The sequence below is a fragment of the Chiloscyllium punctatum genome, chromosome 5 (assembly GCF_047496795.1).
Source record: "Chiloscyllium punctatum isolate Juve2018m chromosome 5, sChiPun1.3, whole genome shotgun sequence".
Lineage (NCBI taxonomy): Eukaryota > Metazoa > Chordata > Chondrichthyes > Orectolobiformes > Hemiscylliidae > Chiloscyllium > Chiloscyllium punctatum.
In genome coordinates, this window is record NC_092743.1 from 132,978,984 (window position 1) to 133,051,072 (window position 72,089).

The following is a 72,089-nucleotide window of genomic DNA, read 5'->3' on the forward strand; positions in this document are numbered from 1 at the left end:
GTGAGTAGAGTGGGTTCTTTCTTGATTATATGTTTTTGGAGATATGTCTCTTGATTAAACTTAAAATATAAGCCACAACTATTAATTTAAACTGCGACAGTGTTTGTAGAGGAATAAGACAGTGTTATTTTCTGGGTCAGTAGATTGTGAAGGAGCAAAAATGGCCTTTAGTGGAGTGATATGTGCTTCTTTTCAGATGTGGGAGTTTAAAGAGAGTTACTGCGGATTAGTAACTCTGTAGGTTGTGAACCTGATCAGATCGAATGGCTTGGTTGGAGAGACAATTCGAAGCAATGAGGAATGTGCAACAGCAACAGTATGTGATGGATGGCAGTTATAGGAAGGGGAGAAAGTCTCAGATACAGTCATAAAGATGGGTTTGAAAGGTAAGAGAGATAGGCAGCTAGTGCAGGGGTCTTCTGTGGCTATACTCATTTCAAACAAGTATGCTGTTTTGGAAAATATAGGGAGTGATGGATTCTCAGGGGAACATAGTACAAACAGCCAAGTTTCTGGTATTGATACTGGCTCTAATGCAACGAGGGGTACGTCAGCTTCCAAGAGATAAATTGTGTTAGGGGATTCTCTAGTCCGAGGTACAAACAGACGTTTCTCTGGCCAGCAGTGAAAAGCAGAATGGTGCGTTACTTCCCTGGTGCCAGGATCAAGGATATTTCAGAGAGGGTGCAGAATGTTCTCAAGGGGGAGACGGACCAGCAAGAGGTCATTGTCCATATTGGAACCAATGACATACGAAGGGAAAAGGTTGAGATTCTGAAGGGAGATTACAGAGAGTTGGGCAGGAATTTAAAAAGGAGGTCTTCGAGAGTAGTAATATCGGGAATACTCCCTGTGCTACGAGCTAGTGAGGGCAGGAATAGGAGGACAGAGCAGATGAATGCATGGCTGAGGAGCTGGTGTACGGGAGAAGGATTCACATTTTTGGATCATTGGAATCTCTTTTGGGGTAGAAGTGACCTGTACAAGAAGGACAGATTGCACCTAAATTGAAAGGGGATTAATATACTGGCAGGGAGATTTTCTCGAGCTGCTCAGGAGAATTTAAACTAGTAAGGTGGGGGTGTGGGACCCAGGGCGATAGTGAGGAAAGAGATCAATCTTACTGTGGAAGAGGAATGGAAGATGTAGAATGTAGTGAAACAGATGGTGACATCTTACAAAATGTCTATATTACAGAGGAGGAAGTGCTGGAGGTCTTGAAATGCATAAAGGTGAATAAATCCCCAGGACCTGATCAGGTGTACCCTAGAACTCTGTGGGAAGCTAGAGAAGTGATTGCTGGGCCTCTTGCTGAGATATTTGTATCATCGATAGTCACAGACGACTGGAGGTTGGTGCCACTCTTTAAGGAGGGTAGTGAGGACAAGCCAGGGAACTATAGACTGGTGAGCCTGACTTCAGTGGTGGGCAAATTGTTGGAGGGAATCCTGAGAGACAGGATATACATGTATTTGGAAAGGCAAGGACTGATTAGGGATAGTCAACAAGGCTTTGCGCATGGGGAATCACATTTTACAAAGTTGATTGAGCTTTTTGAAGAAGTAACAAAGAGGATTGATGAAGGCAGAGCAGAAGATGTGATCTTCAGTAAGGTGTTCGACAAGGTTCCCCATGGGACACTGGTGAGCAAGGTTAGATCTCACAGAATAAAGGGAGAACCAGCCATTTGGATACAGAACTGGCTCAAAGCTAGAAGACAGAGGATGGTGGTGGATGCTTTATTTTCAGACTGGAGGCCTATGACCAGTGGAGTGCCACCAGGATCGGTGTAGGGTCCTCTACTTTTTGTCATTTACATAAATGATTTGGATGTGAGCATAAGAGGTACAGTTAGTAAGTTTGCAGATGACAACAACATTGGATGTGTAGTGGACAGCGAAGAAGGTTACCTCAGATTACAACAGGATCTGGACCAGATGGGCCAATGGGCTGAGAAGTGGCAGATGGAGTTTAATTCAGGTAAATATGAAGTGCTGCATTTTAGGAAAGCAAATCTTAGCAGGACTTATACAATTAATGGTAAGGTCCTGGGGAGTGTTGCTGAACAAAGTGACCTTGGAGTGCAGGTTCATAGCTCCTTGAAAGTGGAGTCGCAGGTAGATAGGATAGTGAAGAAGGCATTTGGTATGCTTTCCTTTATTGGTCAGAGTATTGAGTACAGAAGTTGGGAGGTCATGTTGCGGCTGTACAGGACATTGGTTAGGCCACTGTTGGAATATTGCATGCAATTCTGATCTCCTTCCTATTGGAAATTTGTTGTGAAACTTGAAAGGGCTCAGAAAAGATTTATAAGGATGTTGCCAGGATTGGAGGATTTGAGCTATAGGGAGAGGCTGAACAGGCTGGGGCTGTTTTCCCTGGAGCGTCAGAGGCTGAGGGGTGACCTTATAGAGGTTTACAAAATTTTGAGGGGCATGGATAGGATAAATTGACAAAGTCTTTTTCCTGGGCGGGGGAGTCTAGAACTAGAGGGCATAGGTTTAGGGTGAGAGGGGAAAGATATAAAAGAGACCTAAGGGGCAACTTTTTCACGCAGACGGTGGTACGTGTATGGAATGAACTGCCAGAGGATGTGGTGGAGGCTGGTACAATTGCAACATTTAAGAGGCATTTGGATGGGTATATGAATAGGAAGGGTTTGGAGGGATTTGGGTTGGGTGCTGGCAGGTGGGACTACTTTGGGTCAGCATGGACGAGTTGGACCGAAGGGTCTGTTTCCATGCTGTACATCACTATGACTCTATTTGTGCACTTCAGAGCTTAAAGGACAATGTCTGCACAACCCGATATACGGCCCATTTACAGTGGGGTTTATGAACACACTTTTGCCATTTTTGCCTAATAGGATTGTGCGAACGACTGTAATTCCAGCAGGCTGGGGTGTTAATTAGTATTCCGAGCATGCTAAAAAAGATTTCCAATCACCATGGTCAGGAAGGCTAACTCTCTCGGAACGTTCAAAGAACTTAACACCAAAACGTTTAATTTAAATGTCAGGAAGCTGAAATATTGTCTCCCACTCACATAAGATCCCTAATCTCCCAATCTAAATGATTTTTGGACAAGCCCAGGAGATTCCATCCAAAGTTACAAAGACAGATTATCTGTCATTATTTCTTTGCTGACCATGCATTTTCTCTGTCCAAATCTGGGCTGCCACATTTCCTAATGTGAAGAAATGATTACCCTTCTGAATCTTTTAAATGCCTGCACATTCCTTTGAGATAATGGAAACATAAACGTTCCATCAACCTTCCACTGTTTTGCCTTAGTTCATCCTTAACTGCAGAATGAGACCGTTTACCTTTGTGAATTGTTTTCAGTTTTAAATACTAGTCATCACATGGGCTCTAATTGTAATTTAAGAGCAACTAGTCTCACCTTATGGACCACTTTGACCTGTTGATCCCTTTCTAATGGGAACGGGATTGACAATTCTCAAAAACATTTGACTGAAAACATTCACACCCAACAGAGAAGACACTAAGTCTATTAATCTAGTTGGGTTTCAACTATAACTCTGAATTTGAGTTTTGCTGCGTATGGTGTATTAATGCTAATTTGTGCAATGATCTTCTGAGTAAATTGACTTCATCTGTTTGTTCCAACAGACCATGTTGAGAGTGACATTATCCAAATACCTCTTGCATTCAACTTCAGTTTACTGGGTACTAATTGTTTCAATGTTCTGAAGCAATTTGAGCCTGGAATTTCCTGCTTTTAAATTTATTGTGTGTTTTTGCTGAGGTTTACAGGCATGTGACAGGAGTGTGAATGTGCCTGCATTGACAAGCTGACTCAAGATCTGTAGTTTACAGGGGGTCAGACAATAGGTTAGTGAAGGACATAGGTGGGACGTCATTTTGCCATGGAGAAGATCAGAGGTTAGTGGCAGCTAACGTTGAGACAGAAAAGGTTGAACAAAGTCTATTATTTCAATATAGGTGAGACATTGTAATTGCAGTAAGAGACAATCTAACCCCCAGATGGTGACATTTAATGATGTTACTATCACTGGATCCTCTAATATCAACTTAATTGGGTTACCATTGCTCAGAAACTCAACACCACGTAAACACAGTGGCTACAAGAGCAGATCAGAGGTTAGGAATACTGCAGTAATAACTCATCTTGTGACCTCCCAGAGTATGTCCACCATCTACAAGGCACAAGTCATGAGTGTGATGGAATACTCCCTGCTTGTCTGGATGGGTGCAGCTCCAACAATACTCAAGAAACTTGACACCATCCAGGACAAAGTAGCTTGACCAGCACCACATCCACAAACATCCCCTCCCTCCATCACCAACGCTTACTGGCAGCAGTGTGTACTATCCACAAGATGCACTGCAGGAATTTGCCAAAGATCCTCAGATAGCACCTTCTAAACCCATGACCACTTCCATCTAGAAGAACAAGGGTAGCAGCTACATGGGAACACCACCACCTGCAAGTTCCCCTTTAACCCACTCACTATCTTGACTTGGAGATACATTGCTTTTCCTTCACTATCACAGGATCAAAATCCTGGAACTCCCTCCTGAAGGGCACTTTGAGTCAGCCACAGCACACGGACTGCAGCAGTTCAAGAAGGCAACTCATCATCACCTCATCAAGGGAAACCAGGGAGAGGCAGTAAATGCTGGCCAGCCAGTGATGGTCATGTCCCACCACTGAATAAAATAAAATGGTTGAAGACACTGGATACTGCAAAGGCCATTGGCCCTGACAACATTTCAGCAGTAGTACTGGAAACTTGAGCTCCAGAGTTAGCTGTGTCACTAGCCAAGCTGTTCTGGTATAGCTACTACACCAGCATCTACCTGACAATGTGGACAATGTGGACAATGTGGACAATTGCACACGTATATCATGTTGACAAAAAGCTGGACAAAACTAGCCCAATCAATTACAGTCCCATCAGTCTCCTCTTGGTCATCAGCTGGAAGGACTTGTTGTCAGTGCTATCACTCACTCAACAACAATCTGCAGGATTGAACACCACCACTTGCAAATTCCCAAGCATACCACACACACCATCCTGACTTGGAACTGTATTTCTATTTTTTTTCACTGTCGATATCCTGCAACTCTATTCCTAACAGCACTGTGGGTGTAACTGCAGTGTTTCAACAAGGATGTTCACCACACTTTCTCAAGTGCCCTTAGTGATGGTTAATAAATGTTGACCCAGCAAGACTCACATACCATGACTGAATAAAAGAAACAAAAACTCTAATTGCCAGAAGGTTCCCTGAGGTAAACGGTCTTTGCTAGAAGTCCTTTGAGTCATAGAGTCATAGATAGAGTCATAAAGATGTACAGCATGGAAACAGACCCTTCGGTCCAACCTGTCCATGCCGACCTGATATCCCAACCCAATCTAGTCCCACCTGAAAGCACCCGGCATTATCCCTCCAAACCCTTCCTATTCATATACCCATCCAAATGCCTTTTAAATGTTGCAATTGTACCAGCCTCCACCACTTCCTCTGGAAAATCATTCCATGCACACATTACTCTCTGTGTGAAAGCGTTGCCCCTTAGGTCCCTTTTAAATCTTGCCTGTGTCATCTTAAACATTCACTTAGAATCGTTGAGTCACAGAGTTGTGCAACCTGGAAACAAATCCTTAGTTCCAACTCATCCATGCCAATCACACACCCTAAATTAATCTTGTTCAATTTGTGGGTATTTGGCCTATATCCCTCTCAACCCTTCCTATTCATATAGACATCCTGATGCCTTTTAAACATATCATAATTTTACCAGCCTCCACCACTTCCCCTGGCAGTTTGTTCCATGCACACACCACCCTATGCGTGAAAATGTTGCCCCTCAGGTCCCTTTTAAATCTTGCCTGTCTCATCTTAAACATATGCCCTCCAGTTCTGGACTTCCCTACCCTTGGAAAAAGACCTTGTCTATCCACCCTATCCATGCCCCTCAAAATTTTATAAACCTCTACAAGGTCACCCTTCAGCCTCTGATGCGCCAGGGAAAACAGGCCCAGCCATTACAGCTCTTCCTATAGCTCAAACTCTCCAACCCTGGCAACGTCCTTGTTAGTCCTTTCTGAACCCTTTCAAATTTAAATAGCGTCTTTCCTATGGCAAGAAGACCAGAATTGAAAGCAGTATTCCAAAAATGGCCTAACCGATCTCCTGTACAGCCACAATATGATCACTCAATTCCTATACTCAACGCACTGACCAAGAAAGGCAAGTGTACTAAATGCCTTCTTCAGTACCCTGCCTACATGTGACTCCACCTTCAAGGAGCTATAAACCTGCACTTCACTGTCCCTTTGTTCAGCAACACTCCCTAGGACTTACCATTAAGTCAATAAGTCCTGCCTTGTTCAGCACGTCAAAATCATCTGAATAGCGAAACTAGAATTTGATACTAACAAAATATCTCTCAAGCCTTCCTAGCAGGCTATTCAAATTACTTAGGCCATGACCTGCTCCGTCTATAGATTGTCCAACGAGTTGTAGTACAAGTTGAAATGAAAACAGTGTGCAAATCAAAAATGTATCGCTTGACCCCAATCACTTTTGGTCATGAGACCCAGACATGTTTCCAGTGGGCGTACGGCTCACAGAATAGAGAAAATCAGAAATGGTTGACTTCCAATGAATTGTTGGCAGCATCTTCTTTTCAATTTCTGTTGTAGTACCATTCCATTGATTGCAGTTCTGGTTGCCACACTATCTGAAGGATGTCAAAAAGTGTGGTGCTGGAAAGGCACAGCCGTTAAGGCAGCACCTGATCCATTCCCCATGAAGAGCTTATGCTTGGATCATCAACTCTCCTGCTCCTCGGATGCTGCCTGACCAGCACCACACTTTTTGATTCTGATTTCCAGCGTCTGTAGTCCTCACTTTCTCCTATCTGAAGGGTGTAGAGTCTTTGGAGAGGGTACAAAAGAGACTTACCCAGATGTTGCCTGGATTGGAGTAAATTAGCTATAAGGTGAGGTTGGACAAACCTGATCGGTTTTTGCTAGAGCATCAGAAGCTGAGGGGTGACCTGATAGCAGCAAATAAAATGAAGAGAGGCATGGACAGGATGCAGAGTCAGCAGCTTTTTCCCACGGTGGAAAGGACAAATTCTGGGGCGGGGGTGGGGGGTGGTGAAGGTGAGAGGGGGAAAGTGTAAAGGAGATCTGCAAGGGAGGTTTTATACACAGAGGGTGCTCAGTGTCTGGGGAGGTGGTATTAGCAGATGTGACAATAACATTTAAGAGGCATTTTGACTGACACATGAACGGGCAGGGAGTGGAGGGAGACAGAATTTGAACAAGCAAATAGGATTAGTTTAGAATGACATAATGGTCAGTGCAGATATGATGGGCAGAAGGGCCTGTTCCTGTGCTATGTTCATTCATGCACCGGTGAGTCTGCATCTGGAATACGTGTACAGTACCGATACTTACAGAAGGATGTTAATGTGTTGGAAGCAGTTCAGAGAAGATTTACTGGACTAATACCTGGCATCAGCCGATTGCCTTGTGAGGAAAGACTGGGCCTCTATCCTCTGAAGCTTTGAAGACTCAGATATGACTTAATTCAAGCATATAAGATCAATGTGGAAAGAATGTTTCCTCTTATGGAGAACTTAGAGCAAGGTGCATAGTTTAAAAATAAGGGGTTACCTATTTAAGACAGAGGTGAGGAAACTTTGTTTTCTCTCAAAAGGTTGAGAGTCTTTGGAATTCCTTCCTCAAAAGCCAGTGGGTGCAGAATCACTAAATATTTTTAAGGCAGAGGTAGATAGATTCTTGATAACTGAGGGGATGAAGGGTTATCAGGGATGTACAGGAATGTAGACTCAAGGTTAAAATCAGATCAACCACGATCACATTGATTAGCAGAGCTGGCTTGAATGACCAAATGGCCTACTCTTGTTACTTGTTTGTTACTCATAGGAACATGCAGAGTAGAAGTGAGGTCAGAAGTAGAGGAGGAGGAAAGCAGAAGAGAGAAAATAAAACAGAAAAGAGAAAGAAGCATGAAAGGCACAGTAAACAGGAGAGAGATGTAGCAAAACCAGGCAGCGGAGAGCTATAAACTTTGTCTTCTGTAAACTGAAGATAGCAGATCGAATGCCCAACAGTCTGTTGAAGGCATTAGAAAGGAGAACCTAATGGTATTTGTTCTGCTACCAACAGTTTACTGATTGCCATTAAAATTTAAAATGTATCCCAAGGTTGCCCCAGTTTGTAGTTAGGAAAGTCATGCAAGATTTACTCATAACTTCCATCAACTCTGATCAGTTAGTTATACGTTAAAAATAAATGAAACTTTTTAGGCTACGGAAGGCACAGAAATCTAAGAGTTGTTTTTCATAAACTTTTCTTTATTACCACCTATTGAGAACAATTGACATACAAGATTTTAACATACAAACAGTCAGCGTTTCCATCAATATCAGTATGTGGATTTCAAGATGGCTGATTTATATATGATGTTGCAGTTTAAATACAAACCGTTCAAAAGTATTTTAAATACAAATACAATAAATCAGTTTCAATGCAATGCAAAATGAAACAGGATTAACAAATATATATTTTACTGTTTAAGAATGTATATCAGTTTTCCAAATAGTTCACTTTGTTTTGGATCGGACTCAGCTTTGTTAGTTCATTTATGATTATTACTTTTGGGATAACCGATACAGGGATAATTTTAACTTTGATGAGAATGTAAAAGGAGGTATCTGACTGGCTGTCAGGCCCATACCTTGAAAATTTTTTGTCTATTATAAAAAAGTTGCAATGACGCTGATGCACCCGTAATATTCAACACTGACATTATTTTCCTACTTTAATAGTAAAGTTAACTTGTCTAGAATAGATAAAATGTGGGAAAGGAATTGTTGACAAATGTATTAAGGGCTCACATATCATATAATGTAATTGAAAAGATAATTTAAGTTTTGTGTAGCTCAAAATGCTGACTATTTTGTGTCTGTTTATACTTTTTGCATTCAAAAAACTGAATTTTACTTTGATACATTTTCCAACGAGATATCCATTTAAATGTGAAAACAAAGCAGCTTCAAATGAAGACCCAGGAACCAGAAATGATCCTGGGGATAAGGAACACAGATTAAAGGAGACCCAAGGGTACTTATGCAATCTGGATGAGTAAAACTACTTCTCACAATCCACACAAATACGGAATGAAAATGTTTGAAAAGCTTACAGTATTGGTCCATTGCTGGCCGAGCTCCTGCGGTCATCAGGTCTGTCTCTGCTACCAGTCTTGGGTTAATATTACATCATGAGAACCCAATCTGCATTTTAACAAAATAAACTTTTAGCTTTAGGCAGTTACCCCTTGGATCTAGCGGAATGTGGGCGGGAGCCTTAAGTCTGCTGTTCCATTCTAACTGCCTCAGATAGTGGTCTGACTGAAAGCTTAAAGCCCCCGTTGCTGTAAATCCCACTCTGGTATTTGCTATGTTTAATGAATTAAACTGTAAACAATAAGTGTTCAGTCTGCAACTGCCAACGAAAATACCTCCAACCGCACCAACCAAAAGCAAAATCTGAGGTGTGAAGTAGCCACATCAAAGAGATGAAGGTTCTTTCAAGTAAACACATGCATTTCCTTCCACTGTCCTTAAATGGTTTTAATGTTTCACAAAATAATTTATTTTTTTACCATGCGTAACCTTAAAACATAAAACTGATAAAATAATTACTCTTCAATGGTGTTTGCGCAGGTACTTACACCCCTCCCCCTTCTAGATTAGATTCCCTACAGTGTGGAAACAGGCCCTTCGGCCCAACCAGTCCACAGCGACCCTGCGAAGAGTAACCCACCCAGACCCATTTCCCTCTGACTAATGCACCTAACACTATGGACAATTTAGCATGGCCAATTCACCCGACCTGCACATCTTTGGATTGTGGGAGGAAACCAGAGCAAACCCACGCAGACACGGGGAAAATGTGCAAACTCCACACAGACAGCCGCCCGAGGCTGGATTTGAACCTGGGACATGGTGCTGTGAGGTAGCAATGCTAACCACTGAGCCACCATACTACCCTAGTTATTCTACGTAATGATGCAAGGTACTAATTTGTACTCGCAAATGCTTAAAAAGTTAATTTCAATAGATTCCAATATGTCTCAATCTGTAACTATGAAATGGCCCTATGTGAATGAATACCTGAAGCTATGGCTATTTTCTTCATTCATCAGACAGGGAAATGCTTGATATCATGTCCATCAAAATCAAATGTTTGCTGTTGCATTTTGTTATTGAATGTTTCTGTTATAAATTCTCAGTGCAATGGTCACAACTGTATAATGTCTGTTTCATACTGATGTTCCTCATTCAGTGTTATCTTCACTGTATTGGCTTAGTCTCTGCACCCTCTTTCACTGTATACATCAAAAGCAAATTATCGCTGCCAAATGAGCACTTGATTTATGACAATGAAAGAAAATGTAGAAAAACGTCATTTCTATTACCATGCGATGTTTGATTTTTCTCTTCATCAGTTTTATCTGCTAGGATTTCCTTGTCCCCTGAAAACATTAGTTTTCAATGGAGAACCATTCCACACATTAATTGATATCTCCTTCTGGTGCCAATTAATCACAAATGTAGTTCACTGATTTTATTAATACATCTGAAAATAGGCTCATTAAAAAGAAATAGTATTTCAATCAATGTCTGGTCTAAAACCTATATTGAGCTGACTTTACAGAACTGAAGAAGTTTTTTGCACAAAAACCCAACAATGACAGAACCATTTGTTGGGTTATGCTGGCCCATAGGTGTTTCTTTATTAATGAGGGGGACAATAAGCTTTTAAAATATGGAAGCTAAGGGGCAACTTTTTCACGCAGAGGATGGTGTGTGCATGAAATGAGCTGCCAGAGGATGTGATGGAGGCTGGTACAATTTAAAAGACATCTGGGTGGGTACACGAATAGGAAGCATTCGAAGGAGATGGGCCATGTGCTGACAAATGGGACTAGATTAAGTTAGGATATCTGACCAGCATTAACAAGTTGGACCAAAGGACCTGTTTCCACGCTGGACAGCTCAAAGACTCTATTTGCCCTTCTTAAAAATGCATCTAAAATAAGTTTGCTCCTTCTGCCTTTTTGAACATCCAGTAATGGTCACAGTTAATGGAAAGTGACAATGGTAATAAATTCAATCTGAAGGTGGTCTTGGTCAGTTTTGCAGTAAAGGCTGGATACTGGCAGAATTTTTTCAAACCAACACAAAAGTCTGCAGAAACTCAATTTCCACTGAGCATAGGTTGCTTAAGGTTCCACAGTGGGTTGGATTTGCTGATTTGGAGTGAATTGCACTGAGGGAACACATGGAAACAAGTCAAAGCTCCCAGTAAATGCATTAGGCATCAAACATTTTTCTTATTTACTCATAGGATGTGGGTGCCACTGTCTGGGCATCTATTGTCCACCCATTGAGGTGCCCTTGAGTTGGTGGTTGTGAACTGCATACATGCATAACTGTGTAATTAACCTGCTCAAGCAGTCATTGCCTTTGATCAATTTAGCTGAATGTATCAATCATGACTGGGATTTTAAGACAAAAGTGCCTTGGGAAAAGTTAAAGATGCTAGACAAATACTTTCATTGTTTCAAAGTCGACAGGCAGGAGGCTGGAGAACACAGCAAGCCAGGCTGCATCAGGAGGTGGAGAAGTCAGGTGGAACCCTTCTTCAGGACTGGGGGTGGATGTGGGGAAAGCTGCAGATAAAGGGGGAGGTGGGGACAGGGTGGGGATAGGTGAAGGCAAGTAGAGGGTACGGCCTGATTGATTGGTCAATGGGAGGAATGAATCCTGTTGATGGCTGAGAGGAGTGGAAGGGAGAGGGAGGGACTGGGAAGGGAGTCGGGGAATGGGGAGGGAGGTTATTTGAAACTGGAGAACTCAACACTTCATTACTTCAAAACCTGTTGTCGGGAAAAGGCATGAAGTCAAAATTGGGGAAGCATTATCAATTAAGCAAAGCAATTAAGATCCTGCTAAAATAATGACTTGGGAGCTCAAAGCAGAAAAGTAACAATCTTTGCAGTTGGATACAATGTCAGATGTCAATGAGAATAATCCTTCGTTGCAGAAATGTAATAGATTGTTTATTGGCACAAGAGGCCAGCTCATGTGCTACCTGAACCTACTGATGTGTTGATGTGTTTGAGCTGCCAAAAGCTACAGTTTATAAATTCCCATTGTTACAGGAAAATAGGTAAATGATCAAAATATTGATCAGAGTGATCTGAAGCACCTTCATCATTTTTTTTTCCATATTTTAATACCTTAGATAAGTACTTTTAAGTAATGCCTGACACAGAATTGTGCGCCCTCTGAAATAGCAGGTTTTTAAAATAAACTTCTTAGCACCATGAGAAGTTTTACTAGCTAGACTGCCTCAGTTATTCAGGGCAGAGATGATGAAATTATTAATTGTTGTAAATACTGCTTTCTACAAGCACATTCTTTAGCTTATCTAACTGACCCTCAAGTTTCAACAGTAACCAAGGTGCGAACCTATACATACCCATTAGGATAATCAACAAACAGGTTTTCCAACTCAGGAACATTAAACCATATCCATGCACAAAACTTGTAGCAAACTGCTTTCTAATCTCACCTGTAAATAAAGCAACATTTTGCAGTATCATGCTGTTCTTTTTTTTCTCCATAAATACAGTGCCTTGTGTTGATATAATAAATTTTGCATTTCTATAAGAGCTAACTTGGTGGAAGTTAAAAGCAGTACAATGATAATAATAAGTGTTTTGTAAAATGATACCATTAAGACAAAACTTTCAGTGATATTGATGGGTATATTAATTAAAATATGTTCTGCCAAGTTCCTTCAGCTGACTAGTAACTCTGAGGAGGAATCCTAGTGTGGTGCTGCGAGCGTATTCTGTAAACCTAACCCATCATTTGAACCAGTACAGGTAGTTTGAGGTTACTCGTGGGAAACACTGATTGTTGCTACAGGCTCCTCCATAACTGGGCGGACAGGCTGAGCATGGCACTCCGACTTTGTACGGCGCTTCCCCAATCCAATTTCCCCTAAAGAAAACATGAAAGCAAGTTATGAGGAGGTGAAGATACACTGACACTGAAGTTAAAAAGATTTTCCCTGAGAATCTCAAGCAGAACTAGAGGACATAGGGTTAGGGTGAGGGGGCAAAGATGTAAAAGCGACCTAAGGGGCAAATCTTTCAAGCAGAGGGTGGCATGTGTATGGAATGAGCTGCCAGAGGATGTGGTGGAGGATGGTACAGTTGCAACTGGATGGGGAGATGAATAGGAAGGGTTTGGAGGGATATGATTAGATTATATGACTTACAGTGTGGAAACAGGCCCTTCGGCCCAGCAAGTCCACACCGACCCTCCAAAGAGCAACCCACCTAGACCCATTCCCTTAGATTTACCCCTTCACCTAACACTACGGGCAATTTAGCCTGGTCAATTCACCTAACCTGCACATCTTTGGTTTGCGGGAGGAAAGCAGAGGAAACCCATGCAGGCACGGGGAGAATGTGCAAACTCTACACAGACAATTGCCCGAGGTGGGAATTGAACCTAGGTCTCTGGCATTGTGAGGCAGCAGTGCTAACCACCGTGCCGCCCAATGGGCCAGGCGATATGGGCCATCTGCTGGCAGGTGGGACTAGGTTGGATTGGGGTATCTGGTCAGCATGGACGAATTGGACCAAAGGGTCTATTTCATGCTGTATATCTCTATGACTCTATGACTCAATGATTGTTTACTTCTGGGTGAGGTTTTGTCAATTAGAAATACACTTCAGGAAACCACGAGCACTTCTTGGGAATTCCAGCTACAGCTTTTGGAGGCAGAGTGGTCTTTAATTGGACATGGGGGTGCCAAATGGACACTGTCATCTTCCCACCTCAGCACCAATTACATTTGGGATAGGAAGCCACACTCCACTGTCAGTTAAGGCCCTCCCGTGGGCAGCTGATGTCTGCCTAAGGAGCTCAGCCTGCCAATGTGATATTCAGCCAACATTGGGTGAAAGGCGCATCTCCCAGAGAGTCCTTCATTGTCAGGTACCCACTACCTGACTAAGGCCCTGGCTTTGGGAAGGTGGGGTCCGGGACTGCTGAAAGTCATGGCCCTTTCCCTTGCTGCTGACTCCATCCACCCACTGTATCCCAGTACACCTATGACCCTCATCCCATCAATGCCCATCTGCCCTCACTCACTTGCAGCCTGGATCCCTCACTGATCCTGGGTCACTGGTGGGTGCACTGCTGGCTACCACAAATATTGGGTTTTCCTATACACTCTTAACACACAGCACAATTATAATATAGTGTCAAGCCACCTTCCATAGTTGATCATCTGTCCCCCCAGGGCTGTCTCCATTAACGTCAAAAAATCACACAACACCAGGTTAGAGTCCAACAGGTTTATTTGGAAGGACAAGCTTAAGGAGCACTGCTCCTTTGTCAGGTAGCTCATTAATGTTGTAAGTAGTGAGCATGAAGATAAACTGAGGCCAGGATTCAGATTGTTAACACTTTGTCCTCTCTTCCAACCCAAAACTGCCTGTCCTTGAGCTTAAAGTTCCCATTCCCTACAAGGGCTTTATGCTTTTATATTTAGAAACCTTTCCATGACAAGCCAAATGAAAGGAGATGCAGCTGTCTACAATGTCTCTGTAACTGGCGATGGAAGGCTAAATGATGAATGCTAACGTTTTGTATCATACCCTTCACAGTAACTGTACCACACCAGCAACATTTGACCCAGCAAACAAGCAAATTTTGATCAGGGCAAGAAGAATTAATACAAAATGGTAATGGTCTTTCACTACATGGGGGTAATCTGACAGAGTCAACTTCCCTGCTGCAGTTAAAAGCCTTGCTAGTTTTTATTCCAATGAAACACCCTCCAATGGAGTGGAAGTTGGGTAGCTTTATAGCTGGTATAATCCAAATCATAGAATCTATACAGTGTGGAAACAGACCATTCGACCCATTGGGTCCACACCGACCCTCCAAACAGCATCCCACAGACCCAGGCCCCACCCTATCCCTGGAGCCCAGCACTTCCCATGGATAGTCCACCTACCCTACACATCCCCAGACACTTTGGTCAATTTAGCACGGCCAATCCACCTAATCTGCACATCGTTGGACTGTGGGAAGTAACTGGTGCATCCAGAGGAAACTCACACAGTCACGGGGAGAACATGCAAACTCTACACAGATGGTCGCCCTGAGGGTGGAATTGAACTTGGTCCCTGGTGCTGTGAGGCAGCAGTGCTAACCACTAAGCCACTGTGCCAACAAATGATAAAGACCTATGTGTCTACAGGTTTGCGTTACAGGTCAAGTGACTAAGTATTGCAATTATTAAAAACAAATCTGTGCACCTACTTTGGAGAATAGTTGCAAACGAGGTATATCGCACGTCGCCAGGTTGACCCCCAGACATGCATATTGTGGCAGGTATGGATTGCACAGCCTATTCGATTGGACGTTGCCCAAACCATCTAAGGAATGACAAGCATTTTGTTCAGTTCTTGCACAATATGGTTGAATGGAACTTTGTATTAAAAGTAAGTCAGTAGAAATATATTAAGCATTTGTACCTGTGTATAGTGTGTGCACACTGGTCCATAACATTTCAGGGGACACCTGGGATTGCAGTCACGAGGGTAAGGAAAACTATAGCTCTTCACTTCATCGTACCAAGGTTTTACCAGTTGGAGAATATTTCGATAGCTATACCAAGTAAGAAGTGTGTTAGATATATGCTACAAAGTTAACAAAGCTGTAAACTAAATAAATATTTCCACTGATACAGTATCTTATTTCATCTGTTTGTGCATTTCATCCAGCATAAACTCCTGTGAAGTCCTATACAACAGAGACGAATGAGCAGTTACATTTGTTTTGAATAGCTTTGGTTAACAGATCGAAAAATCCAAAGTAACATCCTGCTCTTTTTCACGTGTTCTCCAGACATCTCCATTCACCCAAACCATTGAGACAGAAAGGGCCCTTGTGTAACATTTCAACTTTAAATCTTGTATCTCTGATAATATAGTGTTCACTCAATGCTGCCGTGGGGTTTCAGCTTTCCAACTATCTGTAGTCCAGTACCCAAAGGATTTCCGGATTTCCCAATATAGGATTTACGGTAATCTTTATTCATCACATTTTGTCCAGTTAGGATACCCTAAATATAAATTTTTGGTGGCCAGTTGGAACATCAATTATCAATTAGGTAATTGATTATTACAAGTCAAGCTGAGGTCTTGGCTTTTACAGTGTTTGCGTATTGAATATATTTGACCTCCAATGACCCAGCAAAGGACTGCTTTCAAGTCTAGCTGATTAGAGAGGCATGAGCTGCAATTTCAGTAATGACTTTCTTTCGGCCAATGCAACCATAAGAGACAGATTACACATAAATACTGACAAGTGTTTCTTTTGGACATGTTTGTATGGTGCAACTACAACAGTACACACAAATCTAAACCCAAATCCCATTTGTTTTGCTCCCTTTATATAAATCAGAGATGAAGGTGGCCTAGTTTATTTTAGTTTTCATTCTTTCTCCATTCATGGGATGAGGGCATCGCTGGCTGGGTCAGTATTTAATACCCATCTGGAGTCACATGTCAGCCAGGCCAGGTCAGGGTGGCAGTTTCCTTCCCTAAAGGATATAAGTGAACCTGATGGGTTTTCCCAACAATTGGTAATGTATTCATGGTCATCATTAGAACCTTAATTCCAGGTTTTTTGTATTGAATTCAAATTCCACCATCTGCTATGGTAGGATTCAAACCTGGGTCCCCAAAACATTATCTGGGTCTCAGGATTAACAGTCCAGCAACAATACCACTAGGTCGTCGCCTAAGGGAGCATAACACTAGCATGCTGCGGTTACATGGTGGCATGGTGGCACAGTGGCTAGCACTGCTGCTTCACAGCGCCAGAGACCTGGGTTCAATTCCCGCCTCAGGCGACTGCCTGTGTGGAGTTTGCACATTCTCCTTGTGTCTGTGTGGGTTTCCTCTGGGTGCTCCAGTTTCCTCCCACAGTCCAAAAATGTGCAGGTTAGGTAAATTGGCCATGCTAAATTGCAAGTGGTGTTAGGTGAAGGGGTAAATGTAGGGGAATGGGTCTGGGTGGGTTGTGCTTTGATGGGTCAGTGTGGACTTGTTGGGCCAAAGGGCCTGTTTCCACACTGTAAGTAATCTAATCTACATGCGATGTGAACCTTCTTGGTTAGCTGGGGCTGTTTTCCCTAGAGCATTGGAGGCTGAGGGGTGACCTTGTAGAGGTTTATAAAATTGTGAGGGTCATGGATAGAGTAAATAGACAAGGTCTTTTCCCTTGGGTGGGCATAGGTTTAGGGTGAGAGGGGAAAGATATAAAAGAGACTTAAGGTGCAACTTTTTCACGCAGAGGGTGGTGCATGTATGGAATGAGCTGCCAGAGGAAGTGGTGGAGACTGGTACAATTCCAACATTTAAAAGGCATCTGGATGAGTGTATGAATAGGAAGGGTTTGGAGGGATATGGGCCAGGTGCTGGCAGGGGGACTAGATTGGGATAGGATATCTGGTCAGCATGGAAAGGTTGAACCGAAGGGTCGGTTTCCTTATTGTATATCTCCATGACTGTGACTCTATAAATACATGAGCTATAATTTTTAACCTTGTTCCTATTCTGTTGGCACATGAAATGTTGGCACTAATTCATGCTGGCATTCAGTTTCATGATCATCGACTACCTCCTAACCAATGCCAGCTGTCTGTCTGTCTGTCTGTCTGTCTCTCTCTCTCTCTCTCTCTGTGATATGACAGCAGCCTTATTGTCCGCTGGTACTCCGGCAACTATCACTTAATGTGAGGTCCAAGTCACTGAGTGTTAGAAAGCTGCTTAGTCGTAATAAGCTGCGAGTTCCCTGCTGAGCCACTCACCATACTGCCTTGGAAATATATCGCTGGTCCTTCACTGTCATTGGGCCAAAATTCTGGAATTCCCTCCCTCAGGCTATTGTGGATTTCCCTAGGGAAAATGGACTGCAGCGGTTCAAGAAGGCAGCAAACAACCACCTTCTCAAGGGCAACTAGACTCAGGCCCAGCCAGTGACAACCACATCCCACAAATGAATAAAACAAAATGCACAGTCAAGTCTGAGCCAGTTACCACATGTTTATATATTAGATTATATTAGATTCCCTACAGTATGGGAACAGGCCATTCGGCTCAACAAGTCCACACCAACCCTCCAAAGAGTAACCCACCCAGACCCATTCCCCTACACTTATCCCTGACTAATGCACCCTGACTCTGGGCAATTTATGCACTCCAACTCATGAGTGGCTGACATTGGGTAAAGATCAGGGGTAGACCTTTCCTTGAACACTCTCTCAGGGTCACATAGGGGTCAATAATTCATTCTGTGTGGGATACAGCCACTCATCTTGGCTTTAACCTAAACTGGATAATGCATCGTTCGAGGCTGGGAGACAGTAAGGACTACAGATGCTAGAGGCCAGAGTCAGTAGGTGTGAAGCTGGAAGAGCATAGCAGGTCAGACAGCATCCGAGGAGAAGGAATGTCAATGTCTCAGGCCGAAACTCTTCGCCAGGACTGAGGAGGGGGAGGAGAGCCCAGAGGTAAATGGAGGGAGGGGGGTAGGTGCTGGGGCAAGGGTAGGTGAAATGGTGATAGATGGATACAGTAGGGGGTTATTGTGGATGGTCGCTGCATCCATCTATCACCATCCCAAATAACCTTTGCATTTTTACCCAGAAAGGTTGACTTTCCTGCTTCTCAGATGCTGTCTGGCCTTCTGTGCTCTTCCAGCTTCACATCTAATGAATCATCAGAGGACTGTCTCATGCTTTCCACCCCAAAACCCTTCTGTCACCTTAGCCTTGTACTTCTGCACTGATGCTTTCAAGCAACCCTGGGTTGCTGGCTGGCCACTGAGTCCAGCCTCAGGAGGGAAAGAGGGAGTAACACTAGACCTGGGATGTGGAAGCACCATCACTTGATCTGACACAGGGGCTTAGGGTCTTGAAGCTGGAAGAGCAGTAGAAGTCCCTCAGCTTGGAAGCAGGAGTAGAACAAGAAGGTAAGTAAAGGATAGTCCATGATGGAGGTACCCTTTCTCCAAGTCCTTTACCACTTAAATAAAGTACTTAGTAACACCATGGAGAAGGAGCCCCTGTTCAGGGTGGGCTGTGACAGGCAGGACAGGACATGAAGAAATGGGAGGCGATCACCAGCAAGGACAAATCCAGCTTGCGGCCAGGAGGCTGCCTGAATGAAGCTGAATTCTCCACAAAAACAAAACCCCAATCAGCCTCCAAGAACAGGCCTTAGCTGGCCGGTAACCATCTGAATTGGCACCTGATCGCTTCTGAGCAGGGAGCCCAGCTGCTACTCCATCCCATTTCTTGGAAAATGCCCTGGAAGTGGAACAGAGCCAGGGAGCTGGCACACCAGTGTGAAATGCAGCATCCCTCCTGCCTTCACTGGGGCCTTAAAAAATGAGTCCTGGAGCTTTATGGTCCAGGATGTTCCAACTCCACTCTCTGGTCCAAGAGGCCTAACCAAGAGGCCTCTACCTCTGAGATTGAAATCAACCAATGCCCTACAAAAAGAGGACATTGTCCTGATCTACACAGCTCAGGGTAGCGCCGACAGTTAAACAAAGCTGCATACATAAAAAAATTCAATTTACATTTCAACGGGAATAATTTTAAAACTAAATATTCACCGTCCAGAGCGAACTGATAGATTTTGCCCCAGAAATCTCAGTAAATATGATGGTCCATGGTCCCAGATACACGTCGCAGCCCACGATTCAGCAGACTTTGCCAGATTGTCATCCCAAACCTGTGTGAACACAGAAGGAAATAATTCACTTCCGTTTACAAGCCTGTCAATGAGTGCTACGTTTTCTTCCACCACGATGACGTACAACTCACTTCTACTGAAATGATGCTTCTGTTTAATATTTAATTTTCCATTCTAATTTTCCATGAAGGATTGTGCTCATTATGTGTAAGAATAGCTTTCCTTATTCCAATGAACATCATTTACATTGTGGTAAATTTCCACTGGCTACTGTTCTTCATGTAGGGCGGCGATTGTGTAACAATGTGTTCAGGTCCGTTTTTCGGACTTGGTGATCAGCATGTGTAGGTCCAGTTTAAACAGGCAGCAACACACCTCGCTCTCCATCGTCATCGCAGTTATTTCAGCTTGCAGCCCAGGACATGGAAAGGACGGGAGACACAACTGTTTCCACAGACAGTCAGATGATAAAGCCAAGAGATACAAGGCTATGGGCCAAGTGGTGGAAATGAGACTGGAATAATTAGTTCTTGTTTTTGACCCACACAGACTGAATGGGCCAAAGGGCCTTTTCAATGCACTGTTGACATTCATGGCCTCAAGGCAAAACCTGAGAAGGAAATGGGAACAGGTCGCAGTCAGGACAAATCCCGCAAGCTAGCCTTGGACCTGTGTGCCACATCACAAGAAGTTCAGTGATCTGAGACAGATGGTTAAGATCAGTGAATATATCTCTCTAGCAAGCTCTCATTCATCACAAACTAGCACCCGCTATCGGCAATTGCTGGCTATCTAGTCTCGGGCCTAACATTCAGGTATCCCACATCAGCTTTTCATATGTACTAATGTTAACAGCCTTACATTTAGCTTTCATTGCCTTTATATACATTCAGCCATTCAGCTTTGGCAGACACTCACTGACGTTCTGTCCTTTCTCTCACAGGAAAAGGTGGCATATCGCATGAAGAAGCCAAGCTAGAAGCAAAAAGGGGACAGGTGTACCTGCACCAACCAAGCCTGCACATCATGGTATCAGATGTGGAAGCTGGCTATGTTGCTGAGAACCATGACAATGCCAGTATATTCCTGCTTTATTCTCCATCTTGTTTTTGATATGAAGTGAAAACTACAGATGGCGTGATTGTAGATGTTTGCTTTCCACCCCAAAACCCTTAGCCTTGTACTTTGGCATTTATGCTTTCAAGTAGCCCAGAGTTGCCAGCTGGCCACTCAGTGCAGCTTCAAAAAGGAAAGAGGGAGTAATCCTAGATCTGGGATGTGAAAGCACCATCATTTGATCTGACATGGCTGTGAGATATTTGCTACATTGATGAGCATGCCAAACAGGAGGGTAAAAACAATGACTGCAGATGCTGGAAACCAGATTCTGGATTAGAGTGGTGCTGGAAGAGCACAGCAGTTCAGGCAGCATCCGAGGAGCAGGAAAATCGATGTTTCGGGCAAGAGCCCTTCATCAGGAATACAGGCAGATTGCCTGAGGGATGGAGAGATAAATAAGAGGGTGGGGGTGGGGAGAAAGTAGCATAGAGTACAATAGGTGAATGGGGGTGGGAATAGAGGTGATAGGTCAGGGAGGAGGGTGGGGGAAGGTAGCAAAGAGTACAATGGGTGAATGGGGGTGGGATGAAGGTGATAGGTCAGAGAGGAGGGGGGAGTGGATAGGTGGAAAGGAAGATAGGCAGGTAGGACAAGTCATGGGGACAGTGCTGAGCTGGAAGTTTGGAACTGCGGTGAGTGGAAGGGGAAATGAGGAAACTGGTGAAGTCCACATTGATGCCCTGGGGTTGAAGTGTTCCAAGGCGGAAGATGAGGCGATCTACCTCCATGCATCGGGTGGTGAGCGAGCGGCGGTGAAGGAGGCCCACGACCTCCATGTCCTTGGCAAAGTGGGAGGGGGAGTTGAAATGTTGGGCCACAGGGCGGTGTGGTCAATTTGTGCGGGTGTCCTAGAGATGTTCCCTAAAGCGCTCTGTGAGGAGGCGTCCAGTCTCCCCATTGTAGAGGAGACCGCATCAGGAGCAATGAATACAATACACCAAACAGTCTGTTACCACTGTTAAGGAACATGAAGGTATCTGGATCCCACTTAGTGCCACATGTCCTTGACGCCCATCCTTATCAATTATTGGCCAATGCCACGACTGCACTTATGGACCCAGCAGTGATCAAGATTCAATCTCCTCTGCAGAAAAGACAGAAACCACTCAATATTCTCAGTAATGGAATGGATAGTGAGCGAAGGAAAGCCATGCTTGATGCTAACCAGACTACTGGCTCTATGGCTACAGGCACCAGCATTGAAAGGGAGGATCTTACTGCAATCTGTCTGACAGCAACTTACTAGGAATAATTTGCAACATCCCAGGGCTCCAAGTGTGTATACCGACTTCTCTCAGGGTAATAGTGTATGTGTGTCAAAATGTGTGGTGCTGGAAAAGCACAGCAGGTCAGGCAGCATCCGAGAAGCAGGGGAATTGACGTTTCGAGCATGCACTCTTCATCAGGAATGAGCGGGGAGTGGGGGGGGGGGAGGAATTGGGGATAAGGGGGCTGAGAGATACATGGGAGGGGAGTGGGGCTGGGGGGTCAGAAGTTAGCTGGGAATGTTCCAAAGCAGAGAAGATGACCTGGAGGGTGCAGTCAGAGAGATAGACTCACTGAGATCCTTGTAGAGAGTCTATGCTCAAAACGTCGATTCTCCTGCTCCTCGGATGCTGCATGACTGGCTGTATTTTTTTCCAACACCACACGCTTCGACTCAGACCTCCAGCATCTGCAGTCGTCACTTTCTCCCAGTTGAATATAACCTTACTGCGAAACCTCTTCCAAGGATGTGTACCTTGAAGAAGTTCTCCTCGTCCCTCTTCAAGGATCTCTGAGTCTCTCTCTCTCACAGAGTATTCCCAGCTACCTACCCCCAGCTCCACACCCCTCCCAATGATCTCTCAGCCCCCTTGCCCCCACCCCACCTCATTCCTGATGAAGAGCTCATGCTCAAAATGTTGACTCTCCTGCTCCTCGGATGCTGCCTGACTGGCTGTGCTTTTCCAGCACCACACTTTTCAACTCTGACTCTCCAGCATTGCAGTCCTCACTTTCTCCTAATATTGTATGTACAACTATCCGCACCACACCGGCAACGGCCTTGCTGCTGCCTGTCAACTAGACCATCCAAACTGCTACCACCAAGATAAAGGTGGAGCAGTACAAAGTCAGTGCCCCTAGGCCCAGAGCTACTCAAGCTTGTCCCGCAATGTCATCTGGACTCTTCCCCAGTGAAAACCACCAGCTTTTCCACCTGCCACCAGCAGCCATAAAGGTTGCACTGTTTAAGAGGAAAGACCAAAGGAAAACAGAGTCGAAGAAAATGCAAAGAGTGAGCCAGTCAGTTTTGTGTTTCCTTCTGTAGACGTTGTTGGATGGAGTTCTTATTGAACAGTTCATTGCTGGTGATTTTTATTTCAGAATCTTGTCCAAACGGATGGTGTGATAACATGTCGCAAATGAGTTCAAAGTTCAAACATTGTGATGGACACGGGATGACAGAATGATATCTCAGGGGACCCAGAGACTTGGTGTCTACAACCAAACAGAATATCCCTGGCCTCCTCCCTGCCTCCTCTTTTGTCTGAACACATCTCTCCCTCTCTATTGTCAGGACCCCATTTTCCAATCACACCAAACAACCTTCTCCAATTTATATAAACATCTTGGCTGAAGGGACTGAAGGTACGGTAGAAAGGTAAGGTCTCAAGATAACAGAAGGAAACTACAAAAGGAATATGAATAAGGTTAAGGGAATGGACAATGATCTGGCAAAAGGAGCATATCATGGGAAAGTATGGAGTTGTCCATCATGGCAGGAAGAATGAAGGAAAGTGTATTATCCATATGAGGAGAGAATTCTGAGATGCAGAGCGATCTGAGTGTCCTAGTGTAGGAATTGCAGAAGATTAATGGGCTGTTGCAGCAAGTAATTAGGAAAGCTAATGGGATGTTACTATTTCTGGATTGGGGGGTTGAATATAACAATAGAGAGATTATGTTTCATTTGTATGTGGAATTGATGAGACCACATCTGAAATATTGTAGACAGTATTCTTATTTAAGGAAGGAAGTGCATTGGAAGCAGTTCAGCCAGGGTTTATTACACTAATACCTGAAATTGGCAGGTTATCTAATGGGGAAGGAGTGCACAGGGTAGGCTTGCCTCTGCCGACATGTAGAAGATTAAGAAGAAATACATACGATCCTGAGGGCCTTGGTGGGGTGGATATGGAGAGAATGTTTCTTCCTGTGAGAAAATCCAGAATTAGGGGGTCACTGAATAAAAATAATAGATCATACATTTAAGACAGGAACAAGGATTTTTTTTTTGCGACAGAGACACGAGTATTTGAAGCTCTCTTCCTCAAAAGGTAGTTGTAGCAGAGGCTTTGAACATTTGAAAAGCAGAGGTAGAAACAGCCACAATGAGGAAGGCAGTGGAAGATTATTGACAGTAGGCAATATCTAGAATAGCTGTGGTCTTATTGAATCATAGACTGGCCGGGTCTAGTAGCCTATTCTTGTTCCCAAATTGTACATTTTCATGTATGTTTGTATGTGTGTAACTCAAGCTGTAACCCAGGAGAGACTCCAACCATAACTCTTCCAAGTGAAATAGACAGTCTCCTGACAGGCTAAACCCAACTTTGATTCCTCTGTTAGATCCAATACCACACCCTTGAAAATCCAAAACATTAGCAAAATTCCTGCAAAACAATATTAACACAGTACTGCCAACAACTTTATACCAGCAAAAGGAAATTAAAAGCACCTCAAAAGAAGTTGGTCTTTTAAATAATGCTGAAGGGTGGATTGGGTCCGAACAGCAGGCAGTGTTTAAAGAGGACAGTAATTGTACCTGCATAATTCAAAGTGGGAAACCACTACCAAATCTTTGCTACTTGTCTTGTGTGTAATTCCTATCATGCTAATTGGATACAGACTGAACAGCCAAAGCAGCTCTAAACTGGGCATCTGTGAGGTGCTGCAGGCTATCATCAGTAGCAGAATTACATTCAGCCACAATCTGTATTCAATTACAAACATCATGGGCCGGCTGAAGCCCACTAAATTTATCATTCATCCTTTAAGTTAAAGATACACGCGCTCTACCACCAACATGCAGTCGCACCAGCGAGTAACATGTACAAAACGCACTGCAGCAACTAACCCAGGCCCCTGTTCTCGCACCTATGCTATCCTAAACCTGTGACTTCTTCCAACTGGAAGGATAACAGCAGGGACATAGTTTGCTAAATGTGCACAATTTATCATTTTGGAATTTGGACATTTTAATAATAATAGAGGCAAGCAAGTTTTGATTAGTCCTGTGAAGGTTTTGCAAAGTCATTTGTGACTGAAGTACATTACTTCTAGGAATTCATGCAACTTCAGTCAAATGTCTGGCAGAGCTCCTGTAGCATTAATGGGTAAAATGTTTATACTGTTCAGCTTATATTAGAGAGTAAAAACATTAAGGCAATTAGTTTAGTTTTGACTTCAGAACAGAAGGTCTAAATTCTGAGTTCAGAAGAACCCACAGTTAAGTCTCGATTTTGATAAGGGTTACTGGTCTCATCAGCAGAAGTGCTTTTTAGTTTGTGAAATGTCTAACCCAGGGGAGTTTATAAAGAGGTCTTCAAGTTGTAAGAACTGGAAATGTACTGGACAGCAGAATTCTGAAAGGTTTACAGCTGGCATTGGAAAATTATTTCCACAGTTCAAAAAGAGAAACTGGATTAAGATGCAAGACTTACTTTTAACTTTAAAAACATTTTTAAAAAGCCAAGATAGGGATTAGGTCTCTGTAGCCGATTGGGAAACAGATAGAAACTTTGTGTTCATGTCAGTGTTAAGGTCTTTCTGTATATACATAGAAAGACCTATACCCACACCCATACCCCACTCCCACACCCCACCCCCACACCCCACTCTCACACTCCACTCCCACACCCCACACCCACACCCCACTCTCACACTCCACTCCCACATTCCCATACCCACACCCCATACCCACACCCCACACCCACATCCCATATCCATACCCCACTCCCACACTCCCATACCCCACACCCACACCCCATACCCACACCCCACTTTCACACCCACACCCATACCCCACTCACACACTCCACTCCCACACCCCACCCCCACACCCCACTCTCACACTCCACTCCCACACCCCACACCCACACCCCACTCTCACACTCCACTCCCACACCCCACACCCACACCCCACTCTCACACTCCACTCCCACATTCCCATACCCACACCCCATACCCACACCCCACACCCACATCCCATATCCATACCCCACTCCCACACTCCCATACCCCACACCCACACCCCATACCCACACCCCACTTTCACACCCACACCCATACCCCACTCACACACCCCAATTTCAATGCCACACTCCACTCCCACACCCCACACCCACCCCACACCCACATGCCACAGTCCATACCCACACCCCACACCCCAATCCCACACTCCCACACCCCACCCCCACTCCCCACTCCCACACCCCAATCCCACACTCCCATACCCCACACCCACACCCCACTCTCACACTCCACTCCCACACCCCATACCCACACCCCACTTTCACACCCACACCCATACCCCACTCACACACCCCAATTCCAATGCCACACTCCACTCCCACACCCACCCACCCCACACCCACACCCACATGCCACAGTCCATACCCACACCCCACACCCCATACCCACACCCCATACCCCACTCACGCACCACACTCCACACCCACACCCCACTCTCACACCCACACACCACACCTCAAACCCATACCCCATTCCCACAAACACACACCACTCACATACCCCACTCCCACACCCACACTCCACACCCACACCCCACACTCCATACCCACACCCCACACCCACACCCCATACCCCATTCACACACCCACACCCCAAACCCCATACCCACACCCCACACCCCACACCCACACCCCACACCCCACTCCCACTCCCACACCCACACTCCACACCCCATACCCACACTCCACAGCCATACCCGACTCTCACACTCCACACCCATACCCCACACCCACAACCACACCCCACACCCTCACTCCACACCCATACCCCACGCCCATACCCAACATCCACACCCCACATCTACACATTACACCCACATCCCACACCCAAAATCCACACCCCACTCCCTTACTCCACATCCACACCCTACTCCCAAATCCTACATCCATGCCCTATACCTACACCCCATTTTCTGTTGTGAAATGGGCTGCATTCAGCACAGCCTACCCATTTTCACCAACTTAGGGTCCCCATTGTCAACAGTCCTTCCTCACTGGCTTACTATTAATCATCCCTTTGTCTGCCTGACTTTCTCCCTCTCTCTGGGCTCCATCTCCATCTATCCGCTCACTCCTTTCCCCATCTCCAGCACCTGTCATCAGCATCAATAGCACCTTTTTCCAAGATATTATCAGTTATAAGAGGGGCCACCGGACACAAGAAGCTAATTCTGCTTTCTCTCTACAGGTGCTGCTGAACTTGCTGAGTTTCTCCAGCAATTTCTGTCTTCATTTCAGATTTTTTTAGCATCCACCGTTCTTTGTTTTCTTTTAGGCTTTTCTTTTCTTCCTGGTCCAGGCCTGAATCCTTTGAGCCTGAGCAAAGGGAACGAGCAAACACCAAGCACCATTCAATGGTAATGGAAAAGTCTGACATCCTGCTTAGCTTCAAATGGACAGTGCCAGAAGTAAGTAGCTAAAGAAAGATGATGGGTGGAATCCAAAAGAGGGTGTGTTCCATCTGCCTGCCAATGTTGATTTGGCCACGGGGTATTCCTATGAGTCAGAAAAAAACCCTGGAAAGTTCACAACCACACCAGTAATTGTACACTTGGCCTCAAAGGCTGTCTGTCAGGCCACGGATTAGAAACACATCAAATTCCTCAAGATCTATTCCTTGTCAGTCAGTCAGGAGAGGCAAGCATTTTCCCCTATAAAAGTCTTCAATTTGGAAAAACTAATAGCTTCCCTTCCCACTGAAAATACACCCCATTTGTTGTCACAACCAAGACAAATGTTTCTTCTGTTACCAGCTGGAATATGTGTACCTGCCCTTTAATTGCCATACCTCTTACTGGGGTTGTGCATTATAAAGGTGCATTCACTATGTGGATTATGTAGCAATTACATTTTGAATGTTCAACACATCAATACTTAATGCTTGTTTAACATTTACCTACACATGACTTGAGGTTCTGGCCTAACTGGGAAAGATGCCCTACATCCTGACGTCCCTTTTCTTGTAGTCGCCTTCCTTGGTCTACTGCATGTGTTATATACTGATATACAAAGACATATTCATAAAGGGAAGAAAGCTGAAGATATACAACTCCCTTTGAAAGCTCAACATCAGGATTCAGCCAAATGTGAGGACCTACAGTAATTTGTTCTCTGCAGTAGAAAAGCTCATGAGCAACCTGAATTCACAAACTCTCCCAGATACAAAAATTATTATGAAACATAGTTTTGCTCCTGAAAACACTTAGTAAGTGAACAGCGAAAAAGTAAAGAACTCCAGATGCTGAAAATCAGAAACAAAGCCAGAAGTAGCTGGGAAAACTCAGCACTTCTGGCAGCATCTGTGGAGAGAAAACAGAGTTAACATTTCAGAACTCCTGTTCTGAAGAAGGGTCACTGGACCCGAAACGTTACCTCTGCTTTCTCTCCATAAATGCTGCCAGACCTGCTGAGTTTTACCAGCAATTTCTGACTCAGTATTTGAAAATGCGCTTCCACCATCTGCCTGAACTTTGGTGCAAATTGTAGAGGCTGAAGCGGGTGATGGTCCAGCACTATAGCTTCCATTCCAATTTAAGACCATAAGACCATAAGACATAGGAGTGGAAGTAAGGCCATTTGGCCCATCGAGTCCACTCCACCATTCAATCATGGCTGATGGGCATTTCAACTCCACTTACCCGCATTCTCCTCGTAGCCCTTAATTCCTTGTGACATCAAGAATCTATCATTCTCTGCCTTGAAGACATTTAGCGTCCCGACCTCCACTGCCCTCTGCAGCAATGAATTCCACAGGCCCACCACTCTCTGGCTGAAGAAATGTCTCCGCAATTCTGTTCTGAATTTACCCCCTCTAATTCTAAGGCTGTGTCCACGGGTCCTAGTCTCCTCGCCTAACGGAAACAATTTCCTAGCGTCCACCCTTTCCAAGCCATGCATTATCTTGTAAGTTTCTATTAGATCTCCCCTTAATCTTCTAAACTCCAATGAATACAATCCCAGGATCCTCAGCCGTTCCTCATATGTTAGGCCTACCATTCCAGGGATCATCCATGTGAATCTCCGCTGGACATGCTCCAGTGCCAGTATGTCCTTTCTCAGGTGTGGGGACCAAAACTCGACACAGTACTCCAAATGGGGCCTAACCAGAGCTTTATAAAGTCTCAGTAGCACAACGGTGCTTTTATATTCCAACCCTCTTGAGATAAATGACAACATTGCACTCACATTCTTAATCACGGACTCAACCTGCATGTTTACCTTTAGAGAATCCTCGACCAGCACTCCCAGATCCCTTTGTACTTTGGCTTTACGATTTTTCTCACCGTTTAGAAAGTAGTCCATGCTTGCATTCTTTTTTTCAAAGTGCAAGACCTCGCATTTGCTCACATTGAATTCCATCAGCCATTTCCTGGACCACTCTCCCAAACTGTCTAGATCCTTCTGCAGCCTCCCCACTTCCTCAGTACTACCTGCCTGTTCACCTAAATTTGTACAACTTGTCCACATAAGCAGCATTACAATTACCAGAGCGTAACAGAACCTGATTAAAGTGCTGTGAGTCCTATAGTGTGAAGGTGTGCATTACAGACTTTGAGTCCAGTGACTTGAACTCAAATGTCAATGAAGCCTCATTTCTGACCATCCATATGGTAGTTCGTAAAACAGCATTGAACTGTTTCTGCAGTATGGTAGTCATCACATTTCCCTAATGTGCAAAAGGTTCCCTCTTCAACAGTGGGCAGAAACATTAATGAAACTTACTTATCAAAGTAGGAAGAAAATTTGAAAACAGGTAAGGGTGATTTTCTGCACAGATTCTTCTGATTGTTTTTTCAGCCTCAGCAAAAGCTGAAACCTTTTTCCCACTCCTGGGATAATTTGATCCCTTTCAATCATAGAATGCCTACAGTGCCTAAAGAAGTCATTTTTGCATTAACCCTCTGAAGATTACCTCTCCCAGACTCAGGACCTCCACCTTATCCCTGGAATCCCTCATTCCCCATGGCCAATCTATCTCGCTTGCACCTCCCTAGGTATAATGGGCCAATTTAACATGGCCAATTCGCCTAACCTGTACATCTTTGTACTGTGGGAGGAAACTGGAGCATCCAACAGAACCTCACACAGACACGGGGAGAACGTGCAAACTCCATACAGAGTTGCCCAAGGCTTGAATTGAACCCAAGTCCCTAGTGCTGTGAGGCAGCAGCGTTAACTACTGTGCCACCCACATTTGCTTCTGTTTCTATTGAAATTCCTGTTTTAGAATCTCTCTTTCTCCCTGTCACTGATACCTTCAAGTGGTTATTTTACTACATTTCTACTTCCCAGCAAAAGACTTGTTCATTCAACAAGATATCTCTCTCTCTCTTCCTGTCCTTGAACAGGTTCAGTGTCTCTTCATCTCTCCAGTGTTCAGACCCTCATCCCTTTCTCAAGCAGTGAACGGAGCCAATCTTGGTATCTGTCACAGTGTCCAACTGGATTTCTTCTCTCTAAAATATGTGCACCATTCTTTATCTTTAATTGGTGTAAAAAGGGACAAAAAAGGAATGTTTTCTGCCTCTTACACACAGTCTCTCTTGTCTCAACATGATCTCTCCGCCAACAGTCTCTCACATCCCATGAAAACCCATCTCCTTCTAATGCATAGAACCCCTACAGTGTGGAAAGAGATAATTTGGCCCACTGAAGATACAGTGACCCTTTGAGGAGCATCCCACTCAGCCCTCTACCCTATCCCCATAAGCCTCCATTCAGCATGGATAATGCACACTAACCTGCACATCACAGACAATGTCGCATGGTTAACCCACCCTAACCTGCACATCACAGACAATGTCGCATGGTTAACCCACCCTAACCTGCACATCACAGACAATGTCACATTGCTAACCCACCCTAACCTGCACATAACAGCTAATGTCACACGGCTAACCCAACCTAACCTGCACATAACAGCTAATGTCACACGGCTAACCCAACCTAACCTGCACATCACAGACAATGTCGCATGGTTAACTGACCCTAACCTGCACACCACAGACAATGTCACATGGCTAACTCACCCTAACCTGCACACCACAGACAATGTTGCATGGCTAACTCACCCTAACCTGCACACCACAGACAATGTCGCATGGCTAACTCACCTTAACCTGCACATCACAGACAATGTCACATTTTTAACCCACCCTAACCTGCACATAACAGCTAATGTCACATGGCTAACCCACCCGAACCTGCACATCACAGAAAATGTCACGTGGCTAACCCACCCGAACCTGCACATCACAATGTCACATTGCTAACCCACACTATCCTGCACATGACAGGCAATGTCGCAGGGCTAACCCACCCTACTCTGCACATCACAATGTCACATGACTAACCCACCCTAAACCTGCACATCACAGACAATGTTACATGGCTAACCCACCCAAACCTGCACTTCACAGACAATGTCATATGGCTAACCCACCCTAACCTGCACATCACAAACAATGTCCCATGGCTAACCCACCCAAACCTGCACTTGAAACGTGGTGCCACTGTTTAAGAAGGACGGTAAAGACAAGCCGGGGAACTATAGACCGGTGAGCCTGACGTCGGTGGTGGGCAAGTTGTTGGAGGGAATCCTGAGGGGCAGGATGTACATGTATTTGGAAAGGCAAGGACTGATTAGGGATAGTCAACATGGCTTTGTGCGTGGGAGATCATGTCTCACAAACTTGACTGAGTTTTTTGAAGAAGTAACAAAGAAGATTGATGAGGGCAGAGCAGTAGATGTGATCTACATGGACTTCGGTAAGGCGTTCGACAAGGTTCCCCTTGGGAGACTGATTAGCAAGGTTAGATCTCACAGAATACAGGGAGAACTAGCCATTTGGATACAGAACTGGCTGAAAGATAGAAGACAGAGGGTAGTGGTAGAGGATTGTTTTTCAGACTGGAGGCCTGTGACCAGTGGAGTGCCACAAGGATCGGTGCTGGGCCCACTACTTTTTGTCATTTACATAAATGATTTGGATGTGAGCATAAGAGGTACAGTTAGTAAGTTTGCAGATGACACCAAAATTGGAGGTGTAGTGGACAGCGAAGCGGGTTACCTCAGATTACAACAGGATCTTGACCAGATGGGAAAATGGGCTGAGAAGTGGCAGATGGAGATTAATTCAGATAAATGTGAGGTGCTGCATGTCGGGATAGCAAATCTTAGCAGGATTTATACACTTAATGGTAAGGTCCTAGGGAGTGTTGCTGAACAAAAAGACCTTGGAGTGCAGGTTCATAGCTCCTTGAAAGTGGAGTCACAGGTAGATAGGATAGTAAAGAAGGCGTTTGGTATGCTTTCCTTTATTGGTCAGAGTATTGAGTACAGGAGTTCGGAGGTCATTGTGCAGCTGTACAGGACATTGGTTAGGCCACTGTTGGAATATTGCGTGCAATTCTGATCTCCTTCCTATCGGAAAGATGTTGTGAAACTTGAAAGGGTTCAGAAAAGATTTACAAGGATGTTGCCAGGTTTGGACGATCTGAGCTACAGGGAGAGGCTGAACAGGCTGGGGCTGTTTTCCCTAGAGTATCGGAGGCTGAGAGGTGACCTTATAGAGGTTTACAAAATTATGAGGGGCATGGATAGGATAAATTGACAAAGTCTTTTCCCTGGGGTCGGGATGTCCAGAACTAGAGGGCATAGGTTTAGGGTGAGAAGGAAAGATATAAAAGAGACCCAAGGGGCAACTTTTTCACACAGAGGGTGGTACATGTATGGAATGAGCTGCCAGAGGATGTAAGTGAGGCTGGTACAATTGCAACATTTAAATGGCATTTGGATGGGTATATGATAAGAAGGGTTAGGAGGGATATGGGCCGGGTGCTGGCAGGTAGGACTAGATTGGGTTGGGATATCTGGTCGGCATGGACGGGTTGGACCGAAGGGTCTGTTTCCATGCTGTATATCTATATGACTCTATAACTCTATTACAGACAATGTCACATGGCTAACTCACCCGAACCTGCACATCATAGACAATGTCACATGGCTAACCCACCCTATCCTGCACACGACAGACAATGTTGCATGGCTAACCCACCCTAACCTGCACATCACAGACAATGTCACATGGCTAATCCACCCTAACCTGCACATCACAGACAATGTCACATGGTTATCCCACACTAACCTGCACATCACAGACAATGTCGCATGGCTAACCCACCCTAACCTGCACATCACAGACAATGTCGCATGGCTAACCCACCCTAACCTGCACACCACAGACAATGTTGCATGGCTAACCCACCCTAATCTGCACTGACAGCTAATGTCAAATGGCTCGCCCACCCTAACCTGTACATGACAGACAATGTAGCATGGCTAACACACCCTAACCTGCACTTGACAGACAATGTAGCATGGCTAACCCACCCAAAACTACACACAACAGACAATGCCGCATGGCTAACCCACCCTAACCTGCACTTGACAGACAATGTAGCATGGCTAACACACCCTAACCTGCACTTGACAGACAATGTAGCATGGCTAACCCACCCAAACCTACACACAACAGACAATGCCGCATGGCTAGCACACCCTAACCTGCACTTGACAGGCAATGTTACATGACTAACCCACCCTAACCTGCACATCACAGACAATGTCTCAAGACTAACCCAACCTGACCTGCACATGACAGACAATGTCGCATGGCTAACTCACCCTAGCCTGCACATCTCTTGACTGTGGGAGAAAAGAGATGCATTTGGAGGAAACCCATGCAAACAGACAGAGAATGTGCAAATTCCACACGAACAGTCTCCTGAGGCTGGAATCAAACCTGGGTCTCTGGCACTGTGAGGCAGCAGTGCTAATCATTGAGCCATCGTGTCACCAATAAGAGCCACTGTGCTGACCATTCTTGGTCATCAAAATATCCCTTTTCCTTATCTCAGCCTGCTTTTGTCATCCCACACCACCTCACACCACCCTCCCCACTTCAAAAAGCCATCTTTCTATCAAAACAATATATTTAGCTTTCACTCTCCATATTCCTTCACAGACACTCTCTGCTTTAACATTTATTTCTCCTTAAATATAATCTGAAGTGCCATTCAGCTCTTACTAAATGTTCAACAACAACAAAAAAACACATGTTCCTTTAAGCTTGAAACTCATATTTTAACTATTAAGTAATTTAAGCCAAAAAGAATTATTGAAGCTCTTTCAGCAAATTATTTTATAAAGCATCATTAAAATTTACATTCTGAATCAGGCAGGAAATGTTTGTAGTGGAACTAGTTCCTAAATACACCAATTTAGTTTTTAAAGGCTTCAATTATAATTGAGGGAATAATCCTGAAAATTGACTGAAGTGGAATATTACAAGGTTTGTTTTTAAACAAAGCTTTCCTGGATTTCTTTTTCACACACTCTTGTAATTTTTGATTGCATCAGATTTGGGTATCGGCCACACAGCTGTGCTGCAGACAACTGTTGTGGGGTTGACACATGTGAATAGGTCAAATTGGGTCACGTTGGGTTCAGAGGGGTAAATAAGTTAAGACTAGGAAGCAACCGAACACAGAGTAATTTCAGTCAGGAAAGTGTTGAGACACAGGTCAGATATCGCCTGGAGCTGAACAGTACAGGATGGCAAAAGTGGAAATACAGCATACTGGGAGCTCTCTGTGTGGGCTATAATTTTTTTTGAAAGCAAATTTGAGTATACAAGAACATAAGAGGTAGGAGCAGGAGTAGGCCATCAGGCCCCTTGGGCCTGCTCCACCATTCAATATCATCATGGCTGATCTTGTTGTGGCCTGAGCTCCACTTATCCGTGCTCTCACTATAACCCTTAATTCCTTTACTGTTCAAAAAAATTATATATCTTATCTTAAAAATATTCAATGAGGAAACCTCAACTACTTCAATGGGCAGGGAATTCTACAGATTCACAACCCTCTGGGTGAAGAAGTTTGTCCTCAATTCAGTTGTAAATCTGCTTGCCCTAATTCGGAGGCTGTGCCCCCCTCTCCCGCCCCCCCCATCCCCAGCTGAATTTCACCCACTAGTGAAAACATCCTCCCTGTTTCTATCTTATCTATTCCCTTCATAATTTTATTTGTTTCTATAAGATCCCCCCTCATTCTTCTAAATTCCAACGAATATAATCCCAGTCTACTCAATCTCTCCTCATACGCCAACCCTCTCAACTCCAGAATCAACCCAGTGAACCCCCTCTGCACCCCCTCCAGGGTCAGTACATCCTTTCTCAAGTAAGGAGACTAAAAGGTGTGGCCTCACCAGCACCCACTACAGCCTGCAACATAACCTCCCTGCTTTTAATCTCAATCCTTTTAGCAACGAAGGACAAAATTTCATTTGCCTTTTTAATTACCTGTTGTACCTGCAGACCAACCTTCAGTGAGTCATGCACAAGGACACCCAGTTTCCTCTGCACAGCATCAGGCTGCATTTTTTTTACCATTCAAATAATAGTCCTTTGTACTGTTATTGCTACCAAAATGGATGACTTCACATTTACCGATATTCTACTCCATCTGCCAGACCTTTGCCCACTCACAAACTATGTCCCTCTGCAAAGTTTCATAGTCCTCTGCACACTTTGCTCTACCACTCACCCTACTGTCATATTCAGACTTTGACACATTACACATAGTCGCCAAGTCCAAATCATATGTGTAGATTGTAAATAATTGCAGTCCCAACACTGATCCCTGAGGCACACCACTAGTCACAGATCGCCAACCAGAAAAGCACTCATTTATCCTCACCCTTTGTTGGTTAACTACTCCTCTATCCATGCTAAAACATTGCCTGTAAAGCCATGCATCTTCATCTTATGCAACAGTGTTTTGCTGAATGCCTTTTGGAAATCTAGATACACCATATCTACTAGGTCCCCGTTGCCCATGCTGCTCGTAATGGCTTCACAGAATGCCAGTAAATCAGCTAAATATGACCTTCCTTTCATGAACCCATACTACGGATGGCCAATGGGACAATTACTATCTAGATGTCTTGCTATTTCTATCTTGATGATAGATTAAGCATTTTCCCAACTCGAGAAGTTAAGCTAACCGGCCTATAAATTCCCCACCTTTTGTTTGGCTCCTTTTTTAAACAGTGGTGTCACATTTTCTGTTTTCCAATTTGCTGGAACTGTCCCAGAGTTCAGGTAGATAGCTGTAAAATGAAGCTGAAGTTTGTGAACAGGTTGTTGCCAAGGGAGCAAGCCTCCGAACCCACTGGGAGACCTGCAGATCGATCATTGAACTAATTTGATTTCTTCCTGCAATTTTTCACACCAAAGAAAAGTATAAGAGTGATGTCTCTGAGAGGGAAAAGGAACAGATATTTCATGGACAATCTTTTAACTTCACATTTCTAATGAAAGTTTTGCTCTCCATTAATGAAAATTGAAAACTTAGAGCCACAGAAATATAGAACAGTGAAGGAAGCCATTTGATCCATTGTGTCATCTCTCCTTTCACCTGACTAAGCGATGCTCTTCCCCAATCCATTTTTGACTTTTTATTACCCTCCTTCATTGACTGTAACTGTGTTGATCCTCTTTTTTAGCTTTCTTATTTTTTTGAAGTCCTTCTCTCAATTTCTCATAGATTTGTTTTTCTCTTCTTCTCGTACTTTTTAAATTTCATTCACGAGGTGAGGGACACCGGCAAGGCCAGCATTTATTGCGCGTCCATAAATGCCCAGAGGTTAGTTTTGAGTCAACCACATTGGTCTGGAGTCTCATGTAGGCCAGACTAGTTAAGGATGGTAGATCCCTTCCCTAAAGGACATTAGCAAACCAGATGGGATTTTCCCCTGACAATTGACAATGGCTTTATCAATAGATTCTTAATCATCAATTATTATTGAATTTAAATTCTACCATCCTGCCCTGGCAAAATTCAAACCTGAGTCCCCGAGACATTACCTGGGTCTCTGGTTAACAGTCCAGTGATAATACCGCTAGGCTATCACCTCCCCTTATTCTATGACTTGATGTATTAACAACTTTCAAAAGCTCTATTTATTGGAATATTGTCAGATTTCATGTTTCATTTCTCTTATACCTGAGTTCTGAAGAAGTCATATTGAACTTGAAATGTTAACTGCTTTTTTCCAGCTCTGTAGTTCTCTCTGTAGTCTCTCTCTCTTACCCTCAACTCTCTCAGCTCCATCATATCAGGTGAAAACCTCCCTCACTGCTTCACTTACTACCTCTGCCATTTCTGACAATGCATGCTGTTTCTGTTCAGATGCAGTCACGTCCCTTCACATACGGCCCTCACTTTTCCACAATTGGTTCTATGCCCCAGGACAATGAGCACCAGACTCCTAATACAGCCTAGCAGCTTTGCACATGACCAAAAGCAAAATGCTGAGGATGCTGGAAATCTGAAGTTAACACAGAGGCCACTGCGGAAACTCAGCAGGTCTGGCAGCATCTGTGGAGAGAGAAACAGCAAACATTTCAAGTCTGATATGATTCTTCTGCAGAACATGAGTTTGAGAGAAATGAGGCATGACAATATCCGAATGATAGGATTCCCCACTGTGCCATTTTCTTATTTTTGCAGTCTGTATGCCTCACGCTTCTTTAATTAGTCCATCACTAGAGTGTACTGCTCAGAAATGTCCATCTTCTGAATTCACCCCTTATTTGTCCAACATTATGGCTCGAATCTTCCAGGCAGCAATAATCGCTGATGGATTGCCATCCACTTTGATTTGTTTCAGCCATGTCAGAGCTCTGAATTCCCTGACAGGGACTTCTGAACTTGGCCTCTTTGGAGCTGTACAGCATAGTTTGTATCAGAGCTATTTTTTATACTGCTAGACTGCTAGGGATGTCACGCTGCTGCCACCTTTCATGATACAGCTGCTGTTTCCTGATAAGTTCCTTCAGGAATCTGCTGCAGAGCTTTGGGAGATTTAGCCAGCTTTTCAAAGTGCCAATGAATGAAGCAAGCTGGAGTGATAGGATGACACGGTAGGGTAGGGTAGAAAGGTGCTAGGTGGGCGTTATGGGTTGGAATGTAAGGGGGTAGCATGGCAGGAATGGTAGATGACAGGGTATTAGGGTGGCGAGGTTGGGTCAGGTGGGAAACTGTAGGGGAGTCACATCACGAGATAGGGAGTCAGGGGTCAGGGTGAGTAAGAGTGTCAGACTGCAGTCAGAAAGGGTCTAGGGGGTGGTCAGAAGATTGGAGGGAATTGGACAATCAGGAAGAGGGGTATCAGTAGGTCAGAATGCTAGAGGGTCAAGGAGGGAGTTCAGGTCATAACGGGGGTAGGTCGGATTTTGGATCATTGACCTGTACAGCTACCCAAGAATTAGATATGTCTTTCTGTCTAACATTTCCGGGGTCACTAGCTAGGGAATTACAACAGAACTGTCCCAAAGCTTCTGACTTTAACACAGAGATGGAGACTTTTCCAGAGGATCACAGGGATTAGGGCAATTGCCCATCAGAAGTTCAGACTTCTTGGGTAATTCCCACAAAGTCTGTGCATCAGGAAATCCAAGTCCTTCCAGCGCACATCTTTAGTCATACATTCACTCTCTGGCAACCCGGAGTCAGGACAATCTCAGCCTTTTAGTTAGATTGGGTAACTAGGGGGACCTCTGCACCAGTGACTTCTGTTTTTTTCCACCACCCCTGCAGATGCTTCCATCCTTCAATGTTCCAATTTTATTTCTCTCTTGCTCTGTCTTATGGGTTGCCTTATGCATCTTAAATAGAGTGCAATACAAAAACCCCTTTCTGACTGCAGTTGACAATTGCTATTTAAGACATAAGCCCTCTGCGAAAGGGAAGCAACTTTTCTGCACTCAGTGCAAATGTACAGCCCCTGAATATAAAAAGCACTGTGCTGAATTTAGATCAACTGCATGGTGCAGTATGATTGGTGGTAGGGTGATCGAAATTGGTCTCCCTTCCTTGTTGGCACAGTATTATTGAGCTGAGGGCACCAATCATGACTCACAGAGGCAGCTGGCTTCCCACAGCTAGGTCATCCAGCTTGGAGATTAGACTCATAGAATCCTACAGTGTGGAAGAAGGCCATTTGGCCTATCAGCTCCACACAGACCCACCGAACGGTATCCCACCCAGACCTGTCCACCTACCCTATCCCTGTAATCCTGTATTTCCCATGGCTAAGTCATCTACACATTCCTAGATGTGGGGCAATTCAGCATGGCCAATCCACCGAACCTGCACAGTCTTTGGATGGTGGGAGGAAACTGGAGCACCCAAGGCTGGAATCAAATCTGGGTTCCTGGTGCTGTGAGGCACCACTGAGCTATCATACCGCCCCAATTAAGAGAAGGAACAGGTATTGACACACAATGGCTAATAATTGGAGAATGGAATGAGGAGTAACACGCTTCTACTTTGGGTTCCACAATAAAGGAAAGTTTTTTAAAAAACTTTTAACTTGCCTTTTGTGATATTCTCTTTGAAGATTTCTGTTTCAGCAGCCAAGCACCTGAACCTTAAGGACCACTGGATGAGATTTTCTGATGCCAATAGCAATGAACATTGAAATGTTTGCCACTGTTTCACATCAAGACTTTTCAGAGGTCTTGACCCAAGCTCATGCACATTAATTGCCTGGAAATATTAAACTTCTGATGTGGAGATCTATATTGTCCAGGTCCCTATAAAAATGTCTCCAATGCTGACGTCTGGGACAAAGACTTGGGTCTATCGTACAATACTTAACCATTTACTTACCCCAATATTTCCTACTGTTAATGTTTGGAGTTGTTCAATGATTAACAGAAGTGCTCACCTCATCAACCCACAAACCCAGCAACTCCTTCTGACCACCCCCAATGCCCCCTTCCCTGGTCACTGACCAGAAGATATGGGTGGCACGGTGGCACAGTGGTGCTGCCTCACAGCCCCAGGAACCCGGGTTCAATTCCACCCTCGAGCAACTGCATGGAGTTTGCACATTCTCCCTGTGTCTGCTTGAGTTTCCTCCGGGTACTTCGGTTTCTTCCCACAATCCAAAGATGTGCAGGTTAAATGGATTGGCCGTGCTAAATTGTTCATAGCGTCTATGGCTATGTGGGTTAGCCACACATAATGTGGGGTTACAGGGCTACGGTCGTGTGGTGGGTCTGGGTAGGATGCTCTTTGGAGGTTTAGTGCGGACTTGATGGGCTGAATGGCCTGCTTCCACACTGTAGGGATTCTATAATGATCTGGACTACCAGGTCCGAAAACCCAAAGGTAGATTTTAAGCAATGTCTTAAAGGAGGTAGAGAGGCTGAGCAGTTTAGGGAGGATATTCCATAACTTGGGGCTTGGACAACTGCAGGTACAGTCACCATGAGGAAGCAATTACCATCAGAGATCTGCAAGAACGTAAGATTAGAGAAACACAGCTATCTCAGAGATTTGTGACTTTGGAGGGGAACAAAGAGCTTGAGAGGGGTAAGACTGCACAGGAACTTGGAAACAAAGATGAGAATTTTGAAATAAATACATTTTCCAAATTTGGTAGCCAATGTAAATCAGCAAGCAAATTGGTGATAGCTGAAAAGGAGAAAGTGATGACTGCAGATGCTGGAGATCAGAGTCGAGAATGTAGTGCTGGAAAAGCACAGCTGGTCAGACAGCATCCAAAATGCAGGAGAATCAAATGTTTCAGGCATAAACCCTTCATCAAGAAGTGATAGGTGAAAAGGTCTTGCTCTCAACTGGAATACAGGCAGAGTTTCTTTGGCCTCAAGTTTACATAGGGTACACGATGGGTGCGTTGGAATCATGAGTTCTGAAGGGAACAAGAGCATCAGTAAGGGTTTCAGGAACAGATTAGCTGAGACAGGGGCAAAGTCAACTGCTTCACAATGGGAATAGACTGTCCATAAAGAAAAAATGTGGGATTGAAAGCTCACCTCTCTTAACTAATTCACTAAGTTTGTGAACAAGTTAGCATTTGGTCTCAGACTACAGCCAGTGAGAAGGATGGAGTAAGTGACTAAGGAACTTTGGAGCATACACTGACCACAATGACTTCAACATTCCCTAAAATTTAATTGTAGGAAATTTCTGCCCACCCAATACCAAATGTGAGATAAGCAGTCTAAGGATTTAGCAACAGTGGAGGAGTTGAGAAAGGGGGTGGTGAGTTAAAGCTGGACATCGCCAGGGCACAAAAGAAAATTAATATTGGGCTTTTTGATGGTCATAGAGATGTACAGCATGGAAATTGGCTATTCGGTCCAATCGTCCATGCTGACCAGATATGCTAAATTAATCTTGTCCCATTTGCCAGCACTTGGCCAATTTCCCTCTAAACCCTTCCTATTCATATACCCATCCAGATGCCTTTTAAATGTTGTAATTGTACCAACCTCCACCACTTCCTCTAACAGTTCAATCCATACATGCAACACCCTCTGTGTGAAAAATGTTGCCTCTTATTTCTTTTAAATCTTCCCCTCTTACGCTAAACTTATGCCCTCTAGTTCTGGACTCCTCCACCCCAAGGAAAAGACCTTCTCTACTTACCCTATCCATGCCCCTCATAATTTGATAAACCTCTATAAGGTCGCCCCTCAGCTCTGATGCTCCAGGGAAAACAGCCCCAGCCTGTTCAGCCTCTCCCTATAGCTCAACCCTCCAACCCTGGCAACATCTTTGTAAATCTTTGTTCAGCAACACTCCCGACGACCTTACCATTAAGTGTATAAATCCTGCTAAGATTTGCTATCCCAACATGCAGCACCTCACATTTATCTGAATTAAACTCCATCTGCCACTGCTGCAGACGGTAGTCTGTAAATGGTAAATAGAAAGTTGCCAAAGTTAGATCCTTGGGAATATGAGAAATAACACTGCGGGTGCAGAAAAAAAGAAGCAATTGTAACTAATACTCTGGCTATGATCTGACAGTTCTAAGAACTATCCAAGCGAGAGTAGTCCCAGCCAGCTGGTTAACACTAGACAGGCAGTGGCAAGGCGAGTGTCATCAAGCGTGTCAAAGGTTGCAGACAGGTCAAGGAGGATGAGAAGGAATTGTTTACAATGGTCCTAGTCCCTTGGAGTGTAATTTGTGACATGCATGAAAGCAGTTCGTGACATAGGCAGAAACATAATTGGAGGGCTTCAAGCATCAGGTTTTGGGAAGATAGGAACAGATTTGGGAGGTGACTATATGTTCAATTCAAGGATGTTGAATCAAGGATTGCTTTTTTTGACGAAGGTTTGACATGAGTTGAGATTATTAAGAACATCAGTTCATGTGAGAACTGTGGGTGAGGTGTTGAATAGGGGATGGCTCTGATTTACGCATGGAATTACCACAATATTGAAATCAGTACATAAATGCCACCCACTGCAAATATGTGCAGTCCCATTGATTGCTAAGCTTGTGTTTGTATTTTTAACATTTTAGCAACGGATTCACATATACCAATTTTAATTGGCCATATCATCCAAATTTCAGTTTCTGCATTAGTGCACAAACCTATGTTAACATCACACAACACTCAGAACACAACCGATTTATACTGTAGTTATGACAATAAGTAATCTCCTTTAAACAACAACCTTTATGTTGATGGGCAAACCATTTTGTAACTTAGCTTTCATAAAGACAGTTCAGTAATTATCAACCTGTGTGATGGAGGGGGTCAATGTTTATTGATATTACAGAATCAGCTGGTCAAATCTCTGTAATTCAACTTATTGCCTTCTGTGTAATGAATGTTTTGTCCTTTCAGTTTCTCTCCTGGTTTTTGTGACCTTTTCTACTCGGTCGCTTCTAAAGTCTGTTTTTGCTACCCTGTGTAAACATTCAAACCTCTGCCCCGAATGGTTACAAATGATGCTGATGAAAGGCTGACATCCTTTTTTTTACCATCCGTTTGTTGGTGGTCTAATTTTCTAAAGCTGCAAACCAGCTGCTGTTCAATATTGGCAACGTCACAGGGCTTTTAGAAACCTCCAGCTATCCAATCAAAACCAAACAAATGCATTTCAGTTAATGCTCATTCGATGGAACAGTTCCAATTGGCCCATTTTCAACTGACATAAGGAGTTAAAGATTGTTATTCGCAGACTCTACTGATAAATACCATTGATGATATTCGTGTGTGACATTTTCACATTTACATGATTTTAATCTGTTTATTGTAAGTGAGCTAATATTTCATTTAACATAATCGGCCAAGAAATGGCAATAAACATGTATTCACCAGTAGCACCAACATTTTTCTAACTTTATAGCTACTATCTATGGGACAAATGGGTCTGTTCTAATTTGTCATCTTTGAAAATCCAGTGCTATATGTAGTTTAACAAAAACAAAAATCAAAGTAGAATATGCATCCTCTTTAAGTAGAAATCTGTTCTGGATATAATTAAGTCGTGTTATTTTCTGAAACTCCAAACATGAAACCAGTATTATAAATATCGAGTTCTGGAAATCAGATTTGATCTGTTGACAACAGAAAATGAGATACAAATTGTTTTTCTTCCCTTAATATTCTTAGAAGTGCATAAAATATTTTAAAATTAAACACCTACCTGGAATGAGAAATTAACCTGATTCCACCCCATTTATCCTGTCTTTTCTAAAGAAATATAAATTAAATCGACAGTACTAGAATGGAAAAGTAATGCATTGGACTAACTCCAAGGAGCTTGGCTGACCCAAAGATGCTCGAATCGCAATGCTTGTTCCAGAATCTTAAAGAGAAAGCGGGAAAAGCAAGAAGAGACCGTTAAACAGAAACAAAGAGAGAGCCAAAGAGAGAGGGAGAGAGAGAGATCAACCCTGAACTCCCTCCCTATTTTCAACATTTATGTTTTTAATATGATTTTAAAAAAGGGTTGAGGTGCCCCACACCATTTAATGAGCTATTAATCCACTCAACTGAAGTTACCATAACCTTTTAGGTTTGGTAACTGTCACAATCTGCCCATACAAACTCCATGGAATTCATGTGCACAGGAGCATCATCCACCTGGTAGTGCTGTGACTAGGAATCTCTTACTTTTACGCTATTCCTACACTTTGTCACACTGCAACTATAGAGTGTGCATTCCCAGCATGTGTTGGTGCAGTGCCCATCTCAATATTGCCGGGGAACTACCTGCATAAAAGATGACACAGACCATTGCTAACACTGCCATACCCTCTTCTCTGAAAAAAAACTTGAATTTCTTAAATGAAAATGGAAATGCTGAAGTATATTTAGAATCATGCGATTCTGACAGACACTTAGATAACTGTCTCAAGATGTGTTTGGAATGCTTCAAAACGCAGCACTCTCTAATCTGACAGAAGACTGGAAGGACTTTTGGCAATATTCGTATTCATTTATGGAATATGGGTTTCATTGGTTAGGCCAGAACTTATTGCCCATCCCTAATTGCTCTTAAAGCACGTGATAGGCAGCTCCAAAACCTGCTACAGCCCACGTGATGCAGGTAAATTCACAGTACTGTGAGGAAGTAAATTCCAGGAGTTTGACCACACGCAGTGAAGGAATGGCAAGATAATTCTAAGCCAAGATACTAAGCGGTACTTGCAGGTAGTAGGGTTGTTCCCACGTATCTGCTACCTTTGTCCTTCTAGATGGTAAAGGTGCTGCTGAAGGAATCTGTGTGTGAGTTACTGCTGTGTATCCTTGACTGATCCGGTGTCGTGTCTTCTCTCAACAGTGTGTGATGAGATACTATATAGGGCAATGAACCATTCTGATAAGTGCAGCAAAGGTGCAGCATGGGCTTGCAAGGGCTAACAGGTGAGAATCAGTGAGGGGAAAAGGACAGAGAGGGTTCAGAAAAGGGATGACAAATAAGGGACAGCAAGCACCAGGTGCTGAGTGCCAACAAACACACAGATGCAAAACCAGTTCTGGCACGAGCTGGTGGCCACATATCGATGACATCAACAGTGGGAGAAACCATGCCATGACTGACAGGCACTGTAACGGCTGAATCCACTTGCATGAACTGTTCCTGCACTTGGTCATCAGCAGTGGGAGCTAACTGCATTGTTGTCATTTGTTAGTTACCTCAAGTCACTTAGTTCCAGTTGAAATGAAGAATTTGACAGGTTCCCAAAGTTTGCTTTCTGACTTTTGATGATCCATTTCAACACATTGACAGACACACACACATACATACACACACACACACAAACTTCCCCCATACACACACACACCCCAAACACACACACAGGCATCTGTGGACACACAGAGACATGTATACACACACACTCAGAAGCATCTGTGGACACACAGAGACATGTATACACACACATACAATGGCACATGTGGACACAAAGACACACAGAGACATATACACACACACATACACAGGCTTCTGTGGACACACAAAGACACACAGGCACATGTACATATACACATACACATACAAAGACACCTGTAAACACACAGAGACACACAGGCACATGTGTACACATGCACACACGGGCATCTGTTGACACACAGAGACATGTATACACACACACACACAGGTATCTGTGGATACACAGAGACATTCACATACACACACACATACACAGGCTTCTATGGACACACAAAGACACACAGAGACATGTACATACACACACACATACACAGACTTCTGTGGACACACAAAGACACACAGGCACATATACTTACACACACACACACAAAGACACCTGTGGATACACAGAGACACACAGGCACATGTACATACACACACACACACAAAGACACCTGTAGACACACAGAGACACACAGGCACATGTACATACACACACACACACACAAAGACACCTGTAGACACACAGAAACACATAGGCACATGTACATACACACACACAAAGACACCTGTAAACACACAGAGACACACAGGCACATGTGTACACACGCACAAATAGAACCTGTGAACATAGAAAGACACAGAGAGACATGTATACACACACATACAAAGAGGATCTGTAGACAGAGAGACACACAGCCACACACAGACAGAGACAGAAAAGTACATACACTGACACTACGTAAAACAAAATACTGCAGATGCTGGAACTCTGAAACAGACTCGAATGCTGGAGAAACTCAGCAGGGCTGACAGCTCCTGGACAGAACAGTCTCTGTGTTTGTCACACAGGCAAACCTAATCAGTTCCTCCTGCATTGTAGCAGTATTGCATTTTCATTCAAATATCATTTTATTTGCATTCATGGAATTGCCTGTTAGTGAATTCATTAAAAGGACATTCAATCTTAGACCAATCTCTTTCAGCAATTCATTTCCAGTGCACCAGTAAATCGTTCAATATCCCCTTTTAGGTTTGACGTTTTTTTCCTGGGAACCCGAAACTAAAAGAAGTGGATTTTGTGTTAAAAAAAAAACCCCATTGTATTTGTCGTGCTTTGAAGACGTTTCCCCGGCAGGGGGTGTGAAGCTACTGAGAACAATGAAGTAAACTCAGGGTGTTAGGCATGTGTCAGTTGTGAAGCCTTCATGATTTACTGATTGATGACAGAACACGCCAGTGGGGCGGGATGATGTTCAAATACGAGACAATGAACTCACCATGTACTCCATATTCGCTGAAGGGGGGTTGACTTGACTTCGAACCTTGTTGTGGTAGTCGAGAATAACCGATTTGTCAGTTGGGGAGATGTACCGTCTCCGCCTGACTTTCGGGATACCCCCCGGTGCCAGGTATTCTCTCCCGGACCACGCTTTCCCGTTGAAGTTTGAGGAGACCAGCGCGCTGGAGATATTCACTGAAGACACAAATGCACTTGCTCCACATAGGGCACAGAGTAACCTGATCAGGCACAGCGTGGAACTCGACCTCATGATGGCCAGTCGAAGGTTGACAACAGTGCCCTGCAAATCAGATGTTAGACTGAATAAAGAAATCAAAAGTGTGCAAGGTAGTTTAACAGGAAGACGCAGTTTCAGTCGTTTGCATGTAATGCAGTGGAGATGGGGTCACATCCTTCATTCATGACATTATTCCTCGAAAGCAAATTAGTGGAAACATTCAGACAAAATTCAGCAACTAATTAAAAAAAATAAATCGTATATGCCTTACTGGCCAATGCAAATTTCTATTAAGAATATTTTCCCTCGGATTTCTTACTTTGATGTTATTTAGTGTAAGGATAAATTTAGCTCACCTCTTGCGTGCAGCCAGACACTGGCAAAATGTCCTTCCAAATTTCAAAGTCCGTCTGGAAGGAGTCTTGTGAGGTATTGTGCGATCGGGGTGAGGTAAGGCTGTCAGTGATGTGGGATGGGGCGTGATAGGAACCTTGCGAGAGAGGGGGCTTTCTGCTGGACCGTCGCTGGGCTTTTATAACCGGCAGAGCGTTTCAGGAAGGCAAACTCCCGCTCTCTGATGATGGTGTCTCTTTAACTCTTCGTGGTCCCTGAATCACCCAATGCGTTCATCGTCGCCCCTCTCACTCGCCAGAATCCTCACCCACTGAGCTTTAGTTTTGCAAACCGCGTGTGTGTGTGTGTGTAATTTGGAAACCCGGTCGGAGAGCAGGACACGGTACTCCTTGTCAGTATAAAGTGTGAACCGTGTGTCACACTGTGCACCGTCATTTTTTTTCTCTCTCTGTTCCTGCAGGCAATGTTTTAAATGCAGGCGATTTGAAAACGGTGCAAGCTGTTATTCACAATTTTGAACGAGGATGGGTATTGGGTCGAACCGATTGCCTTAGAAGTGCACGAAACAAGGTTACCCAAACCACGTTCGAATGGAAATTTCTAGAAATAAGCAAAGCTCGAGAGTGGCCCTCTGAGGATGGCTGTGCAATCCGATTTCAAAAGTTTAAAGCGTTCATCGGTTATAGAAAACAGCTCCATCTGGTTCAGCACCTGCGTTGGGAGGTTTACAAACGTGAGAGGCTCTTGTGCTAAATCCGAAGCGCGCTACAAATCGGGACAGAGTTAGAATGACAGTTTAAACCATGGTGGGGGGATATTGCATTCGGCATTCACACATGCAAACACCTCCTTATGCCTCATCTGCTGTGGGCCGCTTAATACCGTTTCAGCCACAATAGAAGGGATTTGGGGAATGGGGAAGGGAATGGAAATTTTTGTTTTGAAGTGTGTGTGTTTACATTTGATTGAAGATTCGGCGGGGGATGAGCAGCCCCTTTTGCCCCCCCAAATGGAACCCAATATTTGACGATGTTTCCCAGCCCAGAGAGGGTGTGTTGTCAGCACAATACAACAGCACCCGGGAAAACTAGCAAAGCAGGGAACCCCGGTACCAGGATCTGGAAATGCCAGTTTCCCGGCACAGCTTACCATCTGTGCCAACGTTCGGCTTCAAGCAGCTCATGTGTGAGTCAGACGGAATTCCAGCCAAACCACGCAGGGGGACAAACCGTGCTCTTTTGAGGGTTTCTTTTTTTTTACACGCACAGTAATGTTTCATGTTTTCGTATTCACACACTCGAGGCAAACGCTATCAGTTTAGGAAATCAGACTCTGCAACACGGCAGGAGGCCATTCCACCCCCTCAACTCCTCGACTGTGTCCCCAATGGTGCTCCATTCTGACCCTCCCCGTACACCGAATGGATCCTGTTTATTGAATTTGTACATAATCCAAATCTCAACCCGATTGCACAAGGACCACCCGTAAGGGGGTCGAAGTAAGATATTGAACTGTGCCTCGTTGATGGTTTCGGCAGCTTGTCGAGGTCATACCAAATCACACGGTTTCTTCCCCCCCCACCACCCCTCAATAAAATGACGTAAGCAGTAATTTTCGTGATGAGGTCGTGAATCAGAAAATAATCTAATCGGTCAGAAGTATTGGTGGAAGACTGAGCTGGTAGAACAGAGTCTGAAGAAAGGACTTTCGTGTGCTTGCCTTCATTGGTCAGTGCATTGAGTATAGCAGTTGGGAGGTCATGTAGCGGCTGTACAGGACATTGGTGAGGCTATTTTTAGAATATTGCAATCAATTCTGGTCTCCCAGAAGGAAAGATTTTGATAAACTTGAAAGGGTTCAGAAAAAAATTACAAAGCTGTTGCCAGGGTTAGAGGGTTCAAGGTATTGGGAGAGACTGACTAGACTAGAGATATTTTCTCTGGAGCATTAGAGGCTGAGGGGTGACCCTATCGACACTTATAAAATCATGACGGGCATGGATATGGTGAATAGCCCATAGGGGATTCCAAACTAGAGGGCATTGGTTTAAGGTGAGAGGGGAAAGATTTAAAAAGGACATGAGGGGCAATTTTTTTTTACACAGAGGGAAGTTCACCTATAGAATGAACTTCCTGAGTAAGTGATGGATATGGGTACAATTATAACATTTGAAAGACGTTCGAATAAGTACATGAATAGGAAAGGTTTGGAGGGATATGGGCCAGGAGCAAGCAAGTGGGGCTAGTTTTGTTTGGGATTATGTTCAGCATGGACTGATTGGACCAAAGGGTCTGTTTGCGTGCTGTATGACTCTTGACCCAAAGATAGGACCAAACCACCTTCCAGTGGAAGGAAATGAGCAAGCCACAGAACCTCCAAGATGGAATTGTGATTATCTTCAAAAAAGAAAAAAAAACTGTGATAACTGCACAGGAGTCTCCCTGCTGTCTGCCTGCTTTCAGCGACAGTCATTGCTAACATCCTCATTGGTACCTTTATGAAGACATGAAAGCAGGCATCTAGAAGACAAAAGTCATCTACCAGCTGTTTCCACCACACAACACTAAGATCCTCAGAGAGCCATTAGGTAATGGGGAATTATTCTTCAAGCCTTGGGAACCTCCCCTCACCACAGGCAGACATTGACAATGAAAATCAACATTACTTCCAATGTGCCAGTGTCTGCCATCTGAGGATAGTGGGATATTTGATAACAAAGACCTCAAATCCAGCACCAAGCTCATGATCTACAGGATAACAGCATTTCCTACCCTCATGCTTTGGAGATATAGGTAATCAACAGCAACATGTCAAATCCTTGGACAAATAGAAATGCCTTCAGAAACTCAGGAAAATTCAGGAGCAGGTTAAATGCTCCAATATTAGTCTCTTCTTACAGGTCAATATCCTGGGTGGCATGGTGGCACAGTGGTTAGCACTGCTGCCTCACAGTGCCAGAGACCCGGGTTCAATTCCCGACTCAGGTGACTGACTGTGTGGAGTTTGCATATTCTCCCTGTGTCTGTGCGGGTTTCCTCCGGATGCTCCGGTTTCCTCCCACAGTCCAAAGATGTGCAGGTCAGATGAATTGGCCATGCTAAATTGCCCGTAGTGTTAGGTAAAGGGGTAAATATAGGGGAATGGGTGGGTTGTGGTTCGGCGGGTCGGTGTGGACTTGTTGGGCCGAAGGGCCTGTTTCCACACTGTAAGCAATCTAATCTAATCCCCAACACTGTGATAATGGTTGTTGGGCAGAAGACATTATCTGCAAGCCAGACACAAGATCCCAAAACAAGCTCTCTACACTGAACTTCATAGCAAGGGCAGAGGAAGTGTTTCAGGGATGTCTGCAAACCCTTCCTGAAGAAATAAAACAGTCTCACTGATTCGTGGGAATGTCTTCCCCAAGGCTGTCCAAAATGGGGATGAAGCCTCTGGGAAGGCGCAAACTGTTTGAGCTTCTCCAACAGGCACAGGTGGAAGCAAAGTACAAACAGTCAAGGATCAGAGAATCTCTCAGCCAGTCTCTGCACAGCCAGCCACCCCAGTAAACACAACCTGCCCCAGCCATGGCAGCATATGTACATCCAAGACCACATTCCCTTCTCCTCCTTATATAGTCGCTTCAGGGTGAGGATGAATTTCTTCAACTCCAGGGTTGTGGGACATAAAAATTAGAATGAGAGGCAGGAAGATTTCATGAAAGATTTGTTGAGGTGTACAGCAGAAAGGGAACTTAACACCAATACAATGAAATCACCCACGACTCCAAGGTGTGTTTAAGTACTATTCCTAACTCTCTTATGAGAACTGCTACAATGTGACACCTAAGCAGTTAAAGTGGGGCAGGCTCCTGTTCTCTCAGCCCTATTGACTGGGGTGATCTTGACAGCTGTCCTCTGACTCTCTGAGACCTGGCGCAGGGGCTGCACTTGTGGTCAGTGCCCTGAGAAGGAGCTCCATAAACTGAAGAACTTTCTGTTCCTGTTCAAGGCTCACTTGTACCTCCTGAATGACCCAATATGGACAAGGAGCGAGCAGAGATTCCAGACACCTTGTCCCCGTCTCATTGCATTGTACCTGCGTTGAGCTCAAGGCAAAGGAATGCACACATTACCAGCCTCCAATGAGCTGAATCTGGATCGATGTGAGAATCCCAGTCTGTCTCTGGAGGAAGCCAAGCCTGCACCCATCCTGCCAGCACGCATGGCCTGGATGGACTCCTCCACTGTCCAGACTGATGTTCCATTATCTCCTGCTGCAGCTTTAGTGGTTGACTTGTTGGGGCTGACTTCAGAAACATATCATCAGCCTGGTCCTCAGCATGAGTCTGTCTCCCACAATCCTCCCATGTGTCAGTGGCCATGGCTGTCACAGCCTCCAGCAGCTACTCTGCTGGGCCCATGATGTACTTCCTCACAGCATTCCCTCTAATTTCCTCACTGGCTGCACAGGCCTCCAAGACCCATGGAAGACAGTGACTTTACAAACCAGACGTCAATGCCGCAATCAGTGTGCCGACACTGACCGTGGACCATTTTTTCTACACACAGTTTAGAGGGAGCATTGCTTACCAGGGTGTGATTGTAGATCTAATCACAATCCCATACCGGACTACCAGTGGAAGGTGTGAGCAAGAGGATGATGGCACAATCATTGGGGAGCCCTCTTTTTTTCTCACAGGTAGATGTATGTCCTCTGCTCTCTGTCCATTCCAGGCCTCATTATGAGCCTAATGGACAGAACAGAAAAGAAATATTTATGGGTATTTATGGGTATTTATGGTTCATCCTGACCATGTTTACCATGAGGTTCAATATATCCAGCATTGGTCACATGGAGACTATGTGTGCCAGAGACACTCATATACACTCACACTTTGTCTCACCCTCTTGGCTTGGCACACCTATACCACAATCAGCAATGGCGCAAACATTGAGGTGTCCAGCAAACTCCAAAGCCTATCCCTCTTTCTCCCTCTCAACGTGAGTGAATGCTGTTGGGGTCCCAAGGCTTATCACATGGATGAATCTTGCGTGCAGCCGCTGTGAGAAATTTTGTTGGTGTTGTCAATCACAGACCAATATCTTCCACTGGAATACAGCCACATGTCCAACAGAGTATGGTATTGTCTGACCTCACTTGACTAGCTGGCCACCTCCTGTCCTGGTGGTTTGCCCTAGTCACGAGTTGCTATGATGGATAGCCTGAGGGCACCATTTTGCCGTCTTTATTCAAGGAGTGTGAATATGAAAATGTCAAACATTTTGCACATGGAAAGAACATGATTTCTCACTAACAGCTCGTGCGTCACTTTGCTGCACATTATCTGACATGCAGCGTGAAATATGAGCTGCTTGAAGCTATCATGTTTTTGGCAAAAATGAAGATTTGTAAACTGTGCTAGGAACTGTCATTTCCACATTCTGGAATATTCTGAGCTCTGGCCCTTTGCTAGTTTCCTGGGTGCTGTAATGTACTGACTGCATCCACACTTCCCTCCTGTGTGTGTGAAATGTTGTACAGGGCTGCGTCCCTCTAGTATATGGTCTGGTCAACTCCCACTGAAGTTTCAAATGCATGGAAACTGGAGACTTATGCTTAGAGATTGGCATTCTTTTGCAATTGTTGTGTTGCTATGTATCTGCTCCTAAAGGAGGAATAGGTACTGAGTTCTCACCTTAGCAGATAGAGTAAGACCATTAACCTGCTTGGCAGCTCTGGTTCCAGGTTCTGGTGGATATGTCCATAGCCACTGAACTTCTGTGATGTCCATCAAGGCTTGCTGTTCAGGCAGGCTGGCATCTCCCTCCCAGCCCTGGGGAAGACAACATTGCCCATCACCCTTGTAGCCTGCAGGAGATCCTGGAGGAGGGTGGCATCACTGAACAGCAGGGTCATTCAGGGCTATCTTTGATCATGGGTGGTGCATTCTGAAGGAGCATTAAATGAAGGGAGTGACATTAGGATTGCATAAGATTAAGGCTCACTGGGATATTTCAGAATGTGGATAAAGGTCACGGGAAACAGCTGTGTATTCGGTAATCCTGAATTGCCTTATCGCAGCTAGCTGCTCCGGTGATTTATGGGTTACTTGGTCAGCTGAGTACTCCTCAACCTCCAAATGGAATGGGGCATGAGAGTCAGCAATGTCCTCATTATTCACAGAGATTAGTGATAGCATCCCTGGAAACTTCCAGGCTTCACTGTCACTGCTCAGACATTGGAGAAACTGCAAGCTCAGGCTGTCGAATCTCTCCTGGGGATAACCTCTACTTGCGCAAGTGACGGCTGGCATTCCCTATTCACCATTCTGCAACATCCCCACACCAGGAGGCGCACTAATGTGGTTTGTAAATCAGTGAGAGACCCGCCCTCCATTGCCTGGTGCAGGATCTTTCTCCCCCATGATCTATCCCTCACTGGGTGGGGGACGGCAGGGTCACAGGGCAGGGTAAATGGGGCTGAGATATCCCTCACTGGGGGAGGGGGTCGCAGGGTGGGGTAAATGGGGCTGAGATATCTCTCACTCAGGGAGCGGTCAGAGCGTGGGGTGAATGGGGCTGAGATATCCCTCACTGAGGGAGGGGTCAGAGTGCGGGGTGAATGGAGCTGGGATATCCCTCACTGAGGGAGGGGTCAAAGCACAAGGTGAATGGGGTTGAGATACCCTTCACTGAGGGAGGGGTCAGAGCACGAGGTGAATGGGGCTGAGATATCCCTCACTGAAGGAGGGGTCAGAGTGCGAGGTAAATGGGGCTGAGATATCTCTCACTGGGGGAGGGGGTCGCAGGCTGGGGTGAATGGGGCTGAGACATCCCTCACTGAAGGAGGGGTCAGAGTGCGAAGTGAATGGGGCTGGGATATCACTTACTGAGGGGGGGTAAGAGCGTGAGATGAATGGGGCTGAGATATCTCTTACTGAGGGAGGGGTCAGAGCTTGGGGCGAATGAGGCTGGAATATCCCTCACTGAGGGAGGGGTCAGAGCGTGGGGTGAATGGGGCTGAGATATCTCTCACTGAGGGAGGGGTCAAAAGACAGAGTGAATGGGGCTGAGATATCTCGCACTGTGGGAGGGGTCAGATAGCACGGTGAGTGGGGTTGTGATATCCCTCACTGACGGAGGGATCAGAGTGCGAGGTGAATGGGACTGAGATATCCCTCACTGAGGGTGGGGTCAGAGCGCATGGTGAATGAGACTGAGATATCCCTCACTGAGGGGGGGGTCAGAGTGCAGGGTGAATGAGACTGTGATATCCCTCACTGAGGGAGGGGTCAGAAGGCAGGGTGAATGGGACTGATATACCCATCACTGAGGGAGTGGTCAGAGGGCAGGGTGAATGGGGCTGAGATATCTCTCATTGAGGGAGGGGTCAAAGCGCGAGGTGAATGGGGCTGGGATATCTCTCACTGAGGGAGGGGTCAAAGCGCGAGGTGAATGGGGCTGGGATATCCCTCACTGAGGGAGGGGTCAAAGCGCGAGGTGAATGGGGCTGAGATGTCTCTCACTGAGGGAGGGGTCAGAGCGCAGGGTGAATGGGGCTGAGATATCCCTCACTGAGGTAGGGGTCAGAGTGCGGGGTGAATGGGGCTGAGATAACGCTCACTGAGGGAGGGGTCAGAGTGCGAGGTGAATGGGGCTGGAAAATCGCTTACTGAGGGAGGGGTCAGAGAGCGAGATGAATGTGGCTGAGATATCCCTTACTGAGGGAGGGGACAGAGCATGGTGCGAATGAGGCTGGGATATCCCTCACTGAGGGAGGGGTCAGTGCGTGGGGTGAATGGGGCTCAGATATCTCTCACTGAGGGAGGGGTCAAAAGGCAGAGCGAATACGGCTGAGATATCTCGCACTGTGGGAGGGGTCAGATAGCAGGGTGAATGGGGCTGTGATATCTCTTACTGAGGGAGGGGTCAGAGCACAGGCTGAATGGGACTGAGATGTCTCTCACTGAGGGAGGGGTCAGAGCGCAGGGTGAATTGGGCTGAGATATCCCTCACTGAGGGAGTGGTCAGAGCACGAGGTGAATGGGACTGAGATAGGGTCAGAGCACGGGGCGAATGAGGCTGGGATATCCCTCACTGCGGGAGGGGTCAGAGCATGGGGTGAATGGGACTGAGATATCTCTCACTGAGGGAGGGGTCAGAGGACAGGGTGAATGGGGCTGAGATACCCCGCACTCAGGGAGGGGTCAGAGCGTGAGGTGATTGGGTTTGAGATATCGCTCACTGAGGGAGGGGTCAGAGCACGGGGCAAATGAGGCTGGGATATCCCTCACTGAGGGAGGGGTCAGAGCGTGGGGTGAATGGGGCTGAGATATCTTTCACTGAGGGAGGGGTCAGAGGGCAGGGTGATTGGGACTGAGATGTCTCTCATTGAGGGAGGGGTCAGAGCGCAGGGTGAATGGGGCTGAGATATCCCTCACTGAGGGAGGGGTCAGAGCATGGGGTGAATGGGACTGAGATATCTCTCACTGAGGGAGGTGTCAGAGCATGGGGTGAATGGGGCTGAGATATCTCTCACTGAGGGAGGGGTCAAAGCGCGAGGTGAATGGGGCTGGGATATCCCTCACTGAGGGAGGGGTCAAAGCACGAGGTGAATGGGACTGAGATATCCCTCACTGAGGGAAGGGTCAGAGCACAGGGTGAATGTGGCTGGGATATCTCTCACTGAGGAAGAGGTCAGAGCGCGAGGTGAATGGGGCCCGGATATCTCTCACTGAGGGAGGGGTCAGAGGGCAGGGTGACTGGGACTGAGATATCCCTCACAGAGGGAGTGGTCAGAGCACGAGGTGAATGGGACTGAGATATCCCTCACTGAGGGAAGGGTCAGAGCACAGGGTGAATGTGGCTGGGATATCTCTCACTGAGGAAGAGGTCAGAGCGCGAGGTGAATGGGGCCCGGATATCTCTCACTGAGGGAGGGGTTAGAGCGCGGGGTGAATGGGATGAGATATCTCTCACTGAGGGAGGGGTCAGAGGGCAGGATGAATGGGACTGAGATATCTCTCACTGAGGGAGGGTTCAGAGCGTGGGGCAAATGAGGCTGGGATATTCCATACTGAGTGAGGAGTCTGAGCATGTGGTGAATGGGGCTGAGATATCCCTCACTGAGGGAGGGGTCAAAAGACAGAGTGAATGGGGCTGAGATATCTCGCACTGTGGGAGGGGTCAGATAGCACGGTGAGTGGGGTTGTGATATCCCTCACTGACGGAGGGATCAGAGTGCGAGGTGAATGGGACTGAGATATCCCTCACTGAGGGTGGGGTCAGAGCGCATGGTGAATGAGACTGAGATATCCCTCACTGAGGGGGGGGTCAGAGTGCAGGGTGAATGAGACTGTGATATCCCTCACTGAGGGAGGGGTCAGAAGGCAGGGTGAATGGGACTGATATACCCATCACTGAGGGAGTGGTCAGAGGGCAGGGTGAATGGGGCTGAGATATCTCTCATTGAGGGAGGGGTCAAAGCGCGAGGTGAATGGGGCTGGGATATCTCTCACTGAGGGAGGGGTCAAAGCGCGAGGTGAATGGGGCTGGGATATCCCTCACTGAGGGAGGGGTCAAAGCGCGAGGTGAATGGGGCTGAGATGTCTCTCACTGAGGGAGGGGTCAGAGCGCAGGGTGAATGGGGCTGAGATATCCCTCACTGAGGGAGGGGTCAGAGCACGGGGCGAATGAGGCCGGGATATCCCTCACTGCGGGAGGGGTCAGAGCATGGGGTGAATGGGGCTGAGATATCTCTCACTGAGGGAGGGGTCAGAGGGCAGGGTGAATGGGACTGAGATGTCTCTCATTGAGGGAGGGGTCAGAGCGCGAGGTGAATGGGGCCCGGATATCTCTCACTGAGGGAGGGGTTAGAGCGCGGGGTGAATGGGACTGAGATATCTCTCACTGAGGGAGGGGTCAGAGGGCAGGATGAATGGGACTGAGATATCTCTCACTGAGGGAGGGGTCAGAGGGCAGGGTGAATGGGACTGAGATGTCTCTCATTGAGGGAGGGGTCAGAGCGCGAGGTGAATGGGGCCCGGATATCTCTCACTGAGGGAGGGGTTAGAGCGCGGGGTGAATGGGACTGAGATATCTCTCACTGAGGGAGGGGTCAGAGGGCAGGATGAATGGGACTGAGATATCTCTCACTGAGGGAGGGTTCAGAGCGTGGGGCAAATGAGGCTGGGATATTCCATACTGAGTGAGGAGTCTGAGCATGTGGTGAATGGGGCTGAGATATCCCTCACTGAGGGAGGGGTCAGAGCACGGGGCGAATGAGGCCGGGATATCCCTCACTGAGGGAGGGGTCAGAGCGCGGGGTGAATGGAGCTGAGATGTCCCTCACTGAGGGAGGGGTCAGAGCGTGGGGTGAAGGGGCCTGAGATATCCCTCACTGAGTGCGGGGTCGGAGCGTGGGGTGAATGGGGTGGGATATCCCTCACTGAGGGAGGGGTCAGAGCGCGGGGTGAATGGAGCTGAGATGTCCCTCACTGAGGGAGGGGTCAGAGCCTGGGGTGAATGTGGCTGAGATGTCCCTCACTGAGGGAGGGGTCAGAACCTGGGGTGAATGGGGCTGGGATATCTCTCACTGTGGGAGGGGTCAGAGGGCAGGGGGAATGGAACTGAGATATCTCTCACTGAGGGAGGGATCAGAGCGCGAGGTGATTGGGACTGAGATGTCTCTCACTGAGGGAGGGGTCAGAGCGCAGGGTGAATGGGGCTGAGATATCCCTCACTGAGGGAGGGGTCAGAGCACGGGGCGAATGAGGCCGGGATATCCCTCACTGCGGGAGGGGTCAGAGCATGGGGTGAATGGGGCTGAGATATCTCTCACTGAGGGAGGGGTCAGAGGGCAGGGTGAATGGGACTGAGATGTCTCTCATTGAGGGAGGGGTCAGAGCGCGAGGTGAATGGGGCCCGGATATCTCTCACTGAGGGAGGGGTTAGAGCGCGGGGTGAATGGGACTGAGATATCTCTCACTGAGGGAGGGGTCAGAGGGCAGGATGAATGGGACTGAGATATCTCTCACTGAGGGAGGGTTCAGAGCGTGGGGCAAATGAGGCTGGGATATTCCATACTGAGTGAGGAGTCTGAGCATGTGGTGAATGGGGCTGAGATATCCCTCACTGAGGGAGGGGTCAGAGCACGGGGCGAATGAGGCCGGGATATCCCTCACTGCGGGAGGGGTCAGAGCATGGGGTGAATGGGGCTGAGATATCTCTCACTGAGGGAGGGGTCAGAGGGCAGGGTGAATGGGACTGAGATGTCTCTCATTGAGGGAGGGGTCAGAGCGCGAGGTGAATGGGGCCCGGATATCTCTCACTGAGGGAGGGGTTAGAGCGCGGGGTGAATGGGACTGAGATATCTCTCACTGAGGGAGGGGTCAGAGGGCAGGATGAATGGGACTGAGATATCTCTCACTGAGGGAGGGGTCAGAGGGCAGGATGAATGAGGCCGGGATATCCCTCACTGCGGGAGGGGTCAGAGCATGGGGTGAATGGGGCTGAGATATCTCTCACTGAGGGAGGGGTCAGAGGGCAGGGTGAATGGGGCTGAGATACCCCTCACTGAGAGAGGGGGTCAGAGCACAGGGTGAATGGTGCTGGGATATCCCTCACTGAGGGAGGGGTCAGAGCGCGAGGTGATTGGGACTGAGATATCCCTCACTGAGGGAGGGGTCAGATCACGGGGCGAATGGGGCTGAGATATCCCTCACTGATGGAGGGGTCAGAGCATGGGGTGAATGGGGCTGAGATATCTCTCACTGTGGGAGGGGTCAGAGGGCAGGGGGAATGGAACTGAGATATCTCTCACTGAGGGAGGGGTCAGAGCGCGAGGTGATTGGGACTGAGATGTCTCTCACTGAGGGAGTGGTCAGAGCACAAGGTGAATGGGACTGAGATATCCCTCACTGAGGGAAGGGTCAGAGCACGGGGTGAATGAGGCTGGGATATCCCTCACTGAGGGAAGGGTCAGAGCGTGGGGTGAATGGGGCCCGGATATCTCTCACTGAGGGAGGGGTCAGAGCGCGGGGTGAATGGAGCTGGGATATCTCTCACTGTGGGACGGGTCAGAGGGCAGGGTGAATGGGGCTGAGATATCTCTCACTGAGGGAGGGGTCAGAGCGTGGGGCAAATGAGGCTGGGATATTCCACACTGAGGGAGGGGTCAGAGTTTGGGGTGAATGGAGCTGAGATGTACCTCACTGAGGGTGGGGTCAGAGCCTGGGGTGAATGGGTCTGGGATATCCCTCACTGAGGGAGGGGTCAGAGGGCAGGGTGAATGGAGTTGAAATGTCTCTCACTGAGGGAGGGGTCTGAGAGCGAGGTGAATGGGGCTGGGATATCCCTCACTGACGGAGGGTCAGAGCGCAGGGTGAATGGGACTGGGATATCCCTCACTGAGGGAGGGGTCAGAGGGCAGGGTGAATGGAGTTGAAATGTCTCTCACTGAGGGAGGGGTCTGAGAGCGAGGTGAATGGGGCTGGGATATCTCTCACTGAGGGAGTGGTCAGAGCGCAGGGTGAATGGGGCTGAGATATCTCTCATTGAGGGAGGGGCCAGAGTGCAGTGTGAATGGGGCTGAGATATCCCTCACTGAGGGAGGAGTCAGAGCGTGGGGTGAATGGGACTGAGATATCTCTCACTGAGGGAGGGGTCAGAGGGCAGTGTGAATGGGGCTGAGATACCCCTCACTGAGGGAGGGGGTCAGAGCGCAAGGTGATTGGGATTGAGGTGGTCTCACTGAGGGAGGGGTCAGAGCGCGAGGTGAATGGGACTGAGATATCCCTCACTGAGGGAGTGGTCAGAGCACGAGGTGAATGGGACTGAGATGTCCCTCACTGAGGGAGAGGTCAGAGCAAGGGGCGAATGAGGCTGGGATATCCCTCACTGCGGGAGGGGTCAGAGCATGGGGTGAATGGGACTGAGATATCTCTCACTGAGGGAGGGGTCAGAGGGCAGGGTGAATGGGGCTGAGATACCCCTCACTGAGGGAGGGGTAAGAGCGTGAGGTGATTGGGTTTGAGATATCGCTCATTGAGGGAGGGGTCAGAGCACGGGGCGAATGAGGCTGGGATATCCCTCACTGAGGGAGGGCTCAGAGCGTGGGGTGAATGGGGCTGAGATATCTTTCACTGAGGGAGGGGTCAGAGGGCAGGGTGAATGGGGCTGAGATACCCCTCACTGAGGGAGGGGTCAGAGCGTGAGGTGAATGGGGCTGAGATATCCCTCACTGAGGGAGGGGTCAGAGGGCGGGGTGAATGGGACTGAGATATCTCTCACTGAGGGAGGGGTTAGAGCGCGGGGTGAATGGAGCTGGGATATCTCTCACTGAGGGAGGGGTCAGAGCGCGGGGTGAATGGAGCTGGGATATCTCTCACTGAGGGAGGGGTCAGAGCACGAGGTGAATGGGGCTGGGATATCCCTCACTGAGGGAGGGGTCAGAGCGTGGTGTGAATGGGCTGGGATATCTCTCACTGAGGGAGGAGTCAGAGCGCAGGGTAAATGGGACTGAGATATCTCTTACTGAGGGAGGAGTCAGAGCGCGGGGTAAATGGGACTGAGATATCTCTTACTGAGGGAGGAGTCAGAGGGCAGGGTGAATGGGGCTTTATGAGAATAGCCTCTCTCTGAATTCACACAGACTGACCCAGACTGACATGTCACAGGTTCCTCTTCTCTGGGTACATACCACTGCCTCCCATTGCCTTGCTATGTACCCCCACAAGGTGACTTCCCTCTACCATCTGCCAATTCTCCCTGTGCGCCACCTTTGGTGCCAGCTACACTGGCTCTCTCAATGGCCAACTGGGAGAGCAAGCACATTTTATTCCTTGCCTCCTTCCCATCTCTGCCTTCCCGCCTCCTCGTTTCACCAGACAGAGCTCCAAAGCCCCTCCGTTCTTGTGCACCATTTGGTACCTAATCATTCTGAGTTAACTGGCCTCTTAAATACCTCTGTTAGTGTCTCACTATCTCTATGCCCGAGATCTGTCTCCGTGGTTTTTGCCAATGGTGAAATCTCAAAGTGCAATTGTGGCATTGGGCTCAAACGCGGTCTGCGTTCCCCCCCCTGCCACTTGACTCTAACACACACTTTGTGGGTCAGTAGAATTCCTGTCAGTGTTTCAAACAGATGACCGTGTTGATAAGTAAGAAAGTCCTTGCATTTGTAAAGGGTCAGTGGGATGGTTTTTAAATATGATATCTGTGATGGTATGGGGAAAGGCTTGCTGTGTTTTGTGCACAATAAGACCACAGTGTGAGATAAATCGTCAGACCTTCTGGCCCAGAAGTTTGATTGTGCTGGGCTGTGAAATGAACGTGCACCATGATCAGAACTCTCCCAATGGTGTGTATGTGACTGAGCGGGTGTCAGAGTCCTGGGAAATTCAGAACTGAAATGGATGTGTCAGCCTCCTGACATCTCAATGCCCCCAGGAGATTTTTATGGAAACGGAGTTAGAAGTGGGAATAACAATACCCCCCAGCAGTGGTATTTAGCCAGGTCAGGAAGTTGATGAAAGTTCCTGCACCATTCTCAGTTACTCATCGATGATCGAGCTGCATTGTACATGGCTCACAGGAGGTGAGCTGAGGCCTGTAGTTGGACCATTTTCTCACAGAACTGGAGGTCCAGGGTTATGGACATCATTCTGGCTCCTTCCATAGACCGCGGCCAAAGAAATTGAATGGAATGGAATTTATTGCCACGTGTACCAAGGCACAGTGAAAAGCTTTGTCTTGCGAGCAAAACAGGCAGATCACAGAGTTAAGTAGCATAGATAAGTAAATAATAGGTAAACTGCAGCAAAAACAAAAACACAGGTATAAGCGAATGTTAAGAGTTTGTGAGTCCATTCAGTATTCTAACAACAGCAGAGCAACAACATAAATTCCTCCTCATCTCAGTTCTAAAAGATTGTCCCTTCACTATGTCCTGAAGAATAGTCATAGTCTGTCCTACCAGTGCAAGCATCTTCTCCACCTCCACTCTTATCCAGACCTCTCAGCATTCTGTACACTTCAAAGAGATTCCCCTCATCCTTCTCAGCTCCATTGAGTACAGACCCAGAGTTCTCAACCCACCCCACATATGACAAAATGTTCATCCCTGAGATCATTCTTGTAAACCTTCCCCTCTAAGGCCAGTATAGAACATAGAACATAGAAAAATACAGCGCAGAACAGGCCCTTCGGCCCTCAATGTTGCGCCGACTGAAGCCTACCTAACCTACACTAGCCCAATAACCTCCATATGCTTATCCAATGCCCGCTTAAATGACCATAAAGAGGGAGAGTCCACCACTGATACTGGCAGGGCATTCCATGAACTCACAACCCGCTGAGTAAAGAATCTACCCCTAACATCTGTCCTATACCAACCTCCCCTTAATTTAAAGCTGTGTCCCCTAGTAACAGCTGACTCCATACGCAGAAAAAGGTTCTCACTGTCAACCCTATCTAAACCCCTAATCATCTTGTACACCTCTATCAAATCTCCCCTAAACCTGAGCCCCAAGTGCCTCAGCCTTTCCTCATACGATCTTCCTACCATGCCAGGCAACATCCTGGTAAACCTCCTCTGCACCCGTTCCAGTGCCTCCACATCCTTCCTATAGAATGGCGACCAAAACTGTACACAATACTCCAGATAAGGCCGCAACAGAGTCTTATACAACTGCAACATGACCTCAGGACTCTGGAACTCAATTCCTCTACCAATAAAGCCCAGTACGCCATATGCATTCTTCACAGCACTATTTACCTGGGTGGCAACTTTCAGAGATCTGTGTACATGGACACCAAGATCCCTCTGCTCATCCACACTACCAAGTAGTCTACCATTAGCCCAGTAATCCATCTTCTTGTTACTCCTACCAAAGTGAATGACTTCACACTTAGCTACATTGGACTCCATTTGCCACCTTTCTGCCCAGCTCTGCAACTTATCTATATCCCGCTGTAACCTGCCACATCCTTCTTCGCTGTCCACCACTCCACCAACTTTCGTATCATCCGCAAACTTGCTCACCCAGCCTTCAAGCCCCTCCTCCAGGTCATTTATAAAAATGACAAACAGCAATGGTCCCAAAACAGATCCTTGTGGAACATTGCTAGTAACTGCACTCAAAGATGAACCTTTACCATCAACTACTACCCTCTGTCTCCTTCCAGCCAGCCAATTCCTAATCCAAACCTCTAATGCACCCTCAATGCCATACCTCCGTAATTTTTGCAGTAGCCTACCATGGGGTACCTTACTGAACGCCTTGCTAAAATCCATATACACCACATCTACTGCTTTACCCTCGCTCACTTCCTTAGTTACCTTCTCAAAGAACTCAATAAGGTTTGTGAGGCATGACCTGCCCTTCACAAAACCATGCTGACTATCCTTGATCACATTATTCCTATCGAGATGTTCATAAATCCTATCCCTTACAATTCTCTCTGAGACTTTGCCCACAACAGAAGTGAGACACACTGGCCGATAGTTACTAGGGCTGTCCCTACTCCCCTTCTTGAACAAGGGGACCACATTCACTATCCTCCAGTCTTCTGGCACTATTCCTGTAGACAACGACGACATAAAAATCAAGGCCAATGGCTCCACTATCTCCTCCCTAGCTTCCCAGAGGATCCTAGGATAAATGCCATCAGGCCCAGGGGACTTATCTATTTTCACCCTTTCCAGTATTCCCCGGACCTCTTCCCTACATACCTCAAGGCCATCCATTCTAATCACTTGTGACTCAATATTCACATCAGCAACAATGTCCTGTTCCTGAGTGAATACTGATGAAAAGTATTGATTTAGTGTCTCTCCAATCTCCTCTGCCTTCACGCACAACTTCCCACTACTATCCTCGACTGGACCGATACCTACCCTGGTCATCCTTTTATTCCTGACATACCTATAGAAGTATGTTCTTATTTGCATATGGGGCCCACAATTGCTCACAATATTCCAAATATGGTCTGATCAGAGTCTTAAACGTCCTCAGTTGTGCATCTCTGCTCTTGTATTCTAGCCCTTTTGGAATGAATGCTAACACTGCATTTGCCTTCCTAACTGCCGACTGAACTGAATGTTAACCGTAACAGAATCCTGAACTAGGATTTCTAGGTCCCTCTATTCTTCAGATTTTCAAGGTATTTCTCCATTTAGAAAATAGTCTACTTTCTATTCTTCCTACCTGGAATAATAGGGTTCAGCCACTAACAACATAAACTGAATCTCAATGAAAGCTTTGCTGTTAAGATATAATTGGCAGACTGCCATTGAGTCATTCACATTGAGTCTTAATTCCTTTACAGCTTCAAAAGCATTCCAAAGTAGAATGAAATTTTTTAATAAAGTTTTCAAATATCAGATTCTCCTACTCGCATACCATAACTTTCGTAGAAAAAACAATTGAAACCGTAGGAATTTAACTCATTGAACTACTCTACTAATTCTTCCAGTATTTCTGTGATTACAGAAGATCAGTGGGAGAGTTCCAACTAATATTCACTCGCCAGTTTTCACTAGGATAACTTATCTGTCTAAAGTGAAATGTTTTATCCAGGATGTATGGAATTTAAGTGCGCAATACTGCATTTTTCCATTCCTGATGAAGGGTTTTTGCCCAAAACATCGATTTTCCTGCTCCTCAAATGCTGCCTGACCTTTTCTAGCACCACTCTAATCTAAATACTGCATTTTCGTTAGGTTACATAGGAGACTTAACATTGTCAGGTACCCCTTTTATGATTGCCTACCTGTTTGTGGGAAATTTATGAACTACTCTGAGTTGTATTGCATGTGTTTGAAATTGCAACAGCAACATTTTCCATCAGCGACCTGTGTACAAGTGAGGAGTCAGAGCCTCGAGATCTGCTGCATCCACCTGAAGACTTCAGTTTGGCATGTTATTTAAAGATCTAGTGTACCTTTTGTCACACTTAAGTTGTTGCACGCTTAACCTCAACTCATATTTTAATGTAACTTCTATTTTTGCACTCAGTTTCTGGAGGCTTGCTTGCTGGGAGTCATTATCACAAATACGAGCAGTAATAGTTAGAACATTTCTGATGTGCATGTCTGGCAGTTGCTAGAATCACAAAGCATAACATTACCTCCTTTGTTCCCTTGTTTAAAATAAGGAGAGAGAGAGAGAGAGAAAAGAGGAAGCCAGCTAGGCAATTTGCACAATTGGCTTACCAAATGACAATTGGACTCTGATCGACCTTTCTAGGATAATAGAGAGTGAGTAAGAGAGTGAGACTAATCAGGAATCTCTTTCAAAGGACTAACACAGAGATGATGGGTTGAATAACTTCTTCAATGCAACATGATTCCATTAGTTGGATGAGCTGCTCTGAAGGCAGAGTGGCATGCAAAGAAAAATTAGCAATGTTCCCATCACCAGTTGTCTCTCCCTGCCCTCAATGCAATAGAAGAGGGGTACTGTCAGGCAGCCCATCTATCATTGATTCCATTGGGGCCATTGTCCTGGTCCTGGAAGACCATGCCATTAGGGAAACAAAGCTGCACATTCTGATGTTATGCATTTTGCCAGTCCCTTGGGACCATTGGAGACATCGACCCTCCAACACCTTCATCCTTTCAATCTGTTTGCTGGCCTCTGGAACACAGCCCTCTCTCCTCCCATGTGAGTGACATAGAATCATGCACATTGAGACTTTACTCTTTCGGAGCTTCAAAAGCATTCCAAAAGTGCAATGACCACTAGACCCCATCAAGATAGAACCAGAAAGTGCCGAAGAAACTCAGTGTGTGTGACAGAATCAGTGGAGAAAGAAACAGAGTCAATGTTTCAGGCTCAATGCTTAAAGCAAGCTGGAAGAACAGCACCTCATTTTTACTTAGGACCTTTACGTCCTTCTGGACTCAATATCAAGTTCAACAATTTCAGGGCACCTTCTCCCATGTTCTTATCCCAGCCTCCACCCACCAGACCTTGCTATCACACGATCTGCTATTACACACCACCCATCGTTAGCTGCTAATTGTCCATTAATAACTATTCATTCTTCCAGGCTGATCGTTATCAACTCCTTTGTCTGTCCCACTGCCCTTCTCACCCTCTGTGCTCTGTTTCCACCCATAGTTTACTCCTTACCCCCTCCCTCTACTCTATCTTCTGCATAAAATTTTTTTCTAGCTACCATCAGTTCTGAGGAAGGGTCACCGGACCCAAAGCATTAACTCTGATTTCTCTTCACAAATGCTGCCAGACCTGCTGAGCTTTTCCAGCAGCTTCTGTTACTGTTTCTGATTTCCAGCATTTGCAGGTTTTAATTTTTTTCAAGTTCAATGACTCTGCTTCAGAGGGATCTCCAGCATCTGCAGTGCTTGGCTTTTATTTGACCCCAGTAAAACCCTGGACCTAAATGTCATCCCCCATATCCTATCAGTATGTTGGGACTGTCTGCAGTCCCAGCAATGGCCACTCCCTCCCGGTGGCACTGCTGAGACAACACAGCTGAGTCGCCCACAGCTCCCTGAAGTCAGTCTTCTCACTCAGAGACATGCTGAACCATTCCCTCCAACCCTAACAGTATTCCCAGTGTTAAATGGCTACAGAGTCGACATTGGGAATTCAGATTGTGTACGGCTTCCTTCTGGACATGGGTGGAGGGACGAGATTACAGCACCCGTTTCAATTTCACTCTGAAGTCTATAAGGGGCCATAAATATAAAATTAGAGTGAGGCCGGTTGAAAGATGTCAAAAAATATTCTTTCACGTAACAGTAGCCAAAATATGATGCCCTTTCCCACAAAACCTGCTGGGTCTCAGCCACGTGATAGTTTAAAAACTGAGATTGAAGAATTGCTGCTGGTTGAGGAATATGAAGGGTTGGAGAATCAAAACAGACAAAGTTAGACTCTTGTGACTTGGTGGCAGTATCCCTTCCTCTAAGCCAGTAATGGTAGGTTCAAATCCCATCTGCTCCCAAGGTGTGCTTTAACATCTCTGGTATAGCTTAATCAGAAAATATCTCAAAACAAATGCATGCTGTTAAGGTACAGATGCAACAGCCCTGATATAACAGTACAGTGGAGTGGGTTTGGGAATGCCCTGTTATAAAGACATGTGGTTCTTTTTTCTTCATAAAAAATCAAATATTTTGCACTTGAAAGGATTGAGTTCAATGCTGCAAAAGAAGAATAAATTCTGCATCAGTCATGTTGTGCCTTTGTTAACTGTATCCTCTAGCCTACACAACCTGTCAGGGGACATGAGAACAGTGGAGAAAGTGAGGACTGCAGATGCTGGAGAGTCAGCGTTGAAAAGTGTGGAGCTGAACAGCAGGTCAGGCAGCTTCCGAGGGGCAGCAGAGTCAACATTTCGGGCAAAGCCCTTCATTTTACTGACTCCTGGATTGGCATGCTAGAAGCAAGAATTCAAATTGAATCATGGCAGCCTAACAAGCTAAATTCCATTAATTAACAAATCTATTTTGGTCTTATTAAAAATGAACAGGATTGTTGTTAAAAAGCCATTTTATGCCTTTGGAGATAGTACAGGGGAGAGGAGTTTGGTGAGGAATTGGTGATGGAATACACAGGAGAATGTGAGGACTGCAATACACTGGAATGGAAGATACAGTCCTTACCCAGTCGCCCTGTCATTTCAGATACATCGCAATTTAGTTGACTCAGAGCCACCTTCTGAAGTGGTCTTGCAAACTACACAATTGCACAAGACCCCTATTGAAAATGAAGCCAGAGAGAGAGAGAGCATCCTTCATCTACCAAAGCATAAAAGTGACAAACATCCAGCCAATGGTGAAAAGTTCTCGACTCCACCATCTGAAGACTTGTGTCAAAATTGGGAGAGCTGTCCCACAGCTAGTCAAGCAATGGCCTAACATTGGTACAGTTCAATGTACGTTTTGACAATTCGCTGAAGCTGCAGAGTTCTCCACCACTGTCCCTCAGTAGGACTTGGTGTACCCTATCCCAATGAGAGACCAGACACTCGCAAAGGTAGTTGCACATTATATACAGTTGGGAGGGAATGGACCTGAGATTCCTCAATATTCACTTCGAATCCTAAGAAGTCTCATGACACCAGGTTAAACACAGGCAAAGAAACCTGGGCGGCACGGTGGCACAGTGGTTAGCACTGCTGCCTCACAGCGCCTGAGACCCGGGTTCAATTCCCGCCTCAGGCGACTGACTGTGTGGAGTTTGCACATTCTCCCCGTGTCTGCGTGGGTTTCCTCCGGGTGCTCCGGTTTCCTCCCACAGTCCAAAGATGTGCAGGCCAGGTGAATTGGCTATGCTAAATTGCCCACAGTGTTAGGTAAGGTGTAGATATAGATGTAGGGGTATGGGTGGGTTACGCTTCGGCGGGGCGGTGTGGACTTGTTGGGCCGAAGGGCCTGTTTCCACACTGTAAGTAATCTAATCTAAAAAACCTCTAGTTGATTATTACTTATCCACTGTCCCTCAACGGAATCAATGTTCTTTCATGTTGAATATGACTGATTCTCATTGAAGCTTTGGTCCATACATGGACAACAAAGTGAGGTAAGAGATATTACAGTTAAGACCATAAGACCATAAGAAATATGAGTGGAAGTAAGGCCGTTCGGCCCATCGAGTCCAGTCCGCCATTCAATCATGGCTGATGGGCATTTCAACTCCACTTACCTGCACTCTCCACGTATCCTTTAATTCCTTGTGAGATTAAAAGTTTATCAATCTCTGACTTGAATACATTTAGTGTCCTGGCCTCCACTGTGCTCCATGGCAATAATTCCACAGGCTCACCACTCTCTGGCTGAAGAAATGTCTCCTTATTTCCATTCTAAATTGATCCCTTCTAATTCTAAGGTTGTGCCCACAGGTCCTAGTATCCCCGCCTGACAGAAACTATTTTCCAGCATCCACCCTTTCTAAGCCATGCATTATCTTGTAAGTTTCTATTAGATCTCCCCTCAACCTTCTAAACTCTAATGAATACAATCCCAGGATCCTCAGCCGTTCATTATATGTTAGGCCTACCATTCTGGGATCATCCATGTGAATCTCTGCTGGACACGCTTCAGTGCCAGTATGTCCTTCCTGAGGTGTGGGGCCCAAAACTGGACACAGTATTCTAAATAGGACCTAACTAGAGCTTTATAAAGTCTCAATAGCACATCACTGCTTTTACATTCCAATCCTTTTGAGATAAATGACATTACATTTGCTTTCTTAACCATGAACTCAACCTGCAAGTCAACCTTTAGAGAATCCTGGACTAGCACTCCCAGATCCTTTTGTACTTTGGCTTTATGAATTTTCTCACTGTTTATAAAATAGTCTATGCCTGTGTTCTTTTTCCAAAGTGCAAGGCCTCACATTTGCTCACTTTGAATTTCATCAGCCATTTCATGGACCATTCTCCTAAACTGTCTAAATCTTTCTGTAACCTCCCCACCTCCTCAGAACGACCTGCCTGTCCACCTAACTTCATATCAACGGCGAACCTCACCAGAATGCCCCAATCTCTTCATTCAGATAATTTATATATAAAGTGAACAGCTGCAGCCCCAACACTGAGCCCTGCAGGACACCACTTGTCACTGGCTGCCATTCCGAAAAAAAAACTTTTATCCCAACTCTCTGCCTTCTGTCAGACAGCCAATCCTCTATCCACACCAGTAGCTCACCTTGAACACATGAGCCCTCACCTTACTCAGCAACCTCCCATGTGGCACCTTTTGGAAGTCTAGGTAGACAACATCCACTGGATTTCCCTGATCTAACCTACTTGTTACCTCTTCAAGGAATTCTTTTAGATTTGTCAGACATGACCTCCTCTTACTAAATCCATGCTGACTTATTCTAATGTGACCCTGCACTTCCAAGAATTTGGAAATCTCATCCTTAACAATGAGTTCTAGAATTTTACCTACAACCAATGTTAAGCTAATCAGCCTATTATTTTCCATCTTTTGTCTTAATCCTTTCTTGAACAAGGGGGTTACAACAGCAATTTCCCAATCATCTGGGACTTTCCCTGAATCCAGTGATTTTTGAAAGATTACAACCAATGCCTCCGTAATTTCCTCAGGCACTTGCCTCAGAACTCTAGGATGTAGCCCATCCGGGCCAGGAGGTTTATCAATTTTTAGACCTTTTAGCTTTTCAAGTACTTTCTCTTTTGTAATTACTATTATACTCAACTCTGCCCCCTAACTTTCCTTAATTGTTAGGATATCACTCATGTCTTCCACTGTGAAGACTGACACAAAATATTTATTAAGCTCTTCAGCTATTTCCTTATCTCCCATCACTTGCCTTCCTGCATCAATTTGGAGCGGCACAATTTCTACTTTTGTTCTCATTTGTTTCTTATGTATTGAAAGAAACTTTTACTATCATTTCTAATATTACTGGCTAGCCTACCTTCATATTTGATCCTCTCCTTCCTTATTTCTCTCTTTGTTATCCTTTGTTTTTATAGTCTTCCCAATCTTCTAATTTCCCAGTGCTCTTGGCCAGTTTATGGGCTCTCTCTCTCTTTCTCTTTGATACATTTCTTGACTTCCTTTGTCAGCCATGGTTGCCTAATTATACTGCCCTGCCTCCCCCACCCAGGTAATCTTTCTTTTCTTTGGGATGAACCTCTGTACAGTGTCCTCAATTACACCTAGGAACTCCTGTCATTGTTGTTCTACTGTCTTCTCCCCCAGTCTCTGCTTCCAGTCGATTTTCGTCAGTTCCTCTCTCATGCCCCTGTAATTACATTTATTTAACCATAACACCATTACATCCGATTTTGCCTTCTCTCTTTCGAACTGCAGACTGAACTTTACCATATTATGATCACTTCCTCCTAAGTGTCCCCTGACTTTAAGATCTTTTATAATAAAAAATTGACATCAAGTTAGCTAAATGTGAGATATGAAAGTCCCCGTGAAATTTAATTTAATGGGAATTTAATGGCAAAACCCTGTTGGTGTCATATTTAGCACAAAAGAGGATGATTGTATTTGTTGGAGGTCAGCCATTTTAGCTCTGGGACATCACTGCAGAGTTCCTCAGTGTACTGCCCACGGCCCAAACATTTTCAGAAACTTCATCAATGATTTTGACTCCATCAGAAAACCAGAACAGGGAGCATTTGCAGATGGTTGCATGGTTTATGATATAATTCCCAACTCTTCAGGTACTAGAGTAGCCCGTGCTTGTATAAAACATCTAAACAACATTCAGGCTTGGGCTAAAAAGTGTTAAGTAGCATATACCCCAAACAGGTACCAGGTAATGATCAACAAGAAAGAGCTTAACCATCTCCCATTGACATTCAATGACTTTACCATTGCTGACTCTTCACCATTAGCCTCCTAGGAATTACTATCAACCAGTGTTCTACAGTAAATTGTGTGACTACAATATTAGACCAGAGATTGGGAATTCACTGGTGCATAACCCACCTCTGAATCATTGAAATATGTCGACCACGGCGCACAAGTCGAGAATGCGGTGGAATATTCTCCAGTTGCATGGATCAGTGCAGCTTCAATGAAGTTCATAGAATTGAACATCACAAAGTGGCCCGCTCAATTGAAACCGCACCTGCAACTTTTAACATTCATTTTCTTCACTGGTGGTGTACTGTGGCAGCAGTGCA

The 72,089-nt window shown here is 45.6% G+C and overlaps 1 protein-coding gene across 1 annotated transcript; it reads right to left on the reverse strand.

The window, feature by feature from the left end:
• Positions 1–8,361: 8,361 nt before the first annotated feature.
• Positions 8,362–48,116, reverse strand: pi15b (peptidase inhibitor 15b). Its single transcript, XM_072571380.1, has 6 exons — positions 47,460–48,116; positions 46,864–47,166; positions 19,813–19,931; positions 15,660–15,792; positions 15,445–15,560; positions 8,362–13,104 (listed from the first exon to the last, which is right to left on the reverse strand). Exons 2-6 carry the CDS (start codon positions 47,134–47,136, stop codon positions 12,969–12,971), a joined length of 777 nt encoding a protein of 258 aa, XP_072427481.1. The 5' UTR covers positions 47,137–47,166; positions 47,460–48,116; the 3' UTR covers positions 8,362–12,968.
• Positions 48,117–72,089: the final 23,973 nt, after the last annotated feature.

Excerpts from the sequence above, each read along its gene's own strand:
- pi15b (XM_072571380.1), bottom strand. The coding sequence starts at position 47,136 with ATGAGGTCGAGTTCCACGCTGTGCCTGATCAGGTTACTCTGTGCCCTA. Across the intron at positions 19,932-46,863 it reads CAGCGAATATGGAGTACATG|GTTTGGGATGACAATCTGGC; the intron begins GTGAGTTCATTG and ends GTGTTCACACAG. Across the intron at positions 15,561-15,659 it reads TGTGCACACACTATACACAG|ATGGTTTGGGCAACGTCCAA; the intron begins GTACAAATGCTT and ends GTCATTCCTTAG.